This window comes from Oncorhynchus mykiss, chromosome 13, assembly GCF_013265735.2.
Source record: "Oncorhynchus mykiss isolate Arlee chromosome 13, USDA_OmykA_1.1, whole genome shotgun sequence".
Lineage (NCBI taxonomy): Eukaryota > Metazoa > Chordata > Actinopteri > Salmoniformes > Salmonidae > Oncorhynchus > Oncorhynchus mykiss.
The window spans coordinates 1,452,474-1,524,562 of NC_048577.1; the positions used below are offsets into that span (position 1 = coordinate 1,452,474).

At 40.8% G+C, this 72,089-nt stretch overlaps 4 protein-coding genes and 1 non-coding gene across 6 annotated transcripts; all 5 read right to left on the reverse strand.

Moving 5' to 3' along the window:
- Positions 1 to 2,288: 2,288 nt before the first annotated feature.
- Positions 2,289 to 5,529, reverse strand: LOC118938134 (zinc finger protein 568-like). Its single transcript, XM_036939851.1, has 2 exons — positions 4,924 to 5,529; positions 2,289 to 2,943 (listed from the first exon to the last, which is right to left on the reverse strand). Exons 1-2 carry the CDS (start codon positions 5,327 to 5,329, stop codon positions 2,345 to 2,347), a joined length of 1,005 nt encoding a protein of 334 aa, XP_036795746.1. The 5' UTR covers positions 5,330 to 5,529; the 3' UTR covers positions 2,289 to 2,344.
- A 4,376-nt stretch (positions 5,530 to 9,905) lies between these two features.
- Positions 9,906 to 19,128, reverse strand: LOC110500806 (zinc finger protein 180-like). Its single transcript, XM_036939834.1, has 2 exons — positions 18,387 to 19,128; positions 9,906 to 11,603 (listed from the first exon to the last, which is right to left on the reverse strand). The coding sequence occupies exons 1-2, from the start codon at positions 18,745 to 18,747 to the stop codon at positions 10,546 to 10,548; spliced, it is 1,419 nt and encodes a 472-aa protein (XP_036795729.1). The 5' UTR covers positions 18,748 to 19,128; the 3' UTR covers positions 9,906 to 10,545.
- Positions 19,129 to 24,285: 5,157 nt separating this feature from the next.
- Positions 24,286 to 30,438, reverse strand: LOC110500910 (zinc finger protein 664-like). 2 transcript variants are annotated; one of them, XM_036939836.1, is made up of 2 exons: positions 29,807 to 30,438; positions 24,286 to 25,996 (listed from the first exon to the last, which is right to left on the reverse strand). In XM_036939836.1, exons 1-2 carry the CDS (start codon positions 30,189 to 30,191, stop codon positions 25,026 to 25,028), a joined length of 1,356 nt encoding a protein of 451 aa, XP_036795731.1. In that variant the 5' UTR covers positions 30,192 to 30,438; the 3' UTR covers positions 24,286 to 25,025. The 2 variants fall into 2 exon arrangements, with proteins under 2 accessions (XP_036795731.1, XP_036795732.1); XM_036939837.1 differs by lacking the exon at positions 24,286 to 25,996 and adding an exon at positions 27,659 to 28,022.
- Positions 30,439 to 32,110: 1,672 nt separating this feature from the next.
- LOC110500809 (zinc finger protein 664-like) lies at positions 32,111 to 38,074 on the reverse strand. Its single transcript, XM_036939849.1, has 2 exons — positions 37,445 to 38,074; positions 32,111 to 32,781 (listed from the first exon to the last, which is right to left on the reverse strand). The coding sequence occupies exons 1-2, from the start codon at positions 37,851 to 37,853 to the stop codon at positions 32,144 to 32,146; spliced, it is 1,047 nt and encodes a 348-aa protein (XP_036795744.1). The 5' UTR covers positions 37,854 to 38,074; the 3' UTR covers positions 32,111 to 32,143.
- A 6,437-nt stretch (positions 38,075 to 44,511) lies between these two features.
- LOC110500803 lies at positions 44,512 to 48,491 on the reverse strand. The gene is made up of 2 exons (XR_005035403.1): positions 48,313 to 48,491; positions 44,512 to 46,067 (listed from the first exon to the last, which is right to left on the reverse strand). It is a non-coding gene; the product is annotated as an uncharacterized LOC110500803 (transcript).
- Positions 48,492 to 72,089: the final 23,598 nt, after the last annotated feature.

Consider the following 72,089-nt stretch of genomic DNA (forward strand, 5'->3'; position numbering starts at 1 on the left):
CCAAATGCTCGTATTTCTGTGTGTTTATTATAATTAAGTCTATGATTTGATAGAGCAGTCTGACTGAGCAGTGGTAGGTAGCAGTAGGCTCATAAGCATTCATTCAAACAGCACTTAGCACTGTTTATGACTTCAAGCCTATCAATTCCAGAGATTAGGCTGGCAATACTAAAGTGCCTGTAAGAATATCCAATAGTTAAAGGTATATGAAATACAAATTGTATAGAGAGAAATAGTCAACCCGTCATAATTTCTATAACTACAACATAAAACTTCTTACATGGGAATATTGAAGACTCATGTTAAAAGGAACCATCACATGCTCTCATGTTCTGAGCAAGGAACTGAAACGTTAGCTTTCTTACATGGCACATATTGCACTTTTACATTCTTCTCCAACACTGTGTTTTTACATTATTTAAAACATATTGAACATTTTTCATTATTTATTTGAGACCAAATTGATTTTACGTGTCATTATTACAAATATAATATATATAAAAAAAATTAAAGAAATCGGACGATTTAATCGGTATCTGCTTTTTTTGTTCCTCCAATAATCGGTAGCGACGTTGAAAAATCATAAATCGGTCAACCTGTATTTTTCAGTCATGTCAAATCTCATGTATCCTATGGAGAGGAGAAGGGTAACGGTCAATGTTTCAGTCACTGATACGGTTGTATAGCCGTGGATTGGGGTGAGGAATGTGGGCCGAGGTCAGACGAAGTGAGAAGGAACAGTCAACACTTAAGTTCCTGCCTAGCAACAGAGATGTAATTGGCTGTCCAGAGGTGAGGAATGTGGGCCGAGGTCAGATGAAATGTGAAGGAACAGTCACCACTTAAGTTCCTGCCTTGCAACAGAGATGTAATTGGTCTGTCCAGAGGTGAGGAATGTGGGCCGAGGTCAGATGAAGTGAGAAGGAACAGTCACCACTTAAGTTCCTGCCTTGCAACAGAGATGTAATTGGTCTGTCCAGAGGTGAGGAATGTGGGCCGAGGTCAGATGAAGTGAGAAGGAACAGTCACCACTTAAGTTCCTGCCTTGCAACAGAGATGTAATTGGCTGTCCAGAGGTGCAAGGAGGCCAAAGGTCCAGCTGGAAGAAGAGTGTAATTATATGTGCCTCTGTGTAAACAGCTGTTTGACCCAGTGGGTAAATAAACTTGGTTTGAGCTTTTTGACTAGTTCTCCGTTTGTTTGTTTTTCCCTCCGTTTGTCAGAACACTAGAACGCTAGTGAACAATACGCCAGCAGCTCATTTGAGTAAGCTATAGGAATTTTGTATGCAGGCTAACATTTCCCATAATATATTTACTTACTTGAATAGGTTCTCCCACTGCCTCCGTTCTCTGGAGTCCTTAGGAAAAAAATGAAATAATGGGCAGTCTTCCCGAAGTTTTCCGGTGATCGCGAAACACAGCCAGTCGTGATGGGAGGACTTCTAACGGGCTGACTGGTGTTCCAACATGGCGCCTGGTGCGGTTGCTAGGTGATTTGTGACGCAAACGCAAGCCCTCTTTATGTAGATGTGTAAAACACCGTGCCGTGTTTGCAAACATCGCCGCACGAGGGCAATGCAATGGGCGTCTACTTTGAAGAATCCAAAATATAACATATGTTACTATACTGTGGTACTATATAGACTAGAGTCCTGTTACTATACTGTATAGACTAGAGTTTAGTTACTATACTGTGGTACTGTATAGACTAGAGTCCTGTTACTATACTGTGGTACTGTATAGACTAGAGTCCTGTTACTACACTGTGGTACTGTATTGACTAGAGTCCTGTTACTATACTGTGGTACTGTATAGACTAGAGTCCTGTTACTATACTGTGGTACTGTATAGACTAGAGTCCTGTTACTATACTGTGGTACTGTATAGACTAGAGTCATGTTACTATACTGTGGTACTGTATAGACTAGACTCCTGTTACTATACTGTGGTACTGTATAGACTAGACTCCTGTTACTATACTGTGGTACTGTATAGACTAGAGTCCTGTCCAGGGGAAGTACTTGTACATCAAGCTTCCTCACACTACAGAAACAGGAAATAGGCTTCTGTTACTTTGAGCCATTTTGGACAAGATATGCCATGTGCAAGGCTATGTACCTACTTATATAATTTACATTTAGCAATATCCAAATAACATAATGAACAACAGAGGGTTTATATTGTATCAAATTAATCAAAGCTCAAAGAAAACGAAGTACACATCTACAAATATTTAATCTGATTTGATGTCTCGAGATGAAAAAACAGGCCTATTTTTTTGAATTATTTAATTTAAACAATATGATTTAATTTGGCATGAACATAAAACACAAATTCTCAGGTCAAAAACACAAGTCAGAACACAGCCTCTCTATTCTCTCATGTGATTTCAGGTCCTCTGCCCGGGAAAATGTCTTTCCACAATTAGAGCAGTGGTATGTCTTCTCCTGTGTATGTATCCTCTGATGTGATTTCAGGCTCGCTAACTGAGTAAAACTCCTTCCACAGTGGGAGCATTGGTAGGGATTTTCTCCTGTGTGTATTCTCTCATGCCTTTTCAGGCCTTCTAACCACCTAAAACTATTTTCACAGTGGGAACAGCGGTAGGGCTTTTCTCCTGTGTGTATTCTCTCATGCCTTTTCAGGCCTTGTAACCACCTAAATGTCATTCCACATTGGGAGCAGTGGTAAGGCTTCTCTTCAGAGTGTGTTCTCTTGTGTATTTTCAGGTTCTCTAACTCTTTAAAACTCTTTTCACACTGGGAGCATTGAAAAGCATTTTCTCCTGTGTGTATCCTCTCATGCTCTTTTAGGTTCCGTGAATTAGTAAAACTCTTTCCACGGTGGGAGCAGTGGTGTGGTCTTGCTGGTATGGACGTCTCTGGCTCTGGTTCCCCTAAAGGACTCTTCTCGCTGTCAGAGTGAGAGTCTGGTCTCTCTCCTGCCAAAGACAGAGCATTTAGTTAAATACTAAACAAAGACCTAAATGAAATCGCCACATCATAAAACTGTCTTCCTATGAGGTTTAATTTAGACTGGGCCCCTCAATAACCTGAGGCCAGAACTGCAACGCTGCTGGGTTGTTCATGCTCAACAGTTTCCCCTGTGTTTCAAGAATGGTCCACCACCCAAAGGACATCCAGTCAATTTGACATTCACATTTTAGTGATTTAGCAGACGCTCTTATCCAGAGCCACTACAGTAGTGAGTCATTTAGCAGACACTCTTATCCAGAGACACTACAGTAGTGAGTCATTTAGCAGACACGCTTATCCAGAGACACTACAGTAGTGAGCCATTTAGCAGACTCTCTTATCCAGAGACACTACAGTAGTGAGTCATTTAGCAGACTCTCTTATCCAGAGCCACTACAGTAGTGAGTCATTTAGCAGACTCTCTTATCCAGAGCCACTACAGTAGTGAGTCATTTAGCAGACACTCTTATCCAGAGCCACTACAGTAGTGAGTCATTTAGCAGACACTCTTATCCAGAGACACTACAGTAGTAAGTCATTTAGCAGACTCTCTTATCCAGAGAAACTACAGTAGTGGGTCATTTAGCAGACACTCTTATCCAGAGACACTACAGTAGTGAGTCATTTAGCAGACACTCTTATCCAGAGACACTACAGTAGTGAGCCATTTAGCAGACTCTCTTATCCAGAGCCACTACAGTAGTGAGTCATTTAGCAGACTCTCTTATCCAGAGCCACTACAGTAGTGAGTCATTTAGCAGACACTCTTATCCAGAGCCACTACAGTAGTGAGTCATTTAGCAGACACGCTTATCCAGAGACACTACAGTAGTGAGCCATTTAGCAGACTCTCTTATCCAGAGAAACTACAGTAGTGGGTCATTTAGCAGACACTCTTATCCAGAGACACTACAGTAGTGAGTCATTTAGCAGACTCTCTTATCCAGAGCCACTTACAGTTAGTGCATTCATAGCTAGGTGGGACTACCACATATCACAAGTATTCGAAGTACACTTTTCCTCGATAAAGTAGCTATCAACAAAGTCAGGGGAGGGGTTGGGGTGTCAAGCGCAATTGTGTTGGTTCAGGATTTATAAAATAATTATAATACATTTGGGGATGAGGAATATTATTATTATTGTTTGTTTGTTGTACTTTTTACACATTTTTCTCCCCAATTTTGTGATATCCAATTGGTAGTTACAGTCTTGTCCCATCACTGCAACTCCCGTATGGACTCGGGAGAAGCTAAAGTTCGAGAGCCACGCGTCCTCCGAAACACGACCCTGCCAAAGCCGCTTAACCCGGAATGCAGCTGCACCAATGTGTCGGAGGAAAAACACCGTTCAACTGGCGACCAGAGTCAGCATGCAGGCGCCCGGGTCCACCACAAGGAGTCGCTAGAGCACCATGGGACAAGAAAATCCTGGCTGGCCAAACTCTCCCCTTACCCGGACGACGCCGGGCCAATTGTGCGGCGTCGTCATGGGTCTCCCGGTGACACAGTCTGGGATCGAACCCGGGGCTCTAGTGATGCCTCAAGCACTGCAATGCCTTAGACCGCTGCTCCACTAAGGGCCTATGCTAAATAATTTACAACCGTTGTCTGCCCAGTTGATAATGACTCGCTGAAACTACATACAATGCCTTCAGAAAGTATTCACATCCCTTGACTTATTACACACAAAAAAAATGTGTAGCTACATCTCAGACTGCTATGGAATGTTGAGTGGAAGCTTTCCTTCATGTGGAATGACTAGCTAGTTTAGTCCAGGGCTGGACGGAATGGAAGGTATAAGGTCTGATGTGATTGGGTGCTGCTAAAATTGATTCATAGTTTTGGTTGGTTGGTGCAGCATTGTAATTCTATGGTTGCGCGTCCTTACTAAATATTGACAGGAGCGCTACAACAACAAAAAACACCGCTGTTTAACATGGTACTTACTGTATGTACCGGTGCTCATCAGATCTCCAGCCTGCTCTTCCTCTTCTTCCAATGTGACCGTCATCTCCGTCACGCCAAAACAGTCTTCCTCTTCTTTCACTGCGACAGTCATCTCCGTCACGCCAAAACAGTCTTCCTCTTCTTTCACTGCTACAGTCATCTCCATCACACCAAAACAGTCTTCCTCTTCTTTCACTGCGACAGGCATCTCCGTCACGCCAAAACAGTCTTCCTCTTCTTTCACTACGACAGTCATCTCCCCCTCTTCAACCCCCAAAACTCCATCCTCCTCTTCTTTCACAGTAACATCATCCTCTTCTTCTTTCACTCTGTAAGCTTCTTCCTCTTTTTCTTTCACTGGTACAGCCTCCTCTTCCTCCTCTTTTAAGAGAGTTCCTTTCTCCATCCAACAGACCTCCTCTTTAGCAGGGGGGGAGTAGCTTCGTGAACTAATGGTCAGGGATGTTAGCTAGCTAGTTAGCATTAGCGACTAGACTAGTGCTAACTTAACCAGCCAGCTAGCTGAATAACAACGTCAATATGACATTACATGGGGTAACTGAGTGTGTTCTTTTTACGCATATAAGTGTTTTCAAAACATAGCGGCAAATAAACAACGAACCAAAGAACTTGAATGTTCCGACGTTGTTGTCCAGCGAGCTACCGAGGTGGCTGCAGTTGTTGAAGAAGCGTTCCGTCCACTAGATTATACGTCACAGTAGCAGCGTGGCCTGAAAGACACATATCGCCATCTGCTGTCTGGAGTGGGTAAAGCAGTTGAGTAAAATGTTTTTTGGGGGGGGAAATGTTTCTCGACTATTAAATAATATACCGTATCAACAACACAACCAGTCTTATACAATGGATGGGGTGAAAATTTACATCTGAACTGAGCTTTTCGTCTATTCTGTGGCAGTACACTGGAACTGAAGTAGTTAGCCAATATCAGTGTGGTTTTCAGAGCACAAACAGAAATATAACACAAGGCCAAGTAATTTTATACACATGAATTAGATAGTTACGATTAACTAGTGAAGCGACAATGTACATTCACATAAAACAGTCCAATGTTGCAGTTAGTTAACAAGCTAGCTAGCTGGTTAGCTAATATGAACTATGCACGGCTGTAACACAATCAAAACAAGTCATCAAAAACATAGCACTTGCATACATATCTACAACTAAAGGAACATTTCACTTTATACCTAGTCAGATATATTATCTAACTAAGTGTTGTGTCTTTGGCTATGCCGGATTAAGTGATATGACACGCTATTCTATAAAATCCTTTCTCTGTAATTAATATCACCTGATTGAGCTAATCATGTATATGTAATTAGCTAGAAAGTCGGGGCACCACGAAATAATATTTATAGAGCAGTTATCTTCCGAATGAACTCTTAAAGACCTAGTAATATTTTACATCAATAGCAGTCAATATTAATCGTCACTTTATTTCAGTCTCATTTGAAAGTTGTAAATTCTTGGTTATCTTCACGAACCCTGGCTAACAAGTTGAATCAGCACTACAAATTTGGGTTTAATTATTTATTTACCAAATACCTAACTAATCACACAGAAATACATATACACAGAATGAATCATACCTTGATTACAAATTATGTCATAAAGGAAAACGTCCCTAGCAGACGGAACAGATATGACAGCTGGTTACACAAAGAAAGGTGGGCTGGGTTTGAGTGAAAGAGCGGGAAGACTGAAGAACAAAGGGAGAAGCGATGTCTCTATCAGGCCATAGGCAACTACTCTATCGTAAATACAGAATCTTATGCATTCTAAATGACCGCCCATTTGGAAAAGGAAATATTTTATCTGAGCTGCGCTTCGGTAGGTTGGTCGTAGATGCTGTTCGTGTTGGCCAACAGAGATCTTCCTGTCCTCGGAAGAATGTCTCTGGCGGTAAATTGGATACGTTGTAGTAACGTCGTTGTGTGGTAGACAGGTTACTCTGTCTGTTCTTTCCTAGCCCACGTTTGCAGCTGCTGTTACTAACTCAACGGCTAGGAGGTATCACTTCTGTAGCGAATAAGAGTTCAAAGTTCATACCATTCGCAACCAAAGCTCACGCTGAGGTTGGCTTCATTCTGTAGTTATTATCTGAACCCTTCTGGACATCGGATCGTCATCGTAATGTACCCGGAACAGGAGGTTATATTGTCGTCAAGGCTTTATATAGGAAGGGTTAGGAGGGCGTGTCTCATAATTTATAACCAATGTCTCTTCACGTGGGCGGGACACTGAGTCGGGCCTAATTCACTCATGAAAACCCAATTCTCACATTTTAGAAGCTAAAATCACATTTCATCCCCTCACAAATAATTTCATATTCAAACATTTAAATTGCACAACAATTCCATGTGAATCTGATACTATAATGTGTAGACTTTCCACTGTACAAGTTATGTCACCTTATCATTGATGAGAATGTCTCAGATGACTTAATATTCCTTAAGTACCAACTGGTTGTATTACCAAAATATGTTTAATTTCCCCCCACCTTCTGATGTTCCCAGAATCTCTATGTTAACCAAGGGATTTTCAAATGTCACATCAGTTGGGTAGAGAGAGGAAAAAGGGGGGAGAGGTATTTATGACTGTCATAAACCTACCCCCAGGCCAGCATCATGACAAAGGTTATGTCTTACCGTCTCAGCAGAATAAAGGCTAATTATGGGTCGGTTTTGAATCACTGTTAACTCCCTTAGATTTCCCTACACACAGTAGAGAGAACAGAGGTTCACTCTCTCCTCTTGGCCCGGAGTCTATTACTGCTGCTGGGTCAGGCTGTTTGAATCACTGTTAACTCCCTTAGATTTCCCTACACACAGTAGAGGGAACAGAGGTTCACTCTCTCCTCTTGGCCCGGAGTCTATTACTGCTGCTGGGTCAGGTCGTTTGAATCACTGTTAACTCCCTTAGATTTCCCTACACACAGTAGAGGGAACAGAGGTTCACTCTCTCCTCTTGGCCCGGAGTCTATTACTGCTGCTGGGTCAGGTCGTTTGAATCACTTTAACTCCCTTTGTTCTCTCTACTGTGATGTAGGAAAATCTGAGGTTCTCCTCTTGGCCCGGACTCCATTACTCCATTACTGCTGCTGGGTCGTTTGCCATGTCTTCTGCCATTTCTGTAAACTACCAACGATGATTACTTATGTAACCATGGTTATGTGAGCTATTGGATCACTCCAATATGGTGTCCTTACTCTCGGCAGGATACATTCCAAGTACAGGATGGCAACAACAACTGCCCGAGTTACACCAGGAACGCACCATCCCTCTAACAGTGCTCAGACTGTCCGCAACAGGGTGAGAAAGGCTAGACAGAGGGCCTGCAGGCCTGTTGTAAGGCAGGTCCTCACCAGACATCACCTGCAACTACGTCGCCTATGGGCACAAACCCACCGTTGCTGGACCAGACAGGACTGACATCCTCCTCCCTCATGTGGTACCCTTCCTGCAGGCTCATCCTGACATGACCCTCCAGCATGACAATGCCCCCAGCCATACTGCTCATTCTGTGTGTGATTTCCTGCAAGACAGGAATGTCAGTGTTCTGCCATGGCCAGAGAAGAGCCCGGATCTCAATCCCATTGAGCACGTCTGGGACTTGTTGGAGGGATCGGAGGGTGAGGGCTAGGGCCATTCCCCCCCAGAAATGTCAGGGAACTTGCAGGTGCCTTGGTGGAAGAGTGGGGTAACATCTCACAGCAAGAACTGGCAAATATGGTGCAGTCCATGAAGAGGAGATGCACTGCAGTACTTAATGCAGCTGGTGGCCACACCGGATAATGACTGTGACTTTTGATTTGGACCCCCTTTTTTCAGGGACACATTATTGCATTTTCTGTTAGTCACATTTCTGTGGAACTTGTTCAGTTGTTGAATCTTGTTATGTTCATACAAACATTTACACATGTTAAGTTTGCTGAAAAATAAACGCAGTTGACAGTGAGAGGACGTTTTTTTTTTTTTTGCTGAGTTTTGCTGCACTACCCCGGCACTGAATTGGTTAATATGTTACAATCAAATCATGTTTTATTTATACAGCACATTTCAGACATGAATGTAATGACTTCACAGGAAAAGACTAATAAAAAACACAAACATAATAAAACCTGAGAGACTAATGAGCATTCTAAGAAAATGGCATTGAATAAAATAGTAAGACCAGACAGGACTGACATCCTTTCAGGTTGAAATGTATGAACATTTGAACATCTTGGCCATGTTCTGTTATAAAAATCCACCCCGCACAGCCAGAAGAGGACTGGCCACCCCTCATAGCCTGGTTCCTCTCTAGGTTTCTTCCTAGGTTGTGGCCTTTCTAGGGAGTTTTTCCTAGCCACCGTGCTTCTACACCTGCATTGCTTGCTGTTTGTGGTTTTAGGCTGGGTTTCTGTACAGCACTTTGAGATATCAGCTGATGTAAGAAGGGCTATATAAATAAATTTGATTTCATTTGAGTAAGAATAAGATACGATAGATATCCAGTCCAAAATATATTGTACCAAGAAATAGTCAGTTGGTTGCATAAATAATTGTGATTACTATGTCACATGTTACATTACATTGACATTATGATCAAAACCAAATGATCTCCAATATGTATTGGAGAACTTAATGGTTAACGTTACATGAATTGAAAATGTTATGAAATATTCAATATCAAAACCAAATGTACACCCCTTTGTTAATATGTGTTGGCAATACTTCACTTCATGGTGAGGCATGGAATAATAAAACATGTATATTTTTTCAGGCTGAATGTTTGAAATATGAGGTGATTTGAGACATGCTTCTTCAGTAGTGGAATAAAGACAATTAGCATATTTACAAACAGAAATGCAGCTGACAAAGTACAAATCAGTTAACCCACTGTTCCTGGGCCGTCATTGAAAATAAACATTTGTTCTTAACTGACCTGCCTAGTTAAATAAAGGTTGAATAAATACATAAAAAAAAAAAAAACAAGCATCTAAAACACTTGTTTTGACAACTGGCAATAAATCACTGATATCTATTAGGGGGGAAATCAGGTTGTACGTGCTGTTGAAACTAACAAAAAAAACATGGAAATTGGAGATATATTTTACTTCACTGGTTAGAGGACAACCTGCAGAAGACAGTCAGCTACATTTTGGAGTGACGCGTTGAAATTTCGGGGTTTCCCCAAAACGAAGAGAAACAGTACACATATTTAGCATCACTCACATCAATATCACGTTGAAATCAATTGCACAAGAGGGGGAGATGAGGTTGCACGACCTGATAAAACTAACAGCTCAAAAAAACACACGGAATCTGGGAATAATGTGTACATCCCTGGTTAGAGGACAACATGTAGAAGACAGCTAGCTACAATTTGAAGTGTTGCATTTTGATTCAAGTGGGTTGCCAATGCAGTAAGTGTAACACAACACGTTTTCTTGGTAATCACAAATAGGACTTTCATTTCAGAGCCTGGAATTTTCCCCTGATGAGGCTAATATCCACATCACACTGAAATCAATAGAACAGGGGCAAAATATTAGGGTTCTACATTATTGTCACATTATTAATTAAAATACGCCTTCTACATTGCGACATTATTTCATTGAAATCATGAAACAAGTCCTTCATGTATTTTCTGATGTTTGATCAGAGATCTTTTATCAGAGTATCTCTTCCCACATTGATCACAGCTAAAGGATTTTTCTCCTGTGTGTTTTTTCAGATGTAGCATCAGGCAGCTTGAGCGAATAAAACTCTTCCCACATTGCTTACAGCTATGAGGCCTCTCTCCAGTGTGTGTTCTCTGGTGTGATAGTAATGTATATAATTTTGAAAAGATCTTTCCACATTCAGAGCAGCTATAAGGTTTCTCTCCAGTGTGAATTCTCTGGTGTGATTGTAATGTATATAATTTTGAGAAGGTCTTCCCACACTCAGAGCAGCAGTGAGGTTTCTCTCCAGTGTGTATTCTCAGGTGTGCTATCAGGTTGCTTGATTGAGCAAAACTCTTCCCACATTGATTACACCTATAAGGTTTCTCTCCTGTGTGTGTTCTCTGGTGTGATTTAAAATTTCCTGAGATAGAAAAACTCTTTCCACAGTCAGAGCAGTGGTAAGCTTTCTCTCCTGTGTGTATTCTCTGGTGTATAGTCAGATGGCTAGATGAAACAAAACTCTTACCACATTGATCACAGCTATAATATTTCTCTCCTGTGTGTGTTCTCTGGTGTATTGTCAGACGGCTAGATGAAACAAAACTTTTCCCACATTGATTACAGCAATAAGGTTTCTCTCCTGTGTGTGTTCTCTGGTGTATAGTCAGAGAGCTCGATGTAACAAAACTCTTTTTACATTGATTACAGCTATACGGTTTCTCTCCTGTGTGTGTTCTCTGGTGTATAGTCAGACAGCCAGATGTAACAAAACTCTTCCCACATTGATCGCAGCTGAAAGGTTTCTCTCCAGTGTGAATTCTCTGGTGTGATTGTAATGTATATAATCTTGAAAAGGTCTTCCCACAGTCAGAGCAGCGTTGAGATTTATTCTCTGTGGATCTCTGCTGGTGTTGTTTGAGGGTTTCTGATGTGGAGAGACTCTTCTTTGCCTCGTCAGCTTCATGATGTTGTTGAGGCTCCCCAGAGGATCCACAATAGTCACGTCTCTCTCCTGTGTGAACGACAAAGTCAGGCAGATGGTTAAAGGCCACAACAGCAGAAATCCACTGTTTATTTGAGCTAAAAGGTGATGCCCATGCCCATGATGTTGTGCAACAATTTACGTCTGTAATGACATTTAAATGCTGTGATAAACTTATTTGACAATTGTCTTGAGACAAATCTGCCCTGATTCAAGCCTTTCTGAAGCACCCCCAGATCATCACCAATCTTCCACAAAATGTCAGTGGGTGCGAGACACTGTGGCTTGTAGGCCTCTCCAGGTCTTGCACCCACTGTGAAATTTGGTGGAGGATTGGTGATGATCTGGGGGTGCTTCAGCAAGGCTGGAATCAGGGCAGATGTGTCTTTGTGAAGGACGCATGAATCAAGCCACGTACAAGGTCGTCCTGGAAGAAAACTTGCTTCCTTCTGATCTGACAATGTTCACCAAAACTCTTGAGGATTGTTTTTTTCCAGCAGGACAATAATGCTCCATGTCACACAGCCAGGTCAATCAAGGTGTGGATGGAGGACCACCAGCTCAAGACCCTCTCATGGCCCAATCTCCATACCTGAACCCTCTAATATCATCCCTCTCACCAACACGTACAGCACCAAAAAAGTACCACTTATCAGTTGATTATGGACTAACAGTCTAACAGTTTGAAGGACACAACTGATGTTATTCTAGTTAAACAGTGAGAGACTAGTTGAGTTTCATACTGGGGCTAAATGGCTAATGTAATGATGCATTAAGCCATGTATATAATAATATATATATATAGTACCAGTAAAACGTTTGGACACACTCATTTAAGGGCTTTTTAATGATTTTTTTTTTTTTAAACTATTTTCTACATTGTAGAAGACATCAAAACTATGAAATAACACATGTGGAAACATATAGTAAATAAAAGTATTAAATCAAAATAGATTTTATATTTTAGATTATTCAAAGTAGCCACCCTTTGCCTTTCACGACAGCTTTGCACACTCTTGGTATTCTCTCAACCAGCTTCACCTGGAATGCTCTTCCAACGGTCTTGAAAGAGTTCCCACATATGCTGAGCACTTGTTGGCTGCTTTTCCTTCACTCTGCAGTCCAGCTCATCCCAAACCATCTCAATTGGGTTGAGGTCGGGTGATTGTGGAGGCCAGGTCATCTGATGCAGCACTCCATCACTCTCCTTCTTGGTCAAATAGCCCTTACACAGCCAAGAGGTGTGTTGGGTCATTGTTGTGTTGCGCAAACCAGATGGGATGGCATATCCCTTCAGAATGCTGGTAAAGTGTGCCTTGAATTCTAAATAAATCACAGATAGTGTCACCAGCAAAGCACCCCCACACCATCACATCTCCTCCTCCATGCTTCACGGTGGGAACCACACATGAGAAGATCATCCATTCACCTACTCTGTGTCTCACAAAGACACAGCGATTGGAACCAAAAATCGCAAATTTGGACTCATCAGACCAAAACATAGATTTTCACCGGTCTAATGTCCATTGCTCGTGTCTCTTAGACCAGCAGGTCTCTTCTTATTATTGGTGTCCATTAGAAGTGAATTCATAAATTCATCCATGAAGGCCTGATTCACGTAGTGAAATCAAATGGAATTAAAAATCTCCAATTCGGACCCAAAGGACAGATTTCCACCAGTCTAAGGTCCAGTGTTTCTTGGCCCAAGCAAGTCTCTTCTTCTTATTGGTGTCCTTTAGTAGTGGTTTCTTTGCAGCAACTCGACCATGAAGGCCTGATTCACACAGTCTCACAGTTTATGTTGAGATGTGTCTGTTATTTGAACTCTTAAGCATTAATTTGTGCTGCAATTTCTGAGACTGGTAACTCTAATGAACTTATCTTCGTTTCCGGTGGCGGATCTCGTGAGAGCCAGTTTCATCATAGATCATGATGGAATGTTGTTTCTCTTTGCTTATTTGAGCTGTTCTTGCCATATTGACTTGGTCTTTCACTAAATAGGCCTATCTTCTGTATACCACCCCTACCTTGTCACAACACAACTGATTGGCTCAAACACATTAAGAAGGAAATAAATTCCACAAATTAGCTTTTAACAAGGCACACCTGTTAATTGACATGCATTCCAGATGACTACCTCATGAAGCTGGTTGAGAGAATAACAAGAGTGCACAAAGCATCATCAAGGCAAAGGATGGCAACTTTGAAGAATCTCAGATATATTTAGATTTGTTTAACACTTTTTTTGGTTACTACATGATTCCATTTGTTTTATTTCATAGTTTTGATGTCTTCACTATTATTCTACAACGTAGTGGTTTATCTATATATATTCTACATGGAGAAAATAGTAAAAAAAAAAAAAAAAAACTGAACTGAGTAGGTGTGTCCAAACTTTTGACTGGTATATGTCGATTGCTTCAGACCAGACAGTCATAGTGTTGATGTCTTCACTATTATTCTACGTGGAGAAAATAGTTTTTTTAATAAAGAAAAACCCCTGAACTGAGTAGGTGTGTCCAAACTTTTGATTGGTCGATTGCTCTGGACGCCCAGAAGACCAGACAAGACTGGTCTGAAGGTAGTTTGGTACCAGTCTAATAAATTAATGGAAGTCTACAGTACATATAAGTTGTTTGGTGCCTAAAAAAACAGGTTTAATATGTAAAATAAAATTGTTAGTTTTTTTGGTTATTCATTGTTAAGCCTACAAAGTGTTTAAACTTTCGGTCTGGTAGACATTAGGCGTATGGTGTATATATATATTCAGTTGAAGTTGAAGTTAACATACACCTTAGCCAACTACATTTAAACTCAGTTTTTCACAATTCCTGACGTTTATTTCCCTGTTTTGGGTCAGTTAGGAATCACCACTTTATTTTTAAAATGTGAAATGTCAGAATAATAGTAAAGATAATTATTTATTTCATATTTTATTTCTTTCATCACATTCCCAGTGGGTCAGAAGTTTACATACACTCAAGTAGTATTAGGTAGCATTGCATTTAAATTGTTTAACTTGGGTCAAACATTTCGTGTAGCCTTCCACAATAGGTTGGGTGAATTTTGGCCCATTCCTCCTGACAGAGCTGGTGTAACTGAGTCGGGTTTGTAGGCCTCCTTGCTCGCTCACGCTTTGTCAGTTCTGCCCACACATTTTCTATGGAATTGAGGTCAGGGCTTTGCGATGGCCACTCCAATACCTTGACTTTGTTGTCCTTAAGCCATTTTGCCACAACTTTGGAAGTATGCTTGGGGTCATTGTCCATTTGGAAGACCCATTTGTGACCAAGCTTTAACTTCCTGACTGATGTCTTGAGATGTTGCTTCAATATATCCACATAAATTTCCTACCTCATGATGCCATCTATTTTGTGAAGTGCACCAGTCCCTCCTGCAGCAAAGCACCCCCACAACATGATGCTGCCACCCCCGTGCTTCACGGTTGGGATGGTGTTCTTCGGCTTGCAAGCCTCCCCCTTTCTCCTCCAAACATAACGATGGTCCGTTCTATTTGGTTTTCATCAGACCCGAGGACATTTCTCCAAAAAGTACAATCTTTGTCCCCATGTGCAGTTGCAAACCGTAGTCTGGCTTTTTTTATGGCGGTTTTAGAGCAGTGGCTTCTTCCTTGCCGAGTCGCCTTTCAGCTTATGTTGATATAGGACTCGTTTTACTGTGTATATAGATACTTTTGTACCCGTTTCCTCCAGCATCTTCACAAGGTCCTTTGCTGTTGTTCTGGGATTGATTTTAACTTTTTGCACCAAAATACGTTCATCCCTAGGAGAAAGAACGCTTCTCTTTCCGTAGCAGTATGACGGTTGCGTGGTCCCACAGTGTTTATATTTGCGTACTATTTGTACAGATGAACGTGGTACCTTCAGGCGTTTGGAAATTGCTCCCAAGGATGAACCAGACTTGTGGAGGTCCACAATTTTTTTTCTGAGGTCTTGGCAGATTTCTTTTGATTTTCCATGATGTCAAGCAGAGGCACTGGGTTTGAAGGTAGGCCTTGAAATACATCCACAGGTACACCTCCAATTGACTCAAATGATGTCAATTAGCCTATCAGAAGCTTCTAAAGCATGACATCATTTTCTGGAATTTTCCAAGCTGTTTAAAGGCACAGTCAACTTAGTGCATGTAAACTTCTGGCCCACTGGAATTGTGATACAGTGAATTATAAGTGAACTAATCTGTCTGTAAAGAATTGTTGGGAAAAATGACTTGCGTCATGCACAAAGTAGATGTCCTTACCGACATGCCAAAACTATAGTTTGTTAACAAGAAATTTGTGGAGTGGTTGAAAAACGAGTTTTAATGATTCCAACCTAAGTGTGTGTAAACTTCCGACTTCAACTGTATATATGATACAGCACACTGGCTGGTTTGTGTGTGGATCTGGGAAGAAGGATGTGTCTGTGGCAATCCACTGATGTTTTGTGTGCAGCACATTGGCAATGCTTGCTGGGACTTGTAGTGCAGCGCATCGCGGCGGTATGGAAGCAGGCCAAACTGAATTGACAACCCAAATAACTGCGCGGGTCGGATAGAAATGTGTCACGGGTCGGATTGGGCCTGCGGGCCTTGTGTTTGACACGCGCTCTAGATAGTCTGTTACCCCAGTCATCTGTAATAATTATAATTCACAGACAGTGATGATGTCATCTCACGGGGACTTACATCTTGCTGCAAGTCTCTTTCAGGACATCCACCTCTCCCTGGGAGAACTGCAAACTGTTCTTTAAGGTCTTGAACCTCTCTGGTCAGATCGGCCATTCTTTTGTTAGTTCAATCCACCAGTATTTGGACAAAGGCTCTTGAAGCTATTTTCCTGTTGCTGTAACCAATGCTTGTAGACATATGTTTGTTGATGTAAAAGATCACGTACCTGTCATAGTTAAACATCGTCCTCTACATTCCTCCAAACCTTCTTTAACATTGGGCGGCATGATGGATGCGACGTAGACTAACGCTGGTACACCGCACTATTCCAGCAGGCACAGCTCGTAAAGCCGATGGAAACCGCAACAAACAGCAGCGATTTAAATATCCACAAGCACAGGACTGAGGTTAACCGCGTCACGGGATCCAAATTAAACAGGCTAAGTAAACAAAAATGTTTTAAAAGGAAAAAACTTTCAAAACTTTTCAAACGACTAACACCCGTCTTACAGACTGTTGACCAATCGAGTTCACCTTGCTGCGTCACGTGGTTGCTAAGCTAATAGTCACGAAATCCCTTCTAAAAACCAGTCAAGAAAAATCAGCCTATTTTCCTCGAAAGTACATAATGTCACGATTGCAAAGCTTTACTATATTACAGAGGAGTTAATTATCACACATCTCTGAAAATATGTTGTGCTTCTTGTTCACGTAGGCTAATTCATGCTAATGTTATTTAGCATGTTATTTAGAATGTTATTTAGAATGTTATTTAGAATGTTATTTAGAGTGTTATTTAGAATGTTATTTAGAATGTTATTTAGAGTGTTATTTAGAGTGTTATTTAGAGTGTTATTTAGAGTGTAATCTATAATGGTGCTGCATTGGAGAGCAGACGTTTTAAGGACTCCTGACCAATTGTGGTATTTTGTGTTTAAAAAAAATATGTATATATATTACACTGATCATAACTTTTTTTTGGTACATAATGTTTCCACCATCATTTCCTATGACCAAAGAGAGCTTATAGACATCAGAACAGTTTTCACTAACCTTGATTTGGATGAAGACTTCTACAACAGCCTATCGACCTACCACTCGGGCTCAGCCCTTATAGCCATCCTGAAGAATATAACTTATAAATGCCTCAACTGTTTCAGCCGTATTACCCCACCAGAAACCAAAACATAAGCTCGTATAACACCACTGTTTGTAAATTAACACTATATAGCCTCGGAATCTTGTTAAAACTATCATTATGACATCATGGATTAATTCTAGAATATACTATATATCCTAGAAACCTGGTTAAACTATCATTATGACATCATGGATTAATTCTAGAATATACTATATATCCTAGAAACCTGGTTAAACTATCATTATGACATCATGGATGAATTCTAGAATATACTATATAGCCTAGAAAACTGGTTAAATTATCATTTTGACCTCATGGATGGCCAGTCCTTGTATTCATAGTGTAGTGAATTCAGGGATTCAGAGGCCCTGAGCGAGAGTCAAACATGGGTCCAGCGACTGTCAAGCCAACACCTTATAACTGTTATGCCAAGATGTCTGAACTTCTTGACGAGGTTGCTACAATAACTTTCTCTATGAATTTGAGAGTGGTTACATTTCTCCAGCCCCCATCCCTCAGTTGTTTACCAAACCAAGTCTCAGGGCAGCATTTTGTTGCTATTTAAAACCTAGGTTGTCCTTTTTTTTTATCAACCAATCTGCAGTTCAAACAATAACAAAGTTGTCATTCCACCACTGTTTTGGTAATAAAATGATGGATGGTGCTGGAGAAATGTAACTACTCTCAAATTCATAGACAGACCTATGGATGAAAGGATTGACCATCAATGATATCAACATTATAGTTTTAACCATGTTGAGGCTATAGTGTTGATTTACATTGTTTCTAAACATTAGAGTAAAAAAAAGCTTATTCTGGGTTCTGATGGGGTACAACAGTTGAACTCAGAGCATGAAGCATGTGTTATATTCTTCAAGAATGAATGGCTAGAAATAAATCATTTAAAAGTCTCAATACGGATGTAGCAATTGCAGATTGTCCCTTAAACACCAAACACCACATCAGTTCAACAACTGTGCCTCTGTTGTTAAGACAGTACTTACTAGTGTTAATCAGGGAACGGTTTCTCAAAACCATCGTATTGCTAAGTTCATCGTTAGAACCATTGGATGCCTTAAGATGCATTAGGGAAACTGGGCCCAGATATCCCGTTTCCTCCTCCTTTTTCGATGTGACAGTCACCTCCTCCTCCTCCAATCCAAAAACTGCATCCTCCTCTTCTTTTACTGTATCATCTTCCTCATCTTTCACTCCGAACACATCTTCTTCTTTCACTGAAACGTAGTTCTCTTCTTCTTTCACGGTAACAGCCTCCTCTTCTTCCTCCTCTTTCACGAGAGCTTCTTTCTCCGTCCAGCAGACCTCCTCTTCTTTATCAGGAGGAGAGTAGCTTAGTGAACTCATGGTTGGGGATGTTAGATAGCTAGGCTAGTGCTAACTTAAGAAGCCAGCTAGCTGACTAATAACAACAACGTAAATATGACATTAAATTGGATAACTAACTAGACAACAGAAGTGGGTTTAAAACACAGTGGCTCTACGGAAGCATCTAAAGCTTTATCGGTTCGTCTATTTTGTCTAGCAAGCTACGGAGGTGTCTGACTAACTGTTGCTGCTGTTGAAAGAAGTGTTCCGTCCACTAGATTATACGTCACACCAGCAGCATCGCCTTAAAGTCTCAGACCGCCATCTGCTGACTGGAGTGGGTAACGCAGTCGAGTAAAAATGTATATTTTATCTTCAGATAACAAGTTAAAGTGTAGGAAGAGTTTTTACTCACCAGTGTAACAATACAGTGTGGTTAAATACTTAGTAAGCTAGTTGTAGTCACGATATGGTTACCTATAAGTACAAACAGTTATGTTTTTTTGCGTTATTACATATTTATTAACTTATTTCCGGATATCTTCTAAACTACCCACAATACACTATTTTTCAACGTCATATTGATTTACTCTGTGCTACCGAGGTCGTATGCTGACGCTGGCAATCTGTGATATCCTTTGGATGTATCATTTCAGAATGTCAGTGTACTAGCTAGTACACAGTGCAGGTTTTAATCACGAACAGAGGGACTGCCTAAGTGCCAAATGATCCATGGTAGATTTAAAAACAGCACAATTCTGCGGTTCTGGTGAGAACTGGCAAAATGTTTCACAACCTCATCCATGTTGACGGGAGCGTGTCCTCCTTGACTCAACACGGAGAATTCTGAGCTGACTTAACCTGTCTTCAACCATTGTTGTCCTAAGGTGGGTTTTAATCCGTTTTAAAGCTGAGAAGCTTCTCTCGCAAGAAGCACTGCTGACTGGTGTAACAACATAAATCTTACAGAGTCAAAATGGGAGACCTTTTTAAAAGGTTCTAGAAACACAACAAAGTCAAGGAGAGGAGACGGTCTGTCCCTTCCACTTTTCTCTCTCCTATCGAGAAGCCGCTTGGTTTTGATGAACCTCGTGTTTTGAGTTCCTCTAAATCTGACTCAAAGGTCTGAGCAAAGGCAAAACAGAGGCTCCTCATTCAAGAATGTTGTCCTCTATCTCACAATTCTTCTTTGAAAAACACCTCTGCAGCTCAGTGGTGAGACTGTCGAGCACCTGATAAAATAAAAGCTCTTTTGGAAGCTCTCACCATCCCTTTGGTCACTATGTTTCTGTCCTACGGGGCTCATCATCAATGAGTTGTGAAATCACAAGCTTGTTTTAGCCTGTCTTTTATACACTGTTTGTACACTTATTTTTGCAGTGCTCTGCAATCTCTTCAACCTCCTTCCATAGTTCTCCATAGTAACCCTCACTTCTATAGTCCTGTAATGTGTCTGTAAGGGCACCTACTAGATCCACAGCCCTTGCTAGTTCAAGAGAGCTTGATTGGAGCATGTCAGAAAGACATTTGGCATCACCAAGCACTTTACAAAAAGGTAACCAAAAGGTAACCAAAAGGTAACCAAAAGGAAACCAAAAGGAAACCAAAAGGAAACCAAAAGGTAACCAAAAGGAAACCAAAAGGAAACCAAAAGGTAACCAAAAGGAAACCAAAAGGAAACCAAAAGGAAACCAAAAGGTAACCAAAAGGAAACCAAAAGGAAACCAAAAGGTAACCAAAAGGAAACCAAAAGGAAACCAAAAGGAAACCAAAAGGAAACCAAAAGGTAACCAAAAGCCCTATGAAATGTAAATCTGAGAAAGAAGGCTCCTTGCCTCCACTGATCTATCACCACTATTTTCAAGTGTGATATCCTGTATCACTCTAAGAAACTGCTGGAAGCCTGTCCCTCAGATTACGGCATGCCATGTATCTGCATGCACACCTTCCATCCGTAAGTCTCCGTAGTTCCCCAGGCTGCTGCTGTGGATACAACTCTTTCTGAACTGCAAGCCACTTGACACAAAGTTATAAAGCTTCTGCAGGAGAGCAAAAAAAAGTGAACTGCCTCAAGCACTGATTTTACAGCATCGACAAGAACCACGTTCAAACAACGTGCATTACAGTGCACATAAATTGCAAATCTTGCACTGTTTTTAATCCGTGCAGACACACCAGAATGCTTTCCTGCTCACAACGGATGCACCGTCATAGCCTTGCCCCACAATATTATTTCTGTAGTCCAGACCATGTTTTTCAAGGCAATCAATTATAATTTGCGTGAGACCTGCTGCATCTAAGCTTTCAGCTGACTGAAAGTGTAAAAAATATTTTATTTTTTATTTTTTTTTATTTAACCTGGCAAGTCAGTTAAGAACAAATTCTATCAACATACAGCTGGTTATACGCTGTACCGGCAGGATAGAACAGCAGCATCTGGTAAGACTATGCAGCATCTGGTGGGGGACTATGTATTTTTGCTGGTGCACGATATCTAAGGAAGTCTAGAGCTATTTCTCGCCACACTATCTACCTAGAGAGTTTTCATCTGTATTTGTTGTAGCTGTTTACATACCACCACAGTTAGAGGCTGGCACTAAGAGCATTGAATGAGCTGTATTCCGCCATAAGCAGACAAGAAAATGCTCACCCAGAGGTGGCGCTCCTAGTAGCCAAGGACTTTAATGCAGGGAAACTTAAATCAGATGCTAAGCTTCAGGACTTGTCGGATGTGGCAGGGCCTGCAAACCATTACAGACTACAAAGGGAAGCACAGCCGAGAGCTGCCTAGTGACACGAGCCTACCAGACGAGCTAAACTACTTCTATGCTCTCATCGAGGCAAATAACACTGAAACATGCATGAGAGCACCAGCTATTCTGAAAGACTGTGTGATCACGCTATCGGCAGCCGATGTGAGTAAGGCTTTTAAACAAGTCAACATTCACAAGGCCGCAGGGCCAGACGGATCAGCAGGACATGTACTGCGAGCATGCGCTGACCAACTGGCAAGTGTCTTCACTGACATTTTTAACTTCTCCCTGTCCACGTCTGTAATACTAACAAGTTTTAAACTGACCACCATAATTCCTGTGCCCAAGAACACTAAGGTAACCTGCCTAAATGACTACCGACCCGTAGCACTCACGTCTGTAGCCATAAAGTGCTTTGAAAGGCTGGTCATGGCTCACATCAACACCATTATCCCAGAAACCCTAGACCCACTCCAATTTGCATACCACCCCAACAGATCCACAGATGTTGCAATCTCTATTGCACTCCACACTGCCTTTTCCCACCTGGACAAAAGGAACACCTATGTGAGAATGCTATTCATTGACTACAGCTCAGCGTTCAACACCATAGTGCCCGAGACAGCCTATAGGGAGGAGGTCAGAGACCTGGCCGTGTGGTGCCTGGACAACAACCTCTCCCTCAAGGTGATAAGACAAAATAGATGATTGTGGACTACAGGACCGAACACGCCCCCATTCTCATCGACGGGGATTTAGTGGAGCAGGTTGAGAGCTTCAAGTTCCTTATTGTTCACATCACCAACAAACTAACATGGTCCAAGCACACTAAGACAGTCGTGGAGAGGGCACAACAAAACCTATTCCCCCTCAGGAGACTGAAAACAATTGTCATGGGTCCTCAGATCCTCAAAAGGTTCTACAGCTGCACCATCGAGAGCATCCTGGTTGCATCACTGCCTGGTATGGTAACTGCTCGGCCTCTGACCGCAATACACTACAGAGGGTAGTGCGAACGGCCCAGTACATCACTGGGGCCTAGCTTCCTGCCATCCAGGACCTCTATACCAGGCGGTGTCAGAGGAAGGCCCGAAAAATTGTCAAAAACTCCAGCCACCCTAGTCATAGACAGTTCTATTTTACTGCTGCTCTTTAATTACATGTTACTTTTATTTCTTATTCTTATCTGTATTTTTTTAAACTGCATTGTTGGTTTGGGGCTCGTAAGTAAGCAAGTAAAAATGTGATTTGATAGCTTTCAGACATACAGTACCAGTCAAAGGTTTGGACACACCTACTCATTTAAGGGTTTTTCTTAATTTTTACTGTTTTCTACATTGTAGAATAATAATGAAGGCATCAAAACTATGAAATAACACATATGGAATCATGTAGTAACCAAAAAAGTGTGTTAAACAAATCAAAATATATATATTTTATATTTGAGACTTTTCATTTTCCCTTGATGACAGCTCTGCACACTCTTGCATTCAATTCACGAAAACACAACAATGTAAGGTTAGGTTTAGGCATTAGGGTTAGCAGTATGGTTAAGGTTAGGTTTAGGCATTAAGGTTAGCAGTATGGTTAAGGTTAGGTTTAGGCATTAGGGTTAGCAGTATGGTTAAGGTTAGGTTTAGGCATTAGGGTTAGCAGTATGGTTAAGGTTAGGTTTAGGCATTAGGGTTAGCAGTATGGTTAAGGTTAGGGTTAGGCATTAGGGTTAGCAGTATGGTTAAGGTTAGGTTTAGGCATTAGGGTTAGCAGTGTTGTTAAAGTTAGGGTTATTTAAGGTAAGGTTTAGGCATTATGGTTAAGGTTAGGGTTAGGCATTAGGGTTAGCAAATCAGATTTGTTGGAGGTACAAACCTGTGCCTCTTAAGGAGAAAGTAATTCAAAGTAATCTGATTACATTAGTGAGTTTGGGGAACCCAACAGTTATGTTACTGATGACACTTTTAGACAGGTAACTAGTAACTAACGGATTACTGATGACACTTTTAGACAGGTAACTAGTAACTAACGGATTACATTTAGAAAGTAACCTACCCAACCCTGGATACAGTATAAAGGTCTCTCCATGGGTGGGAGATGGACATTTAAGATGATCAACACTCTCTTTATATTACTGACTTGTTGACTGATTGATCCATTCATCCTTCCATCCCTCCTCATCCTTCCTCTCCTCTGAAGACCCAGTGAGGGTGGAGCTCAGTCAGAGAGCTGTTGAGGGACTGGTTAGGAAGAACACTTCTACAGCCAGAGAGGTGAGAGGTCACACATGGTTTAGATGGTAAATATTTATGTCCCTTTAGTGGTTCATCACATAAGCAAAAGGGAATATGTTCCATCATCCATGTTTATTTACATTAGTACAAATTGTCCACTGATATTGTGTAAAACATACTTTTCCGCCACTCATTCACCCCATCTCTTTACATTGGTTATGCTGACATGGTGGCCTGACTGCGTCCAGACTGTCATATTCAGTGGCCAGACTCAAATTCCGAACACAACGCCCATCCTAGTAGATCTGAACCTAATGCAGCTTGGAGTGATCGGATGACAGAAGTCACATTTAGGTGCCAGGTGTAACTGAGGCCATAGATGCTCCATATCCATTACTTTGAGAGTTTTATATAATATTACTAAATGTATTTCTTTCTGTGTGTCAGGGGCAGTCAAGAAATGGAACGGCAAGGACACAGATCATGACATAGGCAGATCTGTGGGAGACCACCTCAAGCCCCTGGTAGAGCCGGGGGTGGTGTTTACCACTCCACCACGCCTTCAGCAGGCTGGAAAAGTGGGATTGATCTGTTTGATTCAGTTTTTCAGGAGTTGAATCCTTTGACGTATTGTTGATTTCAACATTTTTCCTTTTCAACAAAAAATCCACTGGATTCGTTGAAGTCGGTCATTGGGTTGAAGTCGGTCATTGGGTTGAAGTCGGTCATTGGGTTGAAGTCGGTCATTGGGTTGAAGTCGGTCATTGGGTTGAAGTCGGTCATTGGGTTAATTTGTTTTGCAATTTGAAAATATATATCAAGATTTATTTATACAGCACATTTCAGACATGGACGAATAAAAACAATGGAAATAAAAACTGAAATATTTACTACACAACAAACATAAGATGATTTAAAAACTAAAATAGTGTCAATGTGGTAACAACTCCTTTTATTGTTAATCAAATAAATAGAACTCTTTCAATTCAGAACCTGGATTTTTCCCCCGATGAGTCTAATATCCATATTATGCTGAAATCAATAGAACAGGGGACAAACGTTTAGGGTTCTACATTGTGACATCATTAAGATACTCCTACTACAATGTTAAAACATTCTACATTGTGACATCATTAGAACACTCCTACTACAATGTTAAAACATTCTACATTGTGACATCATTAAAATACTTCTACTACAATGTTAAAACATTGTACATTGTGACATCATTAGAACACTCCTACTACAATGTTAAAACATTGTACATTGTGACATCATTAGAACACTCCTACTACAATGTTAAAACATTCTACATTGTGACATTATTTCATTGATATCATGAAACAACTCCTTCATGTATTTTCTGATGTTTAATAAGAGATCGATTATCAGAGTATCTCTTGTCACATTGATCACAACTATGTGACTTCTCTCCTGTGTGTCTTCTCTGGTGCTTAGTCAAGTTACCAGACTCAGTAAAACTCTTCCCACATTGATCACAGCTATATGGTTTCTCTCCTGTGTGTGTTCTCTGATGCTTAGTCAAGTTACCAGGCTCAGTAAAAGTCTTCCCACATTGATCACAGCTAAAATATTTCTCTCCTGTGTGTGTTCTCTGGTGCCTAGTCAGCTGACTAGACTGAGTAAAACTCTTCCCACATTGATCACAGCTATAAGGCTTCTCTCCTGTGTGTGTTCTCTGGTGAACTATCAGGCTGCTTAAGTGACTAAAACTCTTCCCACATTGATCACAGCTATAAGGCTTCTCTCCTGTGTGTATTCTCTGGTGTGATTTTAAATGTCCTGATATCAGAAAACACTTTCCACAGTCTGCGCAGTGGAAAGATTTCTCTCCTGTGTGTGTTCTCTGGTGTGTAGTCAGACGGCTAGATGTAGTAAAACTCTTCCCACATTGAGAACAGCTATAAGGTTTCTCTCCAGTGTGAATTTTCTGGTGTGTGTTTAGTGACTCTGATCTTGAGTAACTCTTCCCACAGTCTGAGCAGTGGAAAGATTTATCTCTTGTGTGTGTTCTCTGGTGTATAGTCAGACGGCTAGATGTAGTAAAACTCTTCCCACATTGAGAACAGCTATAAGGTTTCTCTCCAGTGTGAATTCTCTGGTGTGCTTTTAGTGAATCTGATCTTGAGTAACTCTTCCCACAGACAGAGCAGTGGTGAGGTTTCATTCCTGTGGGTCTCTGCTGGAATTTGAGATGTTCTGAAGTGGAGAGACTCTTCTCTGCCTCGTCAGCTTTGTGATGTAGTTGGGGCTCCCCAGAGGATCCACGGTAGTTCTGTCTCTCTCCTGGTGAACAACAAAATCAGACAGATGGTTAAAGGCCCGCAACAGCAGAAATCCATTGTTTATTTGAGCTAAGGTAATGTTAAGGTATATAATATATATATATATATATATATATATATATATATATATATATATAATATATATATAATAATGTTTGTGTCATTGTTGCAAATCAACTGCTTTATACTTTAAAAAAACACTTCAACTTCAACCAGTAAAATGCTCATTGGCTAGCTTTGCTACCAGCCTTTGTCAATGAGCGTTTAGCATTCAAGCTAACAACTTCTGCATCCAAAATAGGTATTTTACAACTTTATTTCACAACCAAATATGTGACCCGCCGTCTCTATTCAGTCTTATGTAGCAACCTTTTCACTGGTGTTTATTTCATACATTGGATAAAAGTACTGAGCTTCTAAATGGCATATCATACACTGTGATTGGAGGAAACATGAGGAAGTAATGACTCAGAGCTTCTACATGGTATCATACACTGTGATTGGAGGAAACATGAGGAAGTAATGACTCAGAGCTTCTACATGGCGTATTATACACTGTGATTGGAGGAAAACATGAGGAAGTAATGACTCAGCGCTTCTACATGGTATCATACACTGTGATTGGAGGAAACATGAGGAAGTAATGACTCAGAGCTTCTACATGGTATCATACACTGTGATTGGAGGAAACATGAGGAAGTAATGACTCAGAGCTTTTACATGGTATTATACACTGTGATTGGAGGAAAACATGAGGAAGTAATGACTCAGAGCTTCTACATGGTATTATACACTGTGATTGGAGGAAACATGAGGAAGTAATGACTCAGAGCTTCTACATGGTGTATCATAAACTGTGATTGGAGGAAACATGAGGAAGTAATGACTCAGAGCTTTTACATGGTATTATACACTGTGATTGGAGGAAACATGAGGAAGTAATGACTCAGAGCTTCTACATGGTATCATACACTGTGATTGGAGGAAAACATGAGGAAGTAATGACTCAGAGCTTCTACATGGTATCATACACTGTGATTGGAGGAAAACATGAGGAAGTAATGACTCAGAGCTTCTACATGGTATCATACACTGTGATTGGAGGAAACATGAGGAAGTAATGACTCAGAGCTTCTACATGGTATTATACACTGTGATTGGAGGAAACATGAGGAAGTAATGACTCAGAGCTTCTACATGGTATTATACACTGTGATTGGAGGAAAACATGAGGAAGTAATGACTCAGAGCTTCTACATGGTATCATAAACTGTGATTGGAGGAAACATGAGGAAGTAATGACTCAGAGCTTCTACATGGTATCATACACTGTGATTGGAGGAAACATGAGGAAGTAATGACTCAGAGCTTCTACATGGTATCATACACTGTGATTGGAGGAAAACATGAGGAAGTAATGTAGATTTTTTTTTAAATTACACTTAGAATCCCATTCAGGACAAAAGGGCATTCCAAAGGTTTCTGTGGTTTTCACACTTGCTCTACATTAATCATTGGGAAACATATTTAGAAAAGGAATACTTTCACCAAATTGCCTAAATGGATTCTCTGAACATTATATCACCAGGTTCCCCCATTAGGCAAACCATTAACAGTATGTATCTCACCAGGTTCCCCCAATAGGCAAACCATTAACAGTATTTATCTCACCAGGTTCCCCCATTAGGCAAACCATTAACAGTATTTATATCACCAGGTTCACCCATTAGGCAAACCAGTAACAGTATTTATCCCACCAGGTTCCCCCATTAGGCAAACCATTAACAGTATTTATCTCACCAGGTTCCCCCATTAGGCAAACCATTAACAGTATTTATCTCACCAGGTTCCCCCATTAGGCAAACCATTATAATTACTACATTGTCTATTGTTGTATATCTTCAGTGCTGCTCTTTGTTCACGCCCATTTATCATCTTTCACTCCCTCTAGAGCCTTAGACCCGCCCATCTCTCAAAGAATTCACATTGGAACATGAGAATGTGGCCATGTGATAAAGCAGTGAGGCCTAAAAAAACAAAGATGTCAACAATAAAATACTTTATTAACTTCAAGTAGATTACAATTAGGAAAAACCTAGAACACAAGAAGGTCAAAACAATATCTAGACCTAGGCTTATATATTCTTTATTTAACTAGGCAAGTCAGTTACAAATTCTTATTTTCAATGACGGCCTAGGAACAGTGGGTTAACTGCCTGTTCAGGGGCAGAACGACTGATTTGAACCTTGTCAGGATGGGTGATTTGAATTTGCAACCTTCCAGTTACTAGTCCAACGCTCTAACCACTAGGCTACCCTGCCGCCCCAGTTTTTAAGATTAGGACTTTTGCAATGAAGAGACCATGGACATTACATGAAGAGACCACGGACATTAAATGAAGAGACCACGGACATTACATGTCCTGGTCCAAAGGGCAGAAAAAATATGCTTTTGGGTTAGATTAATTTGTTCATATCATAACCAAAGTTACTCAAAGGATGGGGCGGAAGGTGGTTAGAGCGTTGGGCCAGTAAACATCTTGCCTAGTTAAATAAAGTTTTTTTTTTAAAGTGTTGTGTATTTGTATGGTGTACCATCTCCACTATTATTATAACCTCTTGAGGTTCTGCTCACCTGAGTTGAATACCCGAGCATTGTATGTGTAGACCAGACTATTGACCAAGAGAGTTTACATTTGTATTTTTCTTAGCTGTCTATTTACCACCACAAACTAATGCTGGCACTAACACCACACTCAACGCGTTGTATAGGGCCATAAGCAAACAAGAAAACAGTCATCCAGAGGCCACTCAGGTGATTTCAAGTTATTTCTACCTGTGCAACTAGAGGAGGGGAAAAACCTCTAGATCGACCTTTACTCCACACACAGAGACACATTCAAAGCCCCTCCCTCAGCCTCCATCTGGTAAATATCAACATAACTGTATCCTCCTGATTATAAGTCGAAACTGAAACAGGAAGTACAGGTTCAATAAGGAAGCGATCCGATGAAGCGGTTGCTAAGCGACAGGACTGCTTCACTAGCACAGAATGCAATATGTTCAGGGATTCATCCGGTGGCCTTTAGGAGTTTACCACATCAGTCAACGGCTTCATTAATAAGTGCATCGACGGCGTCGTAACAGTGACCGTACGTACATACTGGACATATTAGAGACTGTTGGGACAAAAACAATCTTGGTCAACCAACAGCTTGTCGACCAAACAATCAACCAGATGACCAAGTGGGGTCAGACATTATATCATTATGACATCATAATAGCCATTGACTACTGAAGAATAGAACTTAGAAATGCCTCAAATGTTTCAACTGTATTTCCCCCATCAGAAACCAAAACATAAGCTCGTTAAACACCATTGTTCATAAACAAACACTGTATAGCCTCATTATGACATCATGGATGAATTCTAGAATATACTATATAGCCTAGAAACCTGGTTAAACTATCATTATGACATCATGGATGAATTCTAGAATATACTATATATCCTAGAAACCTGGTTAAATTATCATTATGACCTCATGGATAGCCAGTCCTTGTATTCATAGTGTAGGGAATTCAGGGTGAGTCCCTGAGCTGAACTCAAACCTGGGCCCAGCGACTGTCAAGCCAACGCCTTATAACTGTTATGCCAAGGACTGACTGGATGCAAGGACTGACCACTGGCAATACATCAATAATTTAAAAGTGAAAATATGGATGTAGCAATTGCATATTTCCCCTTTAACACCACTCATCAGTTCAACAACTGCAAAGTTTGTGCCTCTGTTTTTAAGACAGTACTCACTAGTGTAAATCGAGGAACGGTTTCTCAAAACCATTTTACGGCTAACTTCATCATTAGAACCATCGGACACCTTAAGATGCGTTTGGGAAACCGGGCCCAGATATCCAGTTTCCTCCTCTTCTTCCTCCTTTTTCAGTGTGACAGTCATCTCTCCCTCCTTCACTCCAAAAACAGCATTCTCCTCTTTCTCTTCTTTTACTGTAACATCCTCCTCCTCTTTCACCCTGAACGAGTCTTCCTCTTCTTTAACGGTAACAACCTCACCCTCTACTTGTTTTTGTATTGTAACAGCCTCCTCTTCCCCCTCCTCTTTCACCAGACCCTCTTTCTCCGTCCAGCAGACATCCTCTTCTTTATCAGGAGGAGAGTAGCTTAGTGAACACATCGGAGATGTTGGAGATGTCGGAGATGTTAGCTAGCTATGCTAATGCTAACTTAACCAGCCCGCTAGCTGACTAATAACAACACCGCAAATATGCAATTAAATCGGATAACTAACTAGACGACAGAAGTGGGTTTAAAACACAGTGGCTAATATACACTAAAGCGTCTAAAGAGCTTTATTGGTTCGTATATTTTGTCTAGCAAGCTACGGAGGTGTCTGACTAACTGTTGTTGCTGTTGAAAGAAGAGTTCCGTCCACTTGATTATACGTCACACCAGCAGCATAACCTTAAAGTCTCAGACCGCCATCTGCTGACTGGAGTGGGTAACGCAGTTGAGAAAAATGTATCTATTTTATTTTCAGACAAGTTAAAGGGTAGGAAGCATTTGTTTTTTTTACACACAAATTAAACAACACAGTGTGGTTAAAGAGTTAGTAACTTAGTTGTAGTCACGATCTGGTTACCTATTAAGTACAAACAGTTATGTTTTTGAGTTATTACATATTTATTAATTTATTTCCGGATATCTTCTAAACTACCCACAATGCACAATTTTGCAATGTCAAATTGATATACTCTGTGCTACCGAGTTCATATGGCCAGAATCCATCTCATATCTTCTCCCACTGCGTAAAGTGTGGTCGTGCTATAACTCAATTCGCCCTTGCACTCCTTTTAACGCCATTTTAACGCAAAACGTTTGTTACAGATTCTAGTTATGTAAACAGAAAACTGTATTGAGATCAAACGTTTCATCGATGAGAAAATGTGCAGAATGTTGGACAAAATCCATTTCACTCTATCATCTCCCACTCATCTTTCACTGGGCTTCCTCTCATCGCCATATTTGGTAGTGAGTAAAAAGTACATCATGCTCCTCTCCTCTCTACCTAACGTCCCCTCACAGTCCCTTCAATTTCCCCTAACGTCCCCTCACAGTCCCGTTAGATTGGCTGCTCAGCCTACCTAAATTATCCCTCACCCATCATAGCCCTGCAATTCCCAACCAATCAGAGCGCTTCGAAATACGCATCTGGACACTACACCCGCCCACTCAGGTCAGAGTGTTGTCCGAAGGGAGAAGACGCCAGTTTCTGAGGACTTTTTATTGTCGACAGTAACACAAATGTCTGAATGTTGTGAGTGCATCGAAATATAAGCATTTCACTGTTGTATTCGGCGCATGTGACAAATAAACATAATACAATTTGATTTGATAGTTCAGACATACAGTACCAGTCAAAAGTTGGACACACTCACTAGTCATTCAATGGGTTTTCTTAATTTGAACTATTTTCTACATTGTAGAATAATAATTAAGACATCACAACTATGAAATAACGCATATGGAATGTAGTAACCAACAAAGTGTGAAACAAATCTTTTTTTTTTTTTTTAAACGAGCTCCTTATAAGCACCAAAAACGCTGTTTTGACAACTGGCAATAAATCTACTGGGGGGAAATCAGGTTGAAACTGCTGTTGAAACTAACAACTAAAATAACACATGGAAATGGGAGATATCTTTTGGAATTTTAAAATATTTTATCTCACTGGTTAGATAATCTGCAGAAGACAGTCAGCTACATTTCGGAGTGATGGTCCCCAGAACGAAGAGAAATGCAACACTTATTTGTCATCACTCATATCGAAATCAAGTTGAAATCAATTGCGCGAGAGAGGGGGGTATATCTGGGTTTAATGTGTACATCACTGGTTAGAGGACAACTTGTGGTAAACAGCTAGCTACATTTTGAAGTGTTGCATTTTGATTCAAGTGGATCACCGACGAGATAAGTGTAACGCAACACTTTTTGTTAATCACATAAATAGTACTCTTTCATTTCAGAACCTGGATTTTTCCCCTGATGAGGCTAATATCCACATCATGATGAAATCAATAGAACAGGGGACAAACGTTTAGGGTTCTACATTATGACATTTTATTGATATCATGGAACAACTCCTTCATGTATTTTCTGATGTCTAATCAGAGATCTTTTACCAGAGTATCTCTTCCCACATTGATCACAGCTATATGATTTCTCTCCTGTGTGTGTTCTCTGGTGTGCAGTCAGCTGGCTAGATGAAACAAAACTCTTCCCACATTGATCACAGCTATAACATTTCTCTCCTGTGTGTGTTCTCTGGTGTAAAGTCAGCTGGCTAGATGAAACAAAACTCTTCCCACATTGATCACAGCTATAAGGTTTCTCTCCCGTGTGAATTCTTTGGTGTGTTTTCAGGCTGCTTGGAACATTAAAACTCTTCCCACAGTCAGTGCAGCTATAAGGTTTCTCTCCCGTGTGAATTCTTTGGTGTCTTTTCAGGCTGCTTAGATCAGTAAATCTCTTCCCACATTGATCACAGCTATAAGGTTTCTCTCCTGTATGGATTCTCTGATGTCTTTTGAGGTCTGCTGAAGATGTGAATCTCTTCCCACAGTCAGAGCAGTGGTGAGGTTTCTTCCCTGTGCGTTTCCGCTTCTGTTTATTGAGATGTTCTGATGTGGAAAAACTCTCCTCTGCCTCTTCAGCTTCATGATGTTGTTGAGGCTCCCCAGAGGATCCACGATCATCATGTCTCTCTCCTGTGTGAACAACAAAAAGAAAGTCAGACAGAATTTTTTTTTCTTCACCTTAGTAGTAAAGTGGATGATTTTAGGCTAGAAATACGTTTTTAAAGTTGCTGAAATCCCAAGCAGTGTGCCAGACGACTTTGATCACCAATATAGGCCCCACTCTGTGTTTGCTAAAATTTCGCCACGAGGGCCGATGCACACACAATTTGGTTGCAGAAACTCTTCCCTGCTAATAAGAAAACCACTAGTTATGGATGTAGCATATCTGGTAATGAGGAAACCACTAGTTATGGATGTAGTATATCTGCTAATGAGGAAACCACTAGTTATGGACGTAGTATATCTGGTAATGAGGAAACCACTAGTTATGGATGTAGTATATATGGTAATGAGGAAACCACTAGTTATGGATGTAGTATATCTGCTAATGAGGAAACCACTAGTTATGGACGTAGTATATCTGGTAATGAGGAAACCACTAGTTATGGATGTAGTATATATGGTAATGAGGAAACCACTAGTTATGGATGTAGTATATCTGGTAATGAGGAAACCACTAGTTATGGATGTAGTATATATGGTAATGAGGAAACCACTAGTTATGGATGTAGTATATCTGGTAATGAGGAAACCACTAGTTATGGATGTAGTATATCTGGTAATGAGGAAACCACTAGTTATGGATGTAGTATATCTGGTAATGAGGAAACCACTAGTTATGGATGTAGTATATCTGCTAATGAGGAAACCACTAGTTATGGATGTAGTATATATGGTAATGAGGAAACCACTAGTTATGGATGTAGTATATCTGGTAATGAGGAAACCACTAGTTATGGATGTAGTATATATGGTAATGAGGAAACCACTAGTTATGGATGTAGTATATCTGGTAATGAGGAAACCACTAGTTATGGATGTAGTATATCTGGTAATGAGGAAACCACTAGTTATGGATGTAGTATATCTGGTAATGAGGAAACCACTAGTTATGGATGTAGTATATCTGGTAATGAGGAAACCACTAGTTATGGATGTAGTATATCTGGTAATGAGGAAACCACTAGTTATGGATGTAGTATATCTGGTAATGAGGAAACCACTAGTTATGTATGTAGTATATCTGGTAATGAGGAAACCACTAGTTATGTATAATGTGAATATTACCACACATTATCAGATCAAGATCAGGAGAGCTACTGAAGGAAACTCACATTAAGCTCTGTGTCTATTCACTAATTCACCACCGTGGGGAAAACTGATGGATGGGGCTGGAGAAATGTAACTACTTTCAAATTCATAGACAGACCTATGGATGCAAGGACTGACCATCCATGATATCAACATTATAGGTTCAACCATGTTGAGGCTATACAGTGTTGGTTTACATTGGTAAACCTGGTAAATCTAGACTGTTGAATGGTCCCAGATGGTGAACAATTTATTTAGTAATAACCTGGTAAATCTAGACTGTTGAATGGTCCCAGATGGTGAACAGTTTATTTAGTAATAACCTGGTAAATCTAGACTGTTGAATGGTCCCAGATGGTGAACAGTTTATTTAGTAATAACCTGGTAAATCTAGACTGTTGAATGGTCCCAGATGGTGAACAGTTTATTTAGTAATAACCTGGTAAATCTAGACTGTTGAATGGTTCCAGATGGTGAACAGTTTATTTAGTAATAACCTGGTAAATCTAGACTGTTGAATGGTCCCAGATGGTGAACAGTTTATTTAGAAGTAATAACCTGGTAAATCTAGACTGCTGAATGGTCCCAGATGGTGAACAGTTTATTTAGTAATAACCTGGTAAATCTAGACGGTTGAATGGTCCCAGATGGTGAATATCAGTTGTTTTCCCCCACGGTGATCATTCTACTTGTTTATGACTTGACTCTGAGTCATCAGGTTGCCATGGGTTACATGGGGTGTTTTGGTTTCACTCTGGGTTGAGTAGACAAACAGAAAGGGGACAAAGTCTTTCCTATTTGATAATACTGACGATGGGTGACTTCCTGTCGTCTTTGTGCAACCAGAAATCACATCTGGCATTAAGGTTTCAAAGCTGACGTTTGGCAACTCAAACATTCAGCTCCCTCCACAGATTTTCTATGGGATTAAGGTCTGGAGACTCCAGGACCTTAATGTGCTTCTTCTTGAGCCACTCCTTTGTTGCCTTGGCCGTGTGTTTTGGGTCATTGTCATGCTGGAATATCCATCTAAGATCCATTTTCAATGCCCTGGCTGAGGGAAGGAGGTTCTCACCCAAGATTTGACGGTACATGGCCCCGTCCATCGTCCCTTTGATGCGGTAAAGATGTCCTGCCCCCTTAGCAGAAAACACCCACAAAGCATAATGTTTCCACCTCCATGTTTGACGGTGGGGATGGTGTTCTTGGGGTCATAGGCAGCATTCCTCCTCCTCCAAACACGGCGAGTTGTGTTGATGCCATAGAGCTCCATTTTGGTCTCAACTGACCACAACACTTTCACCCAGCTGTCCTCTGAATCATTCAGATGTTCATTGGCAAACTTCAGATGGGCATGTATATGTGCTTTCTTGAGCAGGGGGACCTTTGCGTGCGCTGCAGGATTTCAGTGTGTTACCAATTGTTTTCTTGGTGACTATGGTCCCAGCTGCCTTGAGATCATTGACAAGATCCTCCCGTGTAGTTCTGGGCTGATTCCTCACCTTTCTCATGATCATTGCAACTCCACGAGGTGAGATCTTGCATGGAGCCCCAGGCCGAGGGAGATTGACAGTTCTTTTGTGTTTCTTCCATTTGCGAATAATCGCACCAACTGTTGTCACCTTCTCACCAAGCTGCTTAGCGATGGTCTTGTAGCCCATTCCAGCCTTGTGTAGGTCCACAATCTTGTCCCTGATATCCTTGGAGAGCTATTTGGTCTTGGCCATGGTGGAGAGTTTGGAATCTGATTGATTGATTGCTTCTGTGGACAGGTGTCTTTTATACAGGTAACAAACTGAGATTAGGAGCACTCCCTTTAAGTGTGTGCTCCTAATCTCAGCTCGTTACCTGTATAAAAGACACCTGGGAGCCAGAAATCTTTCTGATTGTGAGGGGGTCAAATACTTATTTCCCTCATTAAAATCAATTTATAAAATTTTTGACATGCGTTTTTCTGGATTTTTTTGTTGTTGTTCTGTCTCTCACTGTTCAAATAAACCTACCATTACAATTATAGACGGATCATTTCTTTGTCAGTGGGCAAATGTACTAAATCAGCAGGGGATCAAATGCATTTTTCCCTCACTGTACATTTCTCCAGCCCCCATCCCTCAGCTGTTTACCAAACCATGTCTCATGGCTGACATTTTGTTGCTATTTAAATCCAAGGTTTTCCCTTTAAAAAAAGCCACAATCAACCAATCTTGGTTGTGGTAATAAGATGATGGATGGGGCTGGAGAAATGTAACTACTCTCAAATTCATAGACAGACCGATGGATGCAAGGACTGACCATCCATGATATCAACATTATAGTTTTAACCATGTTGAGGCGAAACAGTGTTGGTTTACATTGTTTCTAAACATTGGAGTAAAACAAGTTTATTTGGGGTTCTGATGGGGTACAACAGTTGAACTAAGCTCATGAGGCATGTGTTATGTTCTTGAAGAATCAATGGCTATACATAAATAATTTACAAATACAGTGTTGGTTCACATTGTTTCTATAAATATATACAGTGCAATTGGAAAGTATTCAGACCCACTTTTTCCACATTTTGCTACGTTACATCCTTATTCTAAAATGGATGAAATTAAATGTTTTCCTCATTAATCTACACACAATACACTCTAATGATAACATGAAAAACTTTTTTTTTGCACATTTATTAAAATAAAAAAACATGAATACCTTATTTACATAAGTATTTAGACCCTAAATTGAGATCAGGTGCATCCTGTTTCCTGACTCTCAGACCATGAGAAACAAGATTCTCTGGTCTGTTGAAACCTAGATTAAACTCTTTGGCCTGAATGACAAGCATCACGTCTGGCAAACAACCTGGCACCATCCCTATGGCGGCAGGAACTGGAGGACTAGTCAGGCTTGAGGGAACTAGTCAGCATTGAGGGTAAGATGAACAGAGCAAGTACAGAGTACAGAGAGGTCCTTGATGAAAATCTTCTCCAGAGCGCTCAGAACCTCAGACTGGGGTGAAGGTTCACCTTCCAACAGGACAAAGACTCTAAGCACACAGCCAAGACAACGCAGGAGTGGCTCTGGGACAAGACTCTGAATACTTTTTTTCTATGCAGAGAACAATGGGAGACAGTCCCCAAAGTGTGCCAAGCTTGTAGTGTCATACCCAAGAAGCCTTAAGGCTGTAATTGCTGCCATAAAAGTACTGAGGAAAGGGTCTGAGAATACTTATTAAATCTGATTTTAGTTGTTGTTTTTTGCAAAATTGCAAAACTGTCTAGAAATCTGTTTTTGTTTTGTCATTGTGTGTAGATTGATGTTTGAAAATATCTATATATTTAAACCGTTTAAAAATAAGGCTGTAACATAATGAGGGAAAAGCCAATGGGTCTGATTTAAACGTCCACATATGGATGAGGCAGTTGTAGATTTACTCATTTATAGCCACACATCAGTTCAACAACTGCAGAGTTTGTGCCTCTGTATTTAAGACAGTACTTACTAGTGTTAATTAGGGCCCGGTTTCCCAAAACCATTTTATGACTAAGTTCATCGTTACCATCTGACGCCTTAAGATGCGTTTGGGAAACCGGGCCCAGATATCCAGTTTCCTCCTCTTCTTCCTCCTCCTTTTTGGATGTGACAGTCACCTCCTCCTCCTCCTCTTTCACTCCATAAACTGCATCCTCCTCTTTCTCTTCCTCCTCTTCTTTTACTGTAACATCCTCCTCCTCTTTCACTCTGAACGCGTCTTCCTCTTCTTTAACTGAAAGGTCTTTCTCTTCCTCTTTCACGGTAACAGCCTCCTCTTTTTTCTCCTCTTTTACGACAACGTTCAGCCACAGACCCTCTTTCTCCGTCCAGCTGACCTCCTCTCCTCTTGCAGGAGGAGAGTAGCTTAGTGAACTCATGGTCGTGGATGTTAGCTAACTAGCTAGGCTAATGAATGAGCAGCAATCTAAATTGCCATGAGCAGACCAATAACATCGTAAATATTAAATTAAATCGGATAACTAACTAGACGAAAGAAGTGGGTTTAAAACACAGTGGCTAATAAACACTAAAGCGTCTAAAGATTTTTATTGGTGCGTCTCTGTTGTCTAGCAAGCTACCGAGGTGTCTGACTAACTGTTGCTGCTGTTGAAAGAAGCGTTCCGTCCACTAGATTATACGTCACACCAACAGCATCGCCTTAAAGTATCAGATCGCCATCTGCTGACTGGAGTGGGTAACGCAGTTGAGTAAAATGTAGAGTTTATATTCAGACCAAAAGTTTTTTTTTTAAAGTTAATCGGTAGGAAGCATGAGTTTTTACCCACCAATGTAACAACACAGTGTGGTTAAACACTTAGTAACGTAGAAGCAATCACAATTACCTATATGTGCAAACTGTTATGTTTTCTCGTTATTACTGTAACGACCCTGGATTTATAAGCGTGGATATCGACTCTGCCGCGTTTGCGGCACAGTTGATAGCGCGCTCGGGCTAGAAGGTTGAGGGTTCGAGACCTGCATCCTGTTGTTTCATTACACTACATATTTATTAACTTCCGATATCTTCTAAACTACATACAAGGCACTATTTCTCAACGTCATATTGATCTACTATATATAAACAGTAACATTGATTTACTCTGATTTACACCGAGTTTGTATGCTAACTTTTTACATGCTGACAAACCCGAAGCGTTTGTCACGAGCATGTTAATTATGTCCATCCAGATTCGATCAGCAGTTTGAAATATCAAAACGAACCAACTATATTAATTGTGGGACTGTTCGAAAAACAAACATTCATTGCAATTTAGACAGGTCAATTGTCCTGGGATATAAACACGGAGTTGTGAATTTCAGGTAAAATAACAATGTCCTCTACTCTGACACTTAATCCACAGATATAACGGTAAACCGAGTTTGTTTCTAGTTATCCTACTTCAGGCTTCTTCTTGTGAGTCAAATACTAAATGTTCAGTGATTGTTAGGTGGTTTACATAATTAACTTTCCTTACTAACCTTCTAAAAGTTGACGCGCCAAAATCTTACCAAACCATTCATTATTCTACTAACTATGCTCACCAATGTAGCTGACCGATGTAGAGAGAGACAAGTGCAGAATGTTTTTTTGTGATGTTGGTAATACAGTTGAAACATTTATACGTAATTGGTGCCTGGTCACATGTCAACCTCTTTACTGTGTTGCCACCATGCTCGATACCAGTGTAACAGTATAACTTTAGACCGTCCCCTCGCCCATACCCGGGCGCCGAACCAGGGACCCTCTGCACACATCAACAACAGTCTCCCACGAAGCATTGTTACGTCAGCGATCAAAACGCTATTTAGCGCGCACCACCGCTAACAAGCTAGCCGTTTCACGTCTGTTACACATGCACTTAGGAGTCATTAAGACAAGTGCCTTAGCAGAATGTTTTTTGTGATGGGGTTTAAACATTTGAGGCTTTTATAAGTAAATAATACAAAATAAATTGCAGTTGAAGTCGGAAGTTTACATGCACTTAGGTTGGAGTCATTAAAACTAATTTTTCAACCACTCCACACATTTCTTGCTAACAAACTATAGTTTTTGGCAAGTCAGTTAGGACATCTACTTTGTGCATGACACGTAATTTTTCCAACAATTCTTTACAGACAGATCATTTCACTTGTAATTCCCTGTATCACAATTACAGTGGGTCAGAAGTGTACATACACTATGTTGACTGTGCATTTAAACAGCTTGGAAAATTCCAGAAAATTATGTCATATTTTAGAAGCATCTGATAGGCTAATTGACATAATTTGAGTCAATTGGAGGTGTACCTGTGGATGTATTTCGAGGCCTACCTTCAAATTCAGTGCTTCTTTGCTTGACATCATGGGAAAATCAAAAGAAATCAGCCAAGACCTCAGAAAAAAGATTGTAGACCTCCACAAGTCTGGTTCATCCTTGGGAACAATTTCCAAACGCCTGAAGGTACCGCGTTCATCTGTACAAACAATAGTCTGCAAGTATAAACACCATGGGACCACGCAGCTGTCATACCGCTCAGGAAGGAGACGCGTTCTGTCTCCCAGAGATGAACGTACTTTGGTGCGAAAAGTGCAAATCATTCCCAGAACAACAGCAAAAGACCTAGTGAAGATGCTGGAGGAAACAGGTATAACAGAATCTATATCCACAGTAAAACAAGTCCTATATCAACATAACCTGAAAGGCCGCTCAACAAGGAAGAAGCCACTGCTCCAAAACCGCCATAAAAAAAGCCAGACTATGGTTTGCAACTGCACATGGGGACACAGATTGTACTTTTTGGAGAAATGTCCTCTGGTCTGATGAAACAAAAATAGAACTGTTTGGTCATAATGACCACCGTTATGTTTGGAGGAAAAAGGGGGAGGCTTGCAAGCCGAAGAACACCATCCCAACCGTGAAGCACGGGGGTGGCAGCATCATGTTGTGGGGGTGCTTTGCTGCAGGAGGACTGGTGCACTTCATAAAATAGATGGCATTGCAAGGAAGGAAAATTATGTGGATATATTGAAGCAACATCTCAAGACATCAGTCAGGAAGTTAAAGCTTGGTCACAAATGGGTCTTCCAAATGGACAATGACCCCAAGCATACTTCCAAAGTTATTGCAAAATGGCTTAAGACAACAAAGTCAAGGTGTTGGAGTGGCCATCACAAGGCCCTGAACTCAATCCTATAGAAATTTTGTCGGCAGAACTGAAAAAGCGTGTGCGAGCATGGAGGCCTACAAACCTGACTCAGTTACACCAGCTCTGTCAGGAAGAATGGGCCAAAATTCACCCAACTTATTGTGGGAAGCTTGTGGAACGCTACCCGAAACATTTGACCCAAGTTAAACAATTTAAAGGCAATGCTACCAAATACAAATTGAGTGTATGTAAACTTCTGATCCACTGGGAGTGTGATGAAATAAATAAAAGCTGAAATAAATCATTCTCTCTACTATTATTTTGACATTTCACATTCTTAAAATACAGTGGTGATCCCTAACTGACATGAGACAGGGATTTTTTACTCTGATTAAATGTCAGGAAATGTGAAAAAAACTGAGTTTAAATGTACTTGGCTAAGGTGTATGAAAACGTCTGACTTCAACTGTATATTCTTCAAGAATCAATGACTATTAGGGCCGAGAATCAATGACTATTAGGGCCGACCCCAATTAGTCGACTCGTCAATTGTTTGGTCAATAGGCTGTTGGTCGACCCAATATGTTTTTAGTCAAACAGTGGCACATTTTTACAGTATTCAGACCCCTGGTGGACTTTTCCCACATTTTGTTACTTTACAGCCATATTGTAAAATTGATTCAATTGTTTTTTCCCCTCCTCATGTATCTACACACAATACCCCACAATGACAAAGGAAAAACTGTTTTTTAGATTAATGAATAAAAGTTGTAGAAACATCTCAAGGATGATCAATGGAAACAAGATGCACCTGAGCTCCATTTCAGGTCTCTTAGAAAAGGGTCTGAATACTTATGTAAATAAGTTTTTTCTGTTTTTTATTTTTAATACATTTGCAAACATTTCTAGAACATGTTTTCACTTTGTCACTCTGGGGTATTGTGATGTCATTATGGGGTATTGTGATGTCATTATGGGGTATTGTGATGTCATTATGGGATATTGTGATGTTATTATGGGGTATTGCGTGTAGATTGATGAGGAAAACGTTTTATTAAATCAAATATAGAATAAGGCTGTAACGTAACAAAATATGGAAACTGTCAAGGGGTCTGAATACTTTCCGAATGCACTGCAGGTCTCTCCATTGATGGGAGATGGACATTTAAACTGATCAACGCTCTCTTTATATAACTGACTTGTTGACTGATTTATCCATTCATCCTTCCATCCTGAAAGGAATTTTATAATATCTGTACATTATAGGAACACCTGTAATTACAAAGCACAATGATGAATGTTTTGCTTTAGCTTTGAGATGAAGAATCAGTGGTAGACACCTTGTAAGTGCATGAAGAGGTCAACTGTACAAAAGTCAGAGGTCTGTGTGTTGGAACTATACTTTCAGTTCCTGTTCATACTATGTTCCAGTCTTACTTCTGCCTAGCACATGACAGCAATAAGAGGAAGAAGGATTGGGAAACTAACCTCAAATAACAATAAACTGAACTCCGCCAAGCAGAAACATCTTTGTATTAGCAACTATTAATTATGAGCTTATATGGTATTAAAGTTAAGGGACATCAGCCTGGGCGGGGTGATCCTCAGTAGGGGATACAAAGGGAAAACACCATCTTGTGAACTGAGTGTGGTACCAGTACAGAGTCAATGTGGAGGCTATATACAGGGGGTAGCAGTACAGAGTCAATGTGGAGGCTATATACAGGGGGTACCAGTACAGAGTCAATGTGGAGGCTATATACAGGGGGTACAGAGTCAATGTGGAGGCTATATACAGGGGGTACCAGTACAGAGTCAATGTGGAGGCTATATACTGGGGGTACAGAGTCAATGTGGAGGCTATATACAGGGGGTACCAGTACAGAGTCAATGTGGAGGCTATATACAGGGTATTACAGTACAGAGTCAATGTGGAGGCTATATACAGGGGGTTCCAGTACAGAGTCAATGTGGAGGCTATATACAGGGGGTACCAGTACAGGGTCAATGTGGAGGCTATATACAGGGGGTACCAGTACAGAGTCAATGTGGAGGCTATATACAGGGGGTACCAGTACAGAGTCAATGTGGAGGCTATATACAGGGGGTACCAGTACAGAGTCAATGTAGAGGCTATATACAGGGGGTACCAGTACAGAGTCAATGTGGAGGCTATATACAGGGGGTTCCGGTACAGAGTCAATGTGGAGGCTATATACAGGGGGTACCAGTACAGAGTCAATGTGGAGGCTATATACAGGGGGTTCCGGTACAGAGTCAATGTGGAGACTATATACAGGGGGTACCGGTACAGAGTCAATGTGGAGGCTATATACAGGGGGTACCGGTACAGAGTCAATGTGGAGGCTATATACAGGGGGTACCAGTACAGAGTTAATGTGGAGGCTATATACACGGGGTACCGGTACAGAGTCAATGTGGAGGCTATATACAGGGGGTACCGGGACAGAGTCAATGTGGAGGCTATATACAGGGGGTACCGGTACAGAGTCAATGTGGAGGCTATATACAGGGTATTACGATACAGAGTCAATGTGGAGGCTATATACAGGGTATTACGGTACAGAGTCAATGTGGAGACTATATACAGGGTGTACAATCCTTATTAAACAAACTAACCTCTGATCAAAGCAGTTTCCTGTATGAACATAGGGCAGAATTCCCTAACAATCCCTCTTCAGCCTCCTTCTTAATGGAAAAGTAATCTAAAACAAATAACTGAAAGTAATCAGATTACATTAGTGAGTTAACAATCCCTCTTAAAGGGAAAGTAATCTAAAAGGTATATACAAAAAATAACTAAAAGTAATCCGATTACATTAGTTCGTTTGGGGAATCCAACAGTTATGTTACTGATGCCACTTTTAGACAGGTAACTAGTAACTAACAGATTACATTTAGAAAGTAACCTATCCAACCCTGGATACAGTATAAAGGTCTCTCCATGGGTGGGAGATGGACATTTAAGATGATCAACACCCTCTTTATATTACTGACTTGTTGACTGATTGATCCATTCATCCTTCCAACCCTCCTCAGCCTTCCTCTCCTCTGAAGACCCAGTAAGGGTGGAGCTCAGTCAGAGAGCTGTTGAGGGACTGGTTAGGAAGAACACTTCTATAGCCAGAGAGGTGAGAGGTCACACATGGTTTAGATGGTAAATATTTATGTCCCCTTGGGAATTCAGATATGCAACTGTTGGTCACAGATACTCTGGCAATTCCGAACACAATGCCCATCCTGGCAGATCTAAACCTAATGCAGCACATCGTGACTTTTGTGCATTCAGACCTAATGCAACTTGGAGTGATCAGATGACAGAAGTCACATTTAGGTGCCAGGTGTAACTGAGGCCGTAGATACTCCATATCCATTACTTAGAGTGTTTTATATAATATTATTAAATGTGTTTATTTCTGTGTTGCAGGGGCAGTCAAGAAATGGAACGGCAAGGACACAGAACATGACATAAGCAGAGCTGTGGGAGACCACCTCAAGCCCCTGGTAGAGCCGGGGGTGGTGTTCACCTCTCCACCACGCCTTCAGCGGGCTGGAAAAGTGGGATTGATCTGTTTGATCCATTTGTTTGTTTCAGTTTTCAGTAGTTTGATCGTTTGATGTATTGTTGATTTATACATTTTTCATATTCAACAAAAAATGCACTGGATTGGTTAAAGTCGGAAATTGGGTTAATTTGTTTTGTAATATATTCAAATCAAATCAAGCTTTATTTATACAGCACATTTCAGAAATGGAATACAACACAATGGGCTTCAGAGGGAAAAAAATGAATAAAAACGATAAACAATAAAAATATAAATATTTCCAACACAACAAACAGGAAAAAGAATAACAATAAAAACTGAAATACTAATGATAATTCTAAGGAAAAGGCATTGATTAAAATAGTAAGAATAGGATGTAACATCCAACCAGAAATATAAGCTAGTTTTACTACAATGTTAGTAAACAATATAATTGTACCAATAAAAACTCAGTTATTAATCATAATTATTTACGCAACTAAGTGTTACAAAAATGCTACTATTATGAAATATAAAAACCAAATGTTCACCCCTTTGTTAATATGTATTGGCAATACTTCACTTAATGGTGAGGTATGGAATAATAAAACATGTATATTTTGTCAGGCTGAATGTTTGAAATATGAGGTGATTTGAGTCATGCTTCTTCAGTAGTGGAATAAAAACAATTAGCACTTGAATGTTGTCAAGAAATACTGGAGTGATGTCAGATTGTTAATAAAAATTGATTATAAACTAATTTATTATACTTCGTCCATGTGTATAGGCTGCAAGTACGTTGAAATTACGATGTTTTCGAGTCATTGAAAAAAAAAGAAATATTTTCAACTACAACGTAGTTTTCTTTTCATAACGCAACACTTTTTGGTAAACTCTTTCATTTCAATCCACAGCTGAAATCAATAGAACAGGACAAACATTTAGGGGGTTCTTCACTATGACATCATTATCCTACTCCTATTGCATTGTGACATTTTTTAAAAATTGATATAACGTATCTCTTGTCACATTGAGCACAGCTATGGTGTTTCTCTCCTGTGTGTGTTCTCTGGTGTAGTTTTAAAAAGTCCTGATTAAACAAAACTCTTCCCACAGTCAGAGCTAGTGTTAAAGTTTATTTCCCGTGTTTTCTCTGGTGCAAAGTCAGCTCTCTAGATTCAGTAAAACTCTTCTCACATTGAACAACTCCTTCATGTATGAATTGTCTGATGTTTAACCAGAGATCTTTTATCAGAGTATCTCTTGTCACATTGATCACAGCTATGAGGTTTCTCTCCTGTGTGTGTTCTCTGGTGTGATTTTAAAAGTCCTGAGGAAACAAAACTCTTCCCACAGTCAGAGCATTGGTAAGGTTTCTCTCCTGTGTGTATTCTCTTGTGTACTATCAGGCTGCTTAAGTGCCTAAAACTCCTCCCACATAGATGACAGCTATAAGGTTTCTGTCCTGTGTGTGTTCTCTGGTGTGATTTTAAATGTCCTGACAAAACAAAACACTTCCCACAATCAGAGCAACTATATGGTTTTTCTCTTCTATGGATTCTCTGGTGTATTTTTAGGGTTGCTAAAGAGGTGCAACTCTTCCCACAATTAGAGCAGCAGTGAGGTTTCTCTCCAATATGTTTTTTCTGGTGTACTTTTAGTGAATCTGATCTTGAGTAAGTCTTCCCACAGTCAGAGCAGTGGTGAGACTTCTTCCCTGTGTGAATTCTCTGGTGTGCCTTCAGTGAATCTGATCTTGAGTAACTCTTCCCACAGACAGAGCAGCGGTGAGATTTCTTCCCTGTGGGTTTCCGCTGGTGTTTCTTGAGGTGTTCTGATGTGGAGAGACTCTTCTCTGCCTCGTCAGCTTCATGATGTTGTTGAGGCTCCCCAGAGGATCCACGATTGTCATGTCTCTCTCCTGTGTGAACAACAAAGTCAGACAGAAGGTTAAAGGCCCACAAGAGCAGAAATCCACTGTTTATTTGAGCTAAAAGGTGATCCCCATGATGTCGTACAACAATTTACGTCTGTAATGAATGTTTAAATACTTTTACAAACTTATTGGACAATTATCTTAAAAAGACAGTCAAGTGAGCAACAATAGACTTATTTTTCACCAAATTGTCTAAATGGATTCTCTGAACATTATATCACCAGGTTTCCCCATTTGGCAAACCATTAACAGTATTTATCTCACCAGGTTCCCCCATTAGGCAAACCATTAACAGTATTTATCTCACCAGGTTTCCCCATTAGGCAAACCATTAACAGTATTTATCTCACCAAGTTCACCCAAACCATTAACAGTATTTTTGATACCAGTACTGTACTCAGGACAACACTGGTATTGAAAGATGTAACAACACTTTGCATGTAAATCCAATGGATAAATCCAATGGATCTTTGAAATCTCCACGGTAACAGAGAGCAGGATGTGCCATTTGACAGAGAAGCCTTGAGTCACAGAATGGACTCTCTTTCTAGTGAATGTCCCAGCCCCCTCATCATCACCAATCACAGAATGGACTCTCTTTCTAGTGAATGTCCCAGCCCCCTCATCATCACCAATCACAGAATGGACTCTCTTTCTAGTGAATGTCCCAGCCCCCTCATCATCACCACTCATTGCTATGCTACATTCTGTATTTTCTCCATGTCTAAACAGCTTTGTGAAATCACATTTTATTTATATTTCCAGATCACATAAGAGTTTGTTATTAAAGCACATGAAACTTCACATGTTCAAGGAGGAATTTCTGCCAAAAAAAGAGACATTTTGAAAGAAATATATAGTTTTTTTTTTATGTTCAAATGCCTCTCCTGTGAAGTAGTGGCTTGCGACATACACCCAGCTTTCTGTAATGGATCTCACACCTGACCGACCGGCTCGATTCTGTCTTATGTAGAGACATTAAGAATGGTGTTTTTAACATTGGATAAAAGTAGAGACTCGGCGCTAGAAAACGCAAGGCTGTAATCGCTGCCAAATGTGCTTCAAAACAAAGTATTGAGTAAAGGGTCTGAATACTGTTAATGTGATGTATCAGATATTGTTTAGGGTATTTTATGGAGATTGATACGGGGGAAAAATAGATTTAATCCATTTTAGAATACGGCTGTAACGTAAGAAAATGTGTATAGTCGACTGAATGGGGTCAGTTATAGAAAGACCCATTTACTATATAACCGTTGATTCTTGAAGAGAATAGAACTTATAAATGCCTCAAATGTTTCAACTGTATTACCCCCATCAGAAACCAAAACATAAGCTCCTATAACACCACTGTTTGTAAACTAACACTGTATAGCCTCATTATGACATCATGGATGAATTCTAGAATATACTATATAGCCTAGAAACCTGGTTAAACTATCATTAGGACATCATGGATGAATTCTAGAATATACTATACAGCCTAGAAACCTGGTTAAACTATCATTATGACATCATGGATAGCCAGTCCTTGTATTCATTGTGTAGTGAATTCAGGGTGAGGCCCTGAGCTGAACTCAAACCTGGGTCCAGCGACTGTCAAGTCAACACCTTTTAACTGTTAAGCCAAGATGTCTGAACTTCTTGACGAGGTCGCTAGGTGTTGGGTTATGGTTTCTACAATATCGTTCTCTATGAATGTGAGAGTGGTTACACTTCTCCAGCCCCCCATCCCTCAGCTGTTTACCAAACCAAGTCTCTGGGCTGACATTTTTTTCTATTTAAAACCTGTCCCTCTAAAAAAGCCACATCCATCAATCTGCAGTTGAAACAATAACAAAGTTGTCATTCCGCCATTGTTTAGGTAATAAGATGATGGATGGGACTGGAGAAATGTAACTACTCTCAAATTCATAGACAGACCTATGGATGCAAGGACTGACCATCCATGATATCAACATTATAGTTTTAACCATGTTGAGGTTATACAGTGTTGGTTTACATTGTTTCTAAACATTGGAGAAAAAAAAGCTTATTTGGGGATCTGATGGTGTACAACAGTTGAACTAAGCTCATGAGGCATGTGTTATATTCTTCATGAATCAATGGCTATAAATAAATAATTTAAAAGTCCAAATATGGATGTAGAAACTACAGATTTCCCGTTTAACACCACACATCAGTTCAACAACTGCAGAGTTTGTGCCTCTGTTTTTAAGACAGTACTTACTAGTGTTAATCACGGCCCGGTTTCTCAAAACCATTTCACGGCTAACTTCATTGTTAGAACCACTGGATGCATTAAGATGGCTTTGGGAAACCGGGCCCAGATATCCAGTTTCCTCCTCTTCTTCCTCCTCCTTTTTCGATGTGACAGTCATCTCCTCCTCCTCCTCTTTCACTCTGAACGCGTCTTCCTCTTCTTTCACTGAAACGCATTTCTCTTCTTCTTTCACAGTACCAGACTCACCCTCTACTTGTTTTTCTATTGTAACATCCCCCTCTTCATCCTCCCTTTTCACTCTGAACGAGTCTTCCTCTTCTTTCACTGAAACAGCCTCACCCTCTACTTGTTTTTCTAGTGTAACAGCCTCCTCTTTCACCAGAGCTTCTTTCTCCGTCCAGGAGACCTCCTCTTCTTTAACGGGAGGAGAGTAGCTTAGTGAACTCATAGTCGGAGATGTTAGCTAGCTAGGCTAATGCTAACTTAACTTAATAAAACTTAACTAGATGACCAATAACAACACCGTAAATATGAAATTAAATCGGATAACTTAGTAGACGACAGAAGTGGGTTTAAAACGCAGTGGCTCTACGGAAGCGTCTAAAGAGCTTTATTGGTTCGTCTATTTTGTCTAGCAAGCTACCGAGGTGTCTGACTAACTGTTGCTGCTGTTGAAAGAAGCGTTCCGTCCACTACATTATACGTCACACCAGCAGCATCGCCTTAAAGTCTCAGACCGCCATCTGCTGACTGGAGTGGGTAACGCAGTTGAGAAAAATGTATATTTTATTTTCAGACAACAAGTTATTAAACGGTAGGAAGCATGAGTTTTTACTCACCAATGTAACAACACATTGTGGTTAAAGACTTAGTAACTTAGTTGTAGTCACGATCTGGTTACCTATAATATATATAATAATATAATATGTAGGTCTTATACTAGCTCGGTGGCTAACGTCAGCAACACATCATGCTCTTCACCGACTGTGTGTCCAAAGATTTGTGTAACTAACCCAGATAGACCAGAGCCTGTCGTTTCCAAATTAATCCTAGTGGGCAGAGCCAAGGACGAGCAAGAGAGATCCTATTGGCGCATTCTAGTATTTATTTGCATATTTCCTTTAGGGAACGCCTACTCTGTGAAGTTTACCGGTGTGAAATAACTCAATACTCCCTTGCACTCCTTCTAAACAATGCAAGTACTTTGAACCTTTGGCAAAACGTCATGTCTTCAAAACGTAGTCCACTCTGTTAGTTTTTTTTCTTTTGGAAAAGTTTTATTGACACAATTCCTTTAAAAAAACAGCTCATACATTTTTTACATCATTTATACACATAAAAACGGCAACAAAGCATAAAACACAGCATTTGAAAGTTACATTTAAATTTGTTAAAAAGTACATGTTGTTAAAACCAATGAAAACAACCATGAATAAAAGTACTTTCCTTGTAAAAACATCAAATCTGTAAAAGCCATTTAAAATGTGTACTAATGATCTAACAAAGGTAAAACATTTTTAAGACATGAAAAACATGTCAAAAAGCCACTTTGTTAAAAGGCTGTCTTCAGTCCCTTGTACAGGAGCGGGGTGAGTCCTTATCAAGCTCACCTCATCCTGCTCTTCTGAATGGATCATCCTTCGGGGCCCAGAGGAGATCCCTCCCCTAGTTCTAGTTATGGAAACAGAAAACTGTATTGAGATCAAACGTTTCATCGATGGGAAAATCAGCAGAATGTCGGCCAGAATCCATCTTGCTCTATCTTCTACCACTGGGCTTCCTCTCATCACCACATTTGGTTGGGAATGAAAACCGTCAACCGGATGCCTCACATTTATACGTCAGGTGAAACATCTGGCTCATTGTTCTGTAGTTTTTATTATTAGGTGGTGGGCCGAAGCTAAAAAGAGTGAAGTTAATCGGTCCCAGTCGAGAGAGGATCCTGATTTTTTGTATAGCACAGTCAAATATTGTTATGATGACTATAACATTTGTTGGCACCTGCAATTCTTGCACATCTTCTCATAAAAAATAATATTTTAACACGGTCTGTCTGTCTGTCTGTCTGCTCAGGCAACCTTACCGAACTCCTAAACTTGGAACCAATCAGAGGTCCCGTACAGACCCCTGGTGATGTAGGCAGCCAATGGCCCGCTTTTATCTACGATGTAACTACAGCCTCTTGTGAAAACGTGATCTGCTGTCTGATGAAGAGAAACAGATATATCTAGCTCCCAAAGACTGAAATGAGATAAATATATGTTTTACAGTGCACTTGAAATATTAAAGTTGCAATAAGAATTATCTTGATATATAGCCTAGCTAGCTACTGTAAATATCAATTAGTGTTTCAATAGCTAGCTCTCATTCAGTGAATTACATTTTGAGTCATATTTAGATTTGTTTAACACTTTTTCGTTACTACATGATTCCATGTGTTATTTCATAGTTTTGATGTCTTCACTATTATTATTATTATTCTACAATGTAGAAAATAGTATAAATAAAGAAAAACCCTGGAATGAGTGCGTGTCCAAACTTTTGACTGGTACTATATAAAAATGTGATAAAGTATAAAACATTTTTAAAATATAAATTTGCAAAACGATCTACAAATCTGTTTTTGCTTTGTCATTATGGGGTATTGTGATGTCATTATGGGGTATTGTGATGTCATTATGGGTTATTGTGTGTAGATTGATGAGGATTTTAAAAAAACGTGTTTTAATACATTTTAGAGTAAGGCTGTAACATAACAAAAAGTGGAAAAAGTCAAGGGGTCTGAATACTTTCAGAAGGCACTGTCCAAAAAGTAGCACATATTAGAACGTATTCTCTAACGGTGCATCTCTGAGCTAAGGTTAACTCAATCATTTAATGCTAAGACATCAATATTAGCTCCTTGTTCCTCAGCCTTAATAATAGTTGCATAATGGTAAACCTGGACACTTGCATCTTATAGTACCCACTGGATTCTATTACGGGCCCTAAACCTAGACACTTGCATCTTATAGTATTCTGAGTGGTGACGATAGACTCACAACCTTGGCTATACCCACTGGATTCTATTACGGGCCCTAAACCTAGACACTTGCATCTTATAGTATTCTGAGTGGTGACGATAGACTCACAACCTTGGCTATACCCACTGGATTCTATTACGGGCCCTATAGCGTTCACATGGTAATGGAGTCAGATTGATGATTGTAGTTTATTATTATTCAACATCATTATTACACTGCAAAATGGAGACCCCTCATCCTCAGTCGATGGGGATTTCCACCAACCTTCATAACGGTTGGATCATTTCCACTAACCTACATAACGGTTGGATCATTTCCTCCAACCTACATAATGGTTGGATCATTTCCTCTAACCTACATAACGGTTGGATCATTTCCACTAACCTACATAACGGTTGGATCATTTCTACCAACCTACATAACGGTTGGATCATTTCCACTAACCTACATAATGGTTGGATCATTTCTACCAACCTACATAACGGTTGGATCATTTCCACTAACCTACATAATGGTTGGATCATTTCCACCAACCTACATAACGGTTGGATCATTTCCACTAACCTACATAACGGTTGGATCATTTCCACCAACCTACATAACGGTTGGATCATTTCCACCAACCTACATAACGGTTGGATCATTTCCAAACTAAATGGTGACTCAGCCAGTCGATGGGGATTTGTACACTGCTCAAAAAAATAAAGGGAACACTAAAATAAAACATCCTAGATCTGAATGAATGAAATATTCTTATTAAATACTTTTTTCTTTACATAGTTGAATGTGCTGACAACAAAATCACACAAAAATTATCAATGGAAATCAAATTTATCAACTCATGGAGGTCTGGATTTGGAGTGACACTCAAAATTAAAGTGGAAAACCACACTAGAGGCTGATCCAACTTTGATGTAATGTCCTTAAAACAAGTCAGAATGAGGCTCAGTAGTGTGTGTGGCCTCCGCGTGCCTGTATGACCTCCCTACAACTCCTGGGCATGCTCCTGATGAGGTGGCGGATGGTCTCCTGAGGGATCTTCTCCCAGACCTGGACTAAAGCATCCGCCAACTCCTGGACAGTCTGTGGTGCAACATGGCGTTGGTGGATGGAGCGAGACATGATGTCCCAGATGTGCTCAATTAGATTCAGGTCTGGGGAACGGGCGGGCCAGTCCATAGCATCAATGCCTTCCTCTTGCAGGAACTGCTGACACACTCCAGCCACATGAGGTCTAGCATTGTCTTGCATTAGGAGGAACCCAGCAGAGGGCGCCAATGGCGAATTTGCCAATCTTGGTGTTCTCTGGCAAATGCCAAACGTCCTGCACGGTGTTGGGCTGTAAGCACAACCCCCACCTGTGGACGTCGGGCCCTCATGCCACCCTCATAGAGTCTGTTTCTGACCGTTTGTGTAGACACATGCACATTTGTGGCCTGCTGGAGGTCATTTTGCAGGGCTCTGGCAGTGCTCCTCTTGCTCCTCCTTGCACAAAGGCGGAGGTAGCGGTCCTGCTGCTGGGTTGTTGCCCTCCTACGGCCTCCTCCACGTTTTCTGATGTACTGGCCTGTCTCCTGGTAGCGCCTCCATGCTATGGACACTACGCTGACAGACACAGCAAACCTTCTTGCCACAGCTCGCATTGATGTGCCATCCTGGATGAGCTGCACTACCTGAGCCACTTGTGTGGGTTGTAGACTCCGTCTCATGCTACCACTAGAGTGAAAGCACCGCCAGCATTCAAAAGTGACCAAAACATCAGCCAGGAAGCATAGGAACCGAGAAGTGGTCTGTGGTCACCACCTGCAGAACCACTCCTTTATTGGGGGTGTCTTGCTAATTGCCTATAATTTCCAACTGTTGTCTATTCCATTTGCACAACAGCATGTGAAATGTATTGTCAATCAGTGTTGCTTCCTAAGTGGACAGTTTGATTTCACAGAAGTGTGATTGACTTGGAGTTACATTGTGTTGTTTAAGTGTTCCCTTTATTTTTTGGAGCAGTGTATATTACACTACAATTTCTAAATTTTCAACAAAAATGTACTGGATTGGTTGAAAAGTGATACAATTTACAGTTTGCACTATTTTGACATAGTGTAAGATATACTGAATTGATACTATTTTTCATTTAAAAAAACATGTATTTTTTTTCAATTGAACCTTTATTGAACTAGGCAAGTCAGTTAAGAACAAATTATTATTTACAAAGACTGCCAACAACAGCCAAACCTGGATGACGCTGGGCCCATTGTGCGCCGCCCTATGGGACTCACTATCACGGCCTGTTGTGATACAGCCTAGATTCGAACCAGTGACGCCTCAAGCACATATTTTTTCGTTGGTTTTGCAAGAGTGTTGATTGGTCAGTCATTGGGTTCATTTGTTTTGATTGGTCAGTCATTGGGTTCATTTGTTTTGATTGGTCAGTCATTGGGTTAATCTGTTTTGATTGGTCAGTCATTGGGTTAATCTGTTTTGATTGGTCAGTCATTAGGTTAATCTGTTTTGATTGGTCAGTCATTGGGTTAATCTGTTTTGATTGGTCAGTCATTGGGTTCATTTGTTTTTGCAATAAGTTCAAATCAAATCAAGCTTTATTTATATAAACACATTTCAGAAATGTTGCTTCACAGGAAATAAACTAAAATAAAATTAATATTTACTACACAAGGAGGATAAAAAAACAAAATAATAACAAAAAAAATTAAAGACTAATGATCATTCTAAGGAAAAGCCATTGATTAAAATAGTAAGAATAGGATGTATTATCCAACCCAAAATATAAGCTTGTTTTACAACATTGTTAGTAAGCAATATAATTGTGCCGAAAAATTGTCAAATAATTCTGATGACTAAACGTAACATGAAATGTAAATATGTTGAAATATCAAACCGAACACACAGCCCTTTTAACCCTAGTATTTTAAACTTTCACTTAAAAAAATAAATACAAATAAAAAATAATATATATTTTTTAAATTAGACATCGGGCATAGTCCTAATTAAAATTAATTAATTTTTATTTTGTTGCTATTTTGGAGGAGCAGTTATAACCTGGTCAAATCAATAACCAACATGTAGAAACAGTTTGTGATACTGAAAAGTTAAACCTACAATGTACTATCTACACAAACATGTTCCACAGTAGTAATCATATCATCCTTTTAGACCCAAGCCTACCCCCAAGACTTTGAATTACTCCCCTCTGGGCGCAGGTATAGGGCCTCAGCAGGAAAAACAGAACGAGACAATCATTTATGCCAGGTGTGATATCCCTCCTTAATAGCTCGGGTGAATGTTCCCATTGACCCTGTAAGGCCAGCAGGCTAGTCTTTTCTTCTATAAAAAAAAAAAGTTTTAATTCTTATTTCTTACTATTATTATTGTTATAGGTGTGTAACTGTTATGAAAGTTGTATTGTCAATCTTGTTTTGTATTTAAACGCCACTTTAAATGTGTAAATCTCCCCACGGGGACAATAAAGTCAGTAAGTAAGTATATTAATTACGCTGTTGTTTTGACAACTGGCAATACATCTATTAGGGGGGAAATCAGGTTGTATGTGCTGTTGAAACTAACACAACTAAAAAAAACATGGAAATGGGAGATATCTTTTACCTCACTGGTTAGAGGACAACCTGCAGAAGACAGACAGTCAGCTACATTTTGGAGTGATGCATTTAAATGTAGAGGTCCCCAAAATGAAGAGAAATGCAACACTTATTCATCTTCACTCATATCGATATCACTTGGAAATAAATTGCACGAGAGGGGGGAGAAGAGGATGCACATCCTGTTAAAACTAATGCAGCAAAAACCACACGGAATCTGGGAATAATGTGTACATCACTGGTTAGAGGACAACTTGTAGAAAACAGCTAGCTACATTTTGAAGTGCTGCAGTCTCATTCAAATGGGGCGCCAAGTGTAACAACTGTTTTTCTTGTTAATCACTTTTTTGTTAATCAAATAAATAGTACTCATTGCTTCCCCTGATGAGGCCTGGATTCATCCCGAGGCTAATATCTATATCACGCTGAAATCAATAGAAAAGGGGGTCAAACGTTTACGATTCTACATTGTGACATCGTTATAATACTCCTACTACAATGTTAAAACATTCTACATTGTGACATCATTCAAATACTCCTACTACAATGTTAATAACATTCTACATTATGACATTTTATTGATATCATGAAACAACTTCATGTATGTATTTTCAAAATTTTACCAGCATATCTCTTTCCATATTGATCACAGCTATAAGAATTCTCTCCTGTGTGTGTTCTCTGGTGTGATATCAGGATGTTTGGCTAAAACTCTTCCCACATTGATTACAGCTATGAGGTTTCTCTCTTGTGTGTCCGCTGGTGAATAGTCAGATGGCTAGATGAAGTAAAACTTTTCACACATTGACCACAGCTATAAGGTTTCTCTCCTGTGTGAGATCTCCGGTGTATAGTCAGACTGCTAGATGTAACAAATTTCTTCTCACACTGATCACAGCTATAAGGTTTCTCTCCTGTGTGTGTTCTCTGATGTACCTTCAGGCAGCTTGAGTGAGTAAACCTTTTCCCACATTGATCACAGCTAAAAAGTTTCTCTCCAGTGTGAATTCTCTGGTGTAATTGTAATGTATATAATTTTGAAAAACTCTTCCCACAGTCAGAGCAGCTATAAAGTTTCTCTCCAGTGTGAATTCTCTGGTGTGATTGTAATGTATATAATTTTGAGAAACTCTTCCCACAGTCAGCGCAGCTATAAGGTTTCTCCCCTGTGTGTGTTCTCTGGTGTGTTTTTAGGCTGCTTGGAACGTTAAAACTCTTTCCACATTGATCACAGCTATAAGGTTTCTCTCCTGTATGGATTCTCTGATGTCTTTTGAGGTCTGCTGAAGAGGTAAACCTCTTCCCACAGTCAGAGCAGCAGTGAGATGTCTCTCCAGTGTGAATTCTCTGGTGTACTTTTAGTGAATCTGATCTTGAGTAACTCTTCCCACAGTCAGAGCAGCGGTGAAGTTTCTTCCCTGTGGGTTTCCGTTGGTGTTTCTTGAGGTGTTCTGATGTGAAGAGACTCTTCTCTGCCTCGTCAGCATCGTGCTGTTGTTGAGGCTCCCCAGAGGATCCACCATAGTCACGTCTCTCTCCTGTGTGAACAACAAAGTCAGACAGGTGATTAAAGGGCCACTGTTTATTTTAGCTGAAAGGTGATGCCCCTTGTTATAGTACAACAATTTACATCTGTAATGAATGTTTAAAATAATATGACAGTCGGTTCAACAACAGTAATATTGTCTTATTTTTTCTCTCACTTCAGAAGTAACATTTATGATTCTAAAAAAACAAGTTATTACAGAAACTCAAAGCAGTGTAGCAGACCACTTTTGGTCATCAATATTGGCCCCTTTCTGTGTTTGCTAAACTTTCAGCACGAGTGCAATGCGCACGCAATTTGGATGCAGAAACTCCTCCCTGAGAATGCAGAAACCTTTAGTTATGGATGTAGTATATCTGCGTATAGCAAAGAAATTGGCGAGATTGGTAATATTCAGAATACATTGTGAAAAAACTACACAGACTTTTAGAGCAAGATCGGGTGTGCTACTCAAGGAAACTCACTTTAACTTCTTGGTGACATGGGGGGCAGTATTGAGTAGCTTGGAAGAATAAGGTGCCCAGAGTAAACTGCCTGCAACTCAGCCATAAAAGCTAGAATATGCATATAAGATAGAAAACATTCTAAAGTAACTAAAACCATTTGAAAGATGTCTGTGAGTATAACAGAACTCATATGGCAGGCGAAAACCTAAGAAAAATCCAACCAGGAAGTGGGAAATCTGAGGCTTGTAGGTTTTCCAACTCAGCCCCTATTGAAGATACAGTGGGATATTGGTAATCTTGCACTTCCTAAGGCTTCCACTAGATGTCAACAGTCTATAACCTTGTTTGAAGCTTCTACTGTGAAGGGGGGCTGAATGAGAGGGGAATGAGTCAGATGTCTGGCAGAGTACCTTGGGCTCATGACGCGCGGTCATGTGAGAGTTACCTCGCGTTCCATTGCTTTTCTACAGACAAAAGAATTCTCCCGTTGAAACATTATTGAAGATGGATGTTAAAAACATCCTAAAGATTGATGGATTCTACTGTAACGGAACTTTTTGAACTTTTTGTCCGACCTTTCGGGTGGACTTGCACGCGCGTTTGGATTTGTTTACCAAACGCCCTAACAAAAGGGGTTATTTGGACATAAATTATGAACTTTATCAAACAAATCAAACATTTATTGTGGAACTGGGATTCCTGGGAGTGCATTCTGATGAAGATCATCAAAGGTAAGTGAATATTTATAATGCTATTTCTGACTAATGTTGACTGCACAACATGGCAGATATCTGCTTGGCTGTTTTGGTCTCTGAGCGCCGTACTCAGATTATTGGATGGTGTGCTTTTTCCGTAAAGTTTTAAAGAAATCTGACACAGCGGTTGCATTAAGGAGAAGTTTATCTAAAGTTCCATGTATAACAGTTGTATCTTTTATCAATGTTTACTATGAGTATTTCTGCAAAATCACCGGATGTTTTGGAATCAAAACATTACTGCACTTGACGCGCCAATGTAAACTGAGATTTTAGGATATAAATATGCACATTATCGTGACTCCTATCTTTGGCTGGAAAAATGGCTGTGTTTTCTGTATATTGATGTGGCTCTCTGCAAAATCGTCGCATGTTTTGGAAATACTGAACATAACACGCCAATGTAAAATAAGATTTTTGGATAGAAATATGCACAAAACATACACGTATTGTGTAACATGAAGTCCTATGAGTGTCATCTGATGAAGATCATCAAAGGATAGTGATTCATTTTATCTATATTTCTGCTTTGGCTGTGTTTTTCTGTGACTTGGTGGTGACCTAACATAATCGTTTGTGGTGCTTTCACTGTAAAGCCTTTTTGAAAATCACACACTGTGGCTGGATTAACGAGAATTTTATCTTTAAAATGGTGTAAAATACTTGTATGCTTGAGGAATTTTAATTATGAGATTCTTGTTGTTTTGAATTTGGTGCCCTGCACTTTCACTGGCCGTTGGCTGGGTGGGACGCTACCGTCCCGGTTAACCATTTCCAGCTACCGTTAAGCTCTGTGTCGCTATTCACTAATTCACCACCGTGGGGGAAAACTCAGGGAAGTTCTCATAGTCTGACAGCAAAAACAGCCTCCATTTACAGGTTATGAGTACAGTTCACACTACTTTTGGATTATAATTGTAAGGCTTGTTTGAATCACCTGCTTAATATAACGTTTGTGCCATCGTCTCTAAAAAACTGCTTTAGACTTTAAAAAATACTAACTAACTACAACCAGTAAAATGCTCTGTGGCTAGCTTTTCCATCAGCCTGACAGTGAGCATTTAGCATTCAAGCTAACAAGTGCTGCATCTAAAACAGGTATTTTGCTAGCAATTATCTTATAGACTGTTCAAGCAATAATCAAAAACAACAATTGTAAGCATTTTGAGAATGCCAAATAGAGTTTTTGGTTAGAAGTACAAACCTGGTAAATCTAGACTGTTGAATGGTCCCAGATGGTGAACAGTTTATTTAGTAATAACCTGGTAAATCTAGACTGTTGAATGGTCCCAGATGGTGAACAGTTTATTTAGTAATAACCTGGTAAATCTAGACTGTTGAATGGTCCCAGATGGTGAACAGTTTATTTAGTAATAACCTGGTATCTGCATAAGAGCGTCTGCTAAATGACAAAAAAAAGAATAAAACCAAAATACATTGATATGAATAACTGGTTAAATATATACTGTATGCCCACCAGAGCGGTTGCCAGAGAATCTAATGTTAATTTCTCTACCATATGCCGCTTCCAACGTCGTTTTAGCGAATTTGGTAGAATTTCCAACAGGCTTCACAACCACAGACCCAGGACCTCCACATTCGTTTGAGACCAGCCACCCAGACAACTGATGAAACTGAACTTTTTCTGTCTGTAATAAAGACATTTTGTGGGGGGAAAACGTATTCTGATTGGCTGCACGCCCAGTCAAGAGAAATCATAGATTATGGCCTAATGAATTTATTTCAATTGACTGATTTTTTTTATATGAACTGTAGCTCAGTAAAATCGGTGAAATTCTTGCAAGTTACCTTTATATTTTTGTTCAGTATTTAAGTGTCCCGAATGTATTTTTACTATGTTACGTCTAGTCTGTGAGACCAGGCTGTAAACCGAGCTAGTTGTGATCAATATGATGAACCCGTTTTCACAACATTTAAGAACCCGGTGATAGAAAACAGTGTGAATGTAATAATGACAATGGACTTAGGAGTAATTTAGCAAACTGGTAGTGTTTTCATTTGACTTAGAAAGAGTAGGACCACATCAATTTCAATTGATTGTAGCAATATACCTGAGAACACAGCGTTTAAGTCAGTCAGTACTCTCAAGTCAGACTGAGACATTCACTTGACGTCCGGGCAATCCATTCTTCTTTCCATCATTAATGCAAAAGGACAGCTGAAAGATGCTCTCTACCCTAAACTTTATTTATTGTTTGGAGAGACGGGGTTCCATCCTCCCAGGTAGATGGGATGGTGTAGGATCCTTTAGGGTTAAAGTAGTGGGATGGTGTAGGATCCTTTAGGGTTAAAGTAGTGGGCTGGGATGGTGTAGGATCCTATAGGGTTAAAGTAGTGGGATGGTGTAGGATCCTTTAGGGTTAAAGTAGTGGGATGGTGTAGGATCCTATAGGGTTAAAGTAGTGGGATGGGATGGTGTAGGATCCTATAGGGTTAAAGTAGTGGGATGGTGTAGGATCCTTTAGGGCCAAAGTAGTGGGATGGTGTAGGATCCTTTAGGGTTAAAGTAGTGGGATGGTGTAGGATCCTTTAGGGTTAAAGTAGTGGGATGGTGTAGGATCCTATAGGGCCAAAGTAGTGAGATGGTGTAGGATCCTTTAGGGTTAAAGTAGTGGGATGGTGTAGGATCCTTTAGGGTTAAAGTAGTGGGATGGTGTAGGATCCTTTAGGGTTAAAGTAGTGGGATGGTGTAGGATCCTTTAGGGTTAAAGTAGTGGGATGGTGTAGGATCCTTTAGGGTTAAAGTAGTGGGATGGTGTTGGATCCTTTAGGGTTAAAGTAGTGGGATGGGATGGTGTAGGATCCTATAGGGTTAAAGTAGTGGGCTGGGATGGTGTAGGATCCTTTAGGGTTAAAGTAGTGGGATGATGTAGGATCCTATAGGGTTAAAGTAGTGGGATGGTGTAGGATCCTATAGGGTTAAAGTAGTGGGATGGTGTAGGATCCTATAGGGTTAAAGTAGTGGGCTGGGATGGTGTAGGATCCTTTAGGGTTAAAGTAGTGGGATGGTGTAGGATCCTTTAGGGCCAAAGTAGTGGGATGGTGTAGGATCCTTTAGGGTTAAAGTAGTGGGTGGTGTAGGATCCTTTAGGGTTAAAGTAGTGGGATGGTGTAGGATCATTTAGGGTTAAAGTAGTGGGATGGGATGGTGTAGGATCCTTTAGGGTTAAAGTAATGGGATGGTGTAGGATCCTTTAGGGTTAAAGTAGTGGGATGGGATGGTGTAGGATCCTTTAGGGTTAAAGTAGTGGGATGGTGTAGGATCCTTTAGGGTTGAAGTAGTGGGATGGGATGGTGTAGGATCCTTTAGGGTTAAAGTAGTGGGATGGTGTAGGATCCTATAGGGTTAAAGTAGCGGGATGGTGTAGGATCCTTTAGGGTTGAAGTAGTGGGATGGGATGGTGTAGGATCCTTTAGGGTTAAAGTAGTGGGATGGTGTAGGATCCTATAGGGTTAAAGTAGTGGGATGGTGTAGGATCCTTTAGGGTTGAAGTAGTGGGATGGGATGGTGTAGGATCCTTTAGGGTTAAAGTAGTGGGATGGTGTAGGATCCTTTAGGGTTGAAGTAGTGGGACGGGATGGTGTAGGATCCTTTAGGGTTAAAGTAGTGGGATGGTGTAGGATCCTATAGGGTTAAAGTAGTGGGATGGTGTAGGATCCTTTAGGGTTGAAGTAGTGGGATGGGATGGTGTAGGATCCTTTAGGGTTAAAGTAGTGGGATGGTGTAGGATCCTATAGGGTTAAAGTAGTGGGATGGTGTAGGATCCTTCAGGGCCAAAGTAGTGGGATGGTGTAGGATCCTTTAGGGTTAAAGTAGTGGGGTGGTGTAGGATCCTTTAGGGTTAAAGTAGTGGGATGGTGTAGGATCATTTAGGGTTAAAGTAGTGGGATGGTGTAGGATCCTTTAGGGTTAAAGTAGTGGGATGGGATGGTGTAGGATCCTTTAGGGTTAAAGTAGTGGGATGGGATGGTGTAGGATCCTTTAGGGTTAAAGTAGTGGGATGGTGTAGGATCCTTTAGGGTTAAAGTAGTGGGCTGGGATGGTGTAGGATCCTATAGGGTTAAAGTAGTGGGATGGTGTTGGATCCTTTAGGGCCAAAGTAGTGGGCTGGGATGGTGTAGGATCCTATAGGGTTAAAGTAGTGGGATGGTGTAGGATCCTTTAGGGTTAAAGTAGTGGGATGGTGTAGGATCCTATAGGGTTAAAGTAGTGGGATGGGATGGTGTAGGATCCTATAGGGTTAAAGTAGTGGGATGGTGTAGGATCCTATAGGGTTAAAGTAGTGGGATGGTGTAGGATCATTTAGGGTTAAAGTAGTGGGATGGGATGGTGTAGGATCCTTTAGGGTTGAAGTAGTGGGCTGGGATGGTGTAGGATCCTATAGTAGTGGGATGGGATGGTGTAGGATCCTTTAGGGTTAAAGTAGTGGGGTGGTGTAGGATCCTTTAGGGTTAAAGTAGTGGGATGGTGTAGGATCATTTAGGGTTAAAGTAGTGGGATGGTGTAGGATCATTTAGGGTTAAAGTAGTGGGATGGGATGGTGTAGGATCCTTTAGGGTTAAAGTAGTGGGATGGGATGGTGTAGGATCCTTTAGGGTTAAAGTAGTGGGATGGTGTAGGATCCTTTAGGGCCAAAGTAGTGGGATGGTGTAGGATCCTTTAGGGCCAAAGTAGTGGGATGGTGTAGGATCCTTTAGGGTTAAAGTAGTGGGATGGTGTAGGATCATTTAGGGTTAAAGTAGTGGGATGGTGTAGGATCCTTTAGGGCCAAAGTAGTGGGATGGTGTAGGATCCTTTAGGGCCAAAGTAGTGGGATGGTGTAGGATCATTTAGGGTTAAAGTAGTGGGATGGTGTAGGATCCTTTAGGGCCAAAGTAGTGGGATGGTGTAGGATCCTTTAGGGTTAAAGTATTGGGGTGGTGTAGGATCCTTTAGGGTTAAAGTAGTGGGATGGTGTAGGATCATTTAGGGTTAAAGTAGTGGGATGGGATGGTGTAGGATCCTTTAGGGTTAAAGTAGTGGGATGGCGTAGGATCCTTTAGGGTTAAAGTAGTGGGATGGGATGGTGTAGGATCCTTTAGGGTTAAAGTAGTGGGATGGTGTAGGATCCTTTAGGGTTAAAGTAGTGGGCTGGGATGGTGTAGGATCCTATAGGGTTAAAGTAGTGGGATGGTGTAGGATCCTATAGGGTTAAAGTAGTGGGATGGGATGGTGTAGGATCCTTTAGGGTTAAAGTAGTGGGATGGTGTAGGATCCTATAGGGTTAAAGTAGTGGGATGGTGTAGGATCCTTTAGGGTTAAAGTAGTGGGATGGGATGGTGTAGGATCCTTTAGGGTTAAAGTAGTGGGATGGGATGGTGTAGGATCCTTTAGGGTTAAAGTAGTGGGATGGTGTAGGATCCTATAGGGTTAAAGTAGTGGGATGGTGTAGGATCCTATAGGGCCAAAGTAGTGGTATGGGTTGGTGTAGGATCCTATAGGGTTAAAGTAGTGGGATGGGTTGGCTTCCAAGTGGTGCAGCGGTCTAAGACACTGCATCTCAGTGATAGAGGTGTCCCTACAGACCCTGGGTCGATTCCAGGCTGTATCACAACCAGCCGTGATCGAGAGTACCATAGACGCACAATTGGCCCAAAATCATCCGGGTGTGGCCGTCGTTGTAAATAATAACTTGTTCTTAACTGACTTGTTAAATAAAGGTTACATAAATCATACATAAATAAAAATGTTAATTTATTGGGATTGGGTGATGGGTTTTGGGGGATGGTGTAGATAGATGGTGGTGCAATTTAACATTTTCTCCCTTCCCCCCTTTTCAGTTGTCAAATTGTGCAAATTGTCCCTTCCCCCCCGAAAGGCAGCAATACAACGTCGTTGTGACGTTACACTACTCCCTCCTTTCAAAGAGTGCGTCCTCCTTGCGGCTCTACGTCTTACAGGAACGCGCTCACTGGCCAAGCACACGCACTGTCGTGGATGCGAGGTCCGATCACTTCTGACACCAAAGACCAAGACCTTGGCCCTGATTGTAACAACAACAAAAAATGGCCGATTTGATAGTGGGAGTGTGACTCCTTTACCGTGTGACTTTGCCCTTTAGTTCAACAACTGCATTGTGCTTCTGTTTTAAGACAGTATGTTACTTACTGGGGTTAATCAGATCCTCCTCCTCTTCTTCTTCCAATATACCAGTTATCTCTCCCTCCTCTCCAAAATCGGAATCCTCCTCTTTCTCGTCCTCTTCTTCTTTCACTGCAACATCCTCATCCTCTACTTTTGTTACTGTAACATCCTCCTCTTCCTCTTCTTCTTTCACAACAACGTTCAGCCACAGACCCTCTTTCTCCGTCCAGCAGACCTCCTCTTCTTTATCAGGAGGAGAGTAGCTCAGTGAACTCATGGTCGGGGATGTTAGCTAACAGTTAGCTATCTAGGCTAGTGAACTTAACCAGACAGCTACGTTCGCTGACTAATAACAACAATGTAAATATGAAATTAAATGGGATAACTAGCTAGACGACAGAAGTGAGTTTAAAACACAGTGGATAATATACATGAACGAGTCTAAAGAGCTTCAATGTTTCAGCTAGCAAGCTACCGAGGTGGCTGACCATTATCATTTAACTATAAAAGAACATGGCTGACTCATTGGCTTGTCACTAGTTACTACAGCCACAAAGTCAACATTGGCTATCGTAAAAACAATATATGAAAACAAATATTACATTTTTTTGTCTTCATTTAAGGTTGGGCATTATGTTAGGTTTAAAAATCTGATTTTAATAAGAGAAGTTGAGAATTAGGCGATGTTTAGCCATAATTATTACTTTGTGACTGTGGTAACTAGTGACGACCGACTTGCTGTTGTTGTTTAAAGAAGAGTCCAGTTCACCTCCACGTCACATTCTGGCAGACTGGCCTGAAAGACTCACCGCGCCCTCTGCTGACTGGAGGGGGAGACGCAGTTGAGGGAATGTTTTATTTTATTTTCTGACTACAAGTTAAAACAATTTCAACGATTGGTTTTATTTCATTTTCATTTCTCACTCTCTGACCCCCTCTCTCTCTTTCTGTCTTTGACCTTTTCTCTCCCTCTCTCTTTGACCATCTCAATTTAAATTTAAGGGGCTTTATTGGCATGCGAAACATATTGCCAAAGCAAGTGAAGTAGATAATAAGCAAAAGTGAAATAAACAATTACAAATGAATATCAAACATTACACTCACAAAAGTTCCAAAAGAATAAAGACATTTCAAATGTCATATTATGTCTATATTCAGTGTTGTAATGATAGTAAAAGTGCAAAAGGGAACATAAACAAACATAAACAGGTTGTATTTACAATGGTGTTTGTCCTTCACTGGTTGCCCTTTTCTTGTGGCAACAGGTCACACATCTTGCTGCTGTGATGGCACACTGGTACCCAATAGATATGCGAGTTTTTCAAATTTGGATTTGTTTTCAAATTCTTTGTGGGTCTGTGTAATCTGAAGGAAATATGTGTCTCTAATATGGTCATACATTTACAGATATTTTAGCAGAATTCTGAATGCAGAGTCTCAATTTGGAGTTTGTCCCATTTTGTGAATTCTTGGTTGGTGAGCAGACCCCAGACCTCACAACCATAAAGGGCAATGGCTTCTATAACTGATTCAAGTATTTTTAGTCAGATCCTAATTGGTATGTCCAATTTTATATTCATTTTGATGGCATACAAGGCCCTTCATGCATTGTCTCTGGACCAGTGTCCCGAAATCGGGACAGATGCTTCTCAATATGCGATATTTGTCTAGAATGGCGTTGTAAACAAAAACCATCTTTCCGGGACATAGACATGTCTCATATGGTCAGAAAGCTTAAATTCTTGTTAATCTAACTGCAGTGTCCGATGTATAGTAGCTATTACAGCGGGGGGAAATACCTCTGACAGTACATTCACCTCTGACAGTAAATAATGTACTTACATTCTTGCTCCGATTTGTCACCCAGCGGGTCCTAGAGATAGAATGTAGCATAGTTTTGTTCTATATTTTTTTTACATTTAATATCCTAACACGATCAAAGTGTTCAAAGCTGTCATCAAGGCAAAGGGTGGCTACTTTGAAGAATTTAAAATATATTTTGATTTTGCATGACAATCTCTCCTGGTTCAAACTGGAGGAGAGATTGACTACATCACTATTTGTGAGAGGTATTGACATGTTTAAAGCATCGAGCTGTCTGTTTGAACTACTGGCAAACAGCTCGGACACCCATGCATACCCCACAAGACATGTCACCAGAGGTCTCTTCACAGTTCCCAAGTCCAGAACAGTCTATGGGAGGCGCACAGTACTACATAGAGCCATGACTACATGGAACTCTATTCCACATCAGGTAACTGATGCCAGCAGTAGAATCTGTTTTTTTTTTAAACAGATACAAATACACCTTATGGAACAGCGGGGAGCAACACAAACACAAGACACATGCATACACACACACAATAACATAAGCACTGAACACACACGTACACATGGATTTAGCACTGTGGTAGTGGATTATGGGCCTGTGTTGTGAAATCTGTTGTGAATGTATTGTAATATTTTAAAATTGTATAACTCCCTTAGTTTTACTGAACCTCAGGAAGAGTAGCTGCTGCCTTGGCAGGAACTAATGGGGATCCATAATGAACCTCAGGAAGAGTAGCTGCTGCCTTGGCAGAAACTATTGGGGATCCATAATAAACCTCAGGAAGAGTAGTTGCTGCCTTGGCAGGAACTAATGGGAATCCATAATAAACCCCAGGAAGAGTAGCTGCTGCCTTGGCAGGAACTAATGGGGATCCATAATAAACCTCAGGAAGAGTAGTTGCTGCCTTGGCAGGAACTAATGGGGATCCATAATAAACCTCAGGAAGAGTAGCTGCTGCCATGGCAGGAACTAATGGCAATCCATAATAAACCCCAGGAAGAGTAGCTGCTGCCTTGGCAGGAACTAATGGGAATCCATAATAAACCCCAGGAAGAGTAGCTCCTGCCTTGGCAGGAACTAATGGGGATCCATAATAAACCCCAGGAAGAGTAGCTGCTGCCTTGACAGGAACTAATTGGAATCCATAATAAACCCCAGGAAGAGTAGCTACTGCCTTGGCAGGAACTAATGGGAATCCATAATAAACCTCAGGAAGAGTAGTTGCTGCCTTGGCAGGAACTAATGGGGATCCATAATAAACCTCAGGAAGAGTAGCTGCTGCCTTGGCAGGAACTAATGGGAATCCATAATAAACCCCAGGAAGAGTAGCTGCTGCCTTGGCTGGAACTAATGGGAATCCATAATAAACCTCAGGAAGAGTAGTTGCTGCCTTGGCAGGAACTAATGGGGATCCATAATAAACCTCAGGAAGAGTAGCTGCTGCCATGGCAGGAACTAATGGCAATCCATAATAAACCCCAGGAAGAGTAGCTGCTGCCTTGGCAGGAACTAATGGGAATCCATAATAAACCCCAGGAAGAGTAGCTCCTGCCTTGGCAGGAACTAATGGGGATCCATAATAAACCCCAGGAAGAGTAGCTGCTGCCTTGACAGGAACTAATGGGAATCCATAATAAACCCCAGGAAGAGTAGCTACTGCCTTGGCAGGAACTAATGGGAATCCATAATAAACCTCAGGAAGAGTAGTTGCTGCCTTGGCAGGAACTAATGGGGATCCATAATAAACCTCAGGAAGAGTAGCTGCTGCCTTGGCAGGAACTAATGGGAATCCATAATAAACCCCAGGAAGAGTAGCTGCTGCCTTGGCTGGAACTAATGAGAATCCATAATAAACCCCAGGAAGAGTAGCTACTGCCTTGGCAGGAACTAATGGGAATCCATAATAAACCCCAGGAAGAGTAGCTGCTGCCTTAACAGGAACTAATGGGGATCCATAATAAACCCCAGGAAGAGTAGCTACTACCTTGGCAGTAACTGATTGGGATCCATAATAAACCTCAGGAAGAGTAGCTGCTGCCTTGGCAGGAACTAATGGGAATCCATAATAAACCCCAGGAAGAGTAGCTGCTGCCTTGGCAGGAACTAATGGGAATCCATAATAAACCCCAGGAAGAGTAGCTACTGCCTTGGCAGGAACTAATGGGAATCCATAATAAACCCCAGGAAGAGTAGCTACTGCCTTGGCAGGAACTAATGGGGATCCATAATAAACCCCAGGTAGAGTAGCTGCTGCCTTGACAGGAACTAATGGGGATCCATAATAAACCCCAGGAAGAGTAGCTGCTGCCATGGCAGGAACTAATGGGAATCCATAATAAACCCCAGGAAGAGTAGCTACTGCCTTGGCAGGAACTAATGGGAATCCATAATAAACCCCAGGAAGAGTAGCTACTGCCTTGGCAGGAACTAATGGGGATCCATAATAAACCCCAGGAAGAGTAGCTGCTGCCTTAACAGGAACTAATGGGGATCCATAATAAACCCCAGGAAGAGTAGCTGCTGCCTTGGCAGGAACTGATGGGGATCCGTAATAAACCCCAGGAAGAGTAGCTGCTGCCTTGGCAGGAACTGATGGGGATCCATAATAAACCCCAGGAAGAGTAGCTGCTGCCTTGACAGGAACTAATGGGGATCCATAATAAACCCCAGGAAGAGTAGCTGCTGCCTTGGCAGGAACTAATGGAGATCCATAATAAACCCCAGGAAGAGTAGCTGATGCCTTGGCAGGAACTAGTGGGGATCCATAATAAACCCCAGGAAGAGTAGCTGCTGCCTTGGCAGGAACTAATGGGGATCCATAATAAACCCCAGGAAGAGTAGCTGCTGCCTTGGCAGGAACTAATGGGGATCCATAATAAACCCCAGGAAGAGTAGCTGCTGCCTTGACAGGAACTAATGGGGATCCATAATAAACCCCAGGAAGAGTAGCTGCTGCCATGGCAGGAACTAATGGGAATCCATAATAAACCCCAGGAAGATTAGCTACTGCCTTGGCAGGAACTAATGGGAATCCATAATAAACCCCAGGAAGAGTAGCTACTGCCTTGGCAGGAACTAATGGGGATCCATAATAAACCCCAGGAAGAGTAGCTGCTGCCTTAACAGGAACTAATGGGGATCCATAATAAACCCCAGGAAGAGTAGCTGCTGCCTTGGCAGGAACTGATGGGGATCCGTAATAAACCCCAGGAAGAGTAGCTGCTGCCTTGGCAGGAACTGATGGGGATCCATAATAAACCCCAGGAAGAGTAGCTGCTGCCTTGACAGGAACTAATGGGGATCCATAATAAACCCCAGGAAGAGTAGCTGCTGCCTTGGCAGGAACTAATGGAGATCCATAATAAACCCCAGGAAGAGTAGCTGATGCCTTGGCAGGAACTAGTGGGGATCCATAATAAACCCCAGGAAGAGTAGCTGCTGCCTTGGCAGGAACTAATGGGGATCCATAATAAACCCCAGGAAGAGTAGCTGCTGCCTTGGCAGGAACTAATGGGGATCCATAATAAACCCCAGGAAGAGTAGCTGCTGCCTTGACAGGAACTAATGGGGATCCATAATAAACCCCAGGAAGAGTAGCTGCTGCCTTGACAGGAACTAATGGGGATCCATAATAAACCCCAGGAAGAGTAGCTGCTGCCTTGACAGGAACTAATGGGAATCCATAATAAACCTCAGGAAGAGTAGCTGCTGCCTTGACAGGAACTAATGGGGATCCATAATAAACCTCAGGAAGAGTAGCTGCTGCCTTGACAGGAACTCATGGGGATCCATAATAAACCCCAGGAAGAGTAGCTGCTGCCTTGGCAGGAACTAATGGGAATCCATAATAAACCCCAGGAAGAGTAGCTGCTGCCTTGGCAGGAACTAATGGGGATCCATAATAAACCCCATGAAGAGTAGCTGCTGCCTTGGCAGGAACTAATTGGGATCCATAATAAACCCCAGGAAGAGTAGCTGCTGCCTTGGCAGGAACTAATGGGGATCCATAATAAACCCCAGGAAGAGTAGCTGCTGCCTTGGCAGGAACTGATGGGGATCCATAATAAACCCCAGGAAGAGTAGCTGCTGCCTTGGCAGGAAATTATTGGGATCCATAATAAACCCCAGGAAGAGTAGCTGCTGCCTTGGCAGGAACTGATGGGGATCCATAATAAACCTCAGGAAGAGTAGCTGCTGCCTTGACAGGAACTCATGGGGATCCATAATAAACCCCAGGAAGAGTAGCTGCTGCCTTGGCAGGAACTAATGGGAATCCATAATAAACCCCAGGAAGAGTAGCTGCTGCCTTGGCAGGAACTAATGGGGATCCATAATAAACCCCATGAAGAGTAGCTGCTGCCTTGGCAGGAACTAATTGGGATCCATAATAAACCCCAGGAAGAGTAGCTGCTGCCTTGGCAGGAACTAATGGGGATCCATAATAAACCCCAGGAAGAGTAGCTGCTGCCTTGGCAGGAACTGATGGGGATCCATAATAAACCCCAGGAAGAGTAGCTGCTGCCTTGGCAGGAAATTATTGGGATCCATAATAAACCCCAGGAAGAGTAGCTGCTGCCTTGGCAGGAACTGATGGGGATCCATAATAAACCCCAGGTAGAGTAGCTGCTTCCTTGACAGGAACTAATGGGGATCCATAATAAACCCCAGGAAGAGTAGCTGCTGCCTTGACAGGAACTAATGGGGATCCATAATAAACCCCAGGAAGAGTAGCTGCTGCCTTGGCAGGAACTGTTGGGGATCCATAATAAACCCCAGGTAGAGTAGCTGCTTCCTTGACAGGAACTAATGGGGATCCATACTAAATACAAATACTTCCTATTCTTGAAGACTGGAAATCTGACAGACAGTTTATTCTGTAGTCCTAAAGATACCGAATCCTATTACTATCTGTAGTAGAAAGCATTGGCTTAGAAGAAGCCCCAAAGAAATCAAATTAAAAAAACTCATGCAACATCCATTTATGGCCAGTTTATGTAAACTCTAACATTGATTTATCTTGCAATATAAATACAAATTACAACGAAGAAGAATACAGAAATTACAAAGAAGAAGAATACAAATAAATACCAATACAAAAACAGGTCAAACAAACAAAAGATTCATCTGAACAAAAAATAGAAAATAGAAAATGCAACCATTCCAAAGATTTTACTGAGTTACAGTTCATAGAAGGAAATCAGTCAATTGAAATAAATTCATTCATTCACATTAGGCCCTAATCTATGGGTTTCACATGACTGGGAATACAGATATGCATCTGTTGGTCACAGATACCTAAAAAAAAAAGTAGGGTTGTGGATCAGAAAAAAGACAGTATCTGGTGTGACCACCATCAGGATCTAGTCACGGTATCTCTGTGCATTCAAATTGCCATCGATAATATGCAATTGTGTTCGTTGTCCTTAGCTTAAGCCTGAACATACCATAACCCCACCGCCACCATGGGGCACTCTGCTCACAACTGCTTGCCCACACGACGGACTGTCATTATGACATCATGGATGAACTCTAGAATATACCACACGACGCAATGCAAGTGGTCTGTGGTTGTGAGGCCAGTTGGACGTACTGCCAAATTCTCTAAAACGAAGTTGGAGGCGGCAGAGAGACATGAACATTAAATTCTCTGACAACAGCTCTGGTGGACATTCCTACAGTCAGCATGCCAATTGTACAACCCCTCAAAACTTGAGACATCTGTGGCATAGTGTCCTTTTATTGTCCCCAGCACAAGGTGCACCTGTGTAATGATCATGCTGTTTAATCAGCTTCTTGATATGCCACACCCGTCAGGTGGATGGATTGTCTTTGTAAAGGAGAAATGCTCACCAACAGGAATGTAAACAAATTTGTGCACAACATTTGAGAGAAGCTTTTTGTTCGTATGGAAAGTTTCTGGGATCTTTTATTTCAGCTCATGAAACATGGGACCAACACTTTACATGTTGCGTTTCTATTTGTTCAGTATAATATGACTAAATGTGTTTCTTTCTGTGCTGAACCTAATGCAGCTTGGAGTGATCAGATGACAGAAGTCACATTGAGGTGCCAGGTGTAACTGAGGCTGTAGATGTTCCATATCCATTACTTTGAGTGTTTTATATAATATGACTAAATGTGTTTCTTTCTGTGTTGCAGGGGCAGTCAAGAAATGGAACGGCAAGGCCACAGAACATGACATAAGCAGATCTGTAGGAGACCACCTCAAGTCCCTGGTAGAGCCGGGGGTGGTGTTTACCTCTCCACCACGCCTTCAGCAGGCTGGAAAAGTGGGATTGATCTGTTTGATCCATGTGTTTGTTTCAGTAGTTGAATCCTTTGAAAAATGCACTGGATTGATTGAAAGTGATACATTTACATTCCATGCACAATTTTAGACATAGAAACAGAATTGATAGTGTT

What these genes read in the sequence shown, in the direction of transcription:
- LOC118938134 (XM_036939851.1), bottom strand. Translation starts at nt 5,329, where the DNA reads ATGGAGAAAGGAACTCTCTTAAAAGAGGAGGAAGAGGAGGCTGTACCA. An exon ending in GATGAGCACCGGTACATACA is followed by an intron (nt 2,944 to 4,923) that starts GTAAGTACCATG and finishes TGTCTTTGGCAG; the next exon opens with GAGAGAGACCAGACTCTCAC.
- LOC110500806 (XM_036939834.1), bottom strand. Translation starts at nt 18,747, where the DNA reads ATGAGTTCACTAAGCTACTCTCCTCCTGATAAAGAAGAGGAGGTCTGC. An exon ending in CCGTTCCCTGATTAACACTA is followed by an intron (nt 11,604 to 18,386) that starts GTAAGTACTGTC and finishes TCGTTCACACAG; the next exon opens with GAGAGAGACGTGACTATTGT.
- LOC110500910 (XM_036939836.1), bottom strand. Translation starts at nt 30,191, where the DNA reads ATGTGTTCACTAAGCTACTCTCCTCCTGATAAAGAAGAGGATGTCTGC. An exon ending in CCGTTCCTCGATTTACACTA is followed by an intron (nt 25,997 to 29,806) that starts GTGAGTACTGTC and finishes GTTGTTCACCAG; the next exon opens with GAGAGAGACAGAACTACCGT.
- LOC110500809 (XM_036939849.1), bottom strand. Translation starts at nt 37,853, where the DNA reads ATGAGTTCACTAAGCTACTCTCCTCCTGCAAGAGGAGAGGAGGTCAGC. An exon ending in CCGGGCCCTAATTAACACTA is followed by an intron (nt 32,782 to 37,444) that starts GTAAGTACTGTC and finishes TTGTTCACACAG; the next exon opens with GAGAGAGACATGATGATCGT.